Source organism: Mesoplodon densirostris, chromosome 5, assembly GCF_025265405.1.
Source record: "Mesoplodon densirostris isolate mMesDen1 chromosome 5, mMesDen1 primary haplotype, whole genome shotgun sequence".
Classification (NCBI taxonomy): Eukaryota; Metazoa; Chordata; class Mammalia; order Artiodactyla; family Ziphiidae; genus Mesoplodon; species Mesoplodon densirostris.
Window position 1 is genome coordinate 152,931,195 of NC_082665.1, and position 72,089 is coordinate 153,003,283.

At 46.9% G+C, this 72,089-nt stretch overlaps 1 protein-coding gene across 1 annotated transcript; it reads right to left on the minus strand.

The window, feature by feature from the left end:
* Positions 1-880: 880 nt before the first annotated feature.
* TMEM108 (transmembrane protein 108) lies at positions 881-18,397 on the minus strand. Its single transcript, XM_060098905.1, has 4 exons — positions 18,271-18,397; positions 15,272-16,705; positions 5,866-6,020; positions 881-1,003 (listed from the first exon to the last, which is right to left on the minus strand). Exons 1-4 carry the CDS (start codon positions 18,395-18,397, stop codon positions 881-883), a joined length of 1,839 nt encoding a protein of 612 aa, XP_059954888.1.
* Positions 18,398-72,089: the final 53,692 nt, after the last annotated feature.

A 72,089-nucleotide genomic window follows, 5' to 3' on the forward strand; every position in this document is an offset into this window, starting at 1 on the left:
AGGTTTAGAAAATTACAGCTCCACACTCCAAGGTTTCTTCCACAAACACGTTCCTCAGCGGTGTGATGGGATGGCCTTTTGAGAAAACGAAGGTGAACCCCGAAACGCTGGATCCTTGGAGAAGAGCAAGCGTTCCGAAGCTCCAGGGCTGGGATCCGCATCCAAACCCTCTCCAGAGAAAGGCACGCCGTCTAATGCATTTGTGGGTGGTGGGAGGATGCAGGGATGTGCTTGGAGGGGAGCCTTCGGTTGCCGGGAAAGCAGTCCTGCCTGGACGCTCCCAGTGTGGGATGTCAGGGGGCGTGGCCTGAGGATGCCTCCGCGATCTCCAGCTCCTGCCTGCATCCGAATCCCAGCTGTGCCGTCGCGAGGCTCGGGGCACCTGGGAGGATTAGGTGCTCCCTCTTCCTCGTCCGCTGGTGTCCCTCTAGGCGGCGGCCCAGCTCCGTCGCTGGTGTGTGGAGGAGGGGACGGAAATGGGGTCCGTCACATTGAATCGAGAGGAACCAGAGCTTTAAGAAGCCTCAGAGGCCATGCACTTGGCCGTTTTAACATCAACTTGTACAAGTCGGTCTCTCCCCTCACCTGCCTGGGGCTGCTGGGACCCCCACATGCTCAAGGACAGTTATGAAGAGAAGCAATCAATGCAACTGCTTTGCTTATAAATACCTTTATTTTATAAAGCCACGGATTGCTCTGTCAAGTTTTTTTTTTTTTAAACCACACTTATAAAAAAGATGTTGACAATTCTTAGGAAAAAAAAGCTGAAAATGTTTCTCATCAAGTCAGGGTTACACAAAGATTATATTTATAATATATATTTGTATATTGATAATTTAGAGACGAAAGGTAGGGACTGGCAAAGCGAGGGCTGCTGCAGTTAGATTTCCGACACTTGATCGTTTCCCACAAACAGAGTTTCTTGGCAGAAGGGGTTAACGAGGACCATCCCGGTGTCTCTGTAGTCACCGTTGGCTGGGGAGCGGGGCTCCGAGAGCTGGTCCTGGGGGACAGAGGGAGCAGATGGCATGAGCTGGGTAGGGGTTATCAGGTGGCCATTCTTAAAGAAGCGTACCCACGGGGACGTTTACTTCCCCTTGGGAGTGCTTGGTAAACATTAGAAAAGTTATTGAAATATAGTCAACATAACAATATTATGTGAGTTTCAGGCGTACTACATAGTGAGTTGACATTTACACACATTATGAAATGGTCACCACGATAAGTCTAATAACCGTGTGTCCTCATACAAAGTTATTACAATATTATCGACCATATTCCTTATGGTGTACGTTACATCCCTGAGGCCTATCTATTATATAACTGGAGGTCTGTTCCCCTTAATCTCCTTCACCTAGCTCACTACCCCCACCAGCCATTCTTCACCATCCTCACTGCTGATGCTGGGGTACAGAGCCCTTTCTGCTCTTTTTTGACTTTTATAGCAGCTTCCAAAGAAGACTTCCTGCTTCCTGAATCACCTCCACCTCAGGTTGCGAGAGGTGGCATTGCTTTCCACGCTGCCCTGGTGGGCCAAACCTGGTCCACATGGGCCCCAGGCTCTCCTTCCTGCCTCTTTCTCACAGACGTCCGGGAGGCCTCGCCACTTTCCTTTCCTGAACATACCCTGCGCTTGCCCACCTCCTTCCTCTCCTGCCACCCACCTGTCAGAGCCTCCAAGGCTAATTCTACCCTCCCGAGTCCTCCCATAGCCTGGTCAGAATTCTCGACCCATTTCTTGTAGCACTAGATGTGCTGAGCTGAAGGGATCTGAATCTCTGGGTGACTGCACAATAGGTGGTGAGTGAAAAATTCAGTCGCCTACACAGCCTGAGGAGTGGAAAAGCCTAGAGACAGACAGTCTGCTCGGGTCATCTGAATGGCTTTGGCTGCAGCTACCAAGGACTGCAAGCACTTGGGGCCCACAAAATGGCTGTTCTCAGACTCAGGCCCAGGTGTTAACGTAGAGAAAAAAGCCATAGTTTGTTCTAATTCTACACAACGGAAGGCTCAGAGCCTGCAGGCTATTTCAGGGCAAAGACTCAGCAGGAGGCCTAGATGTAACAGGCTTAGGCCAGACCAGCTTAGAAATGGCTTCGTTTTAAGAAGCCACGATTAATACTCTGAAGATTATTTTTAAACAAAACATGTTATTTTTGACAAGTATGTATCACTCTATGAGTAATAAGGAGAGACAGGAAGAAAGGTCACTTGTTGTTAAAATGTCTTTTCAGAAGACAAGAATTTCCTTCACTGTCTGGAATCAGCTGTGTGCCCATCCAAAGGGTGGATGTGGGACCAGCCGTCTAAGTAAGAGAATAGGGTGGCATGTCAGCGAGGGGACAGAAATCCTCTTTCTCCACTGGGCTTTGGGGTTGAGCTGCGGACGGGAATTTTGGAGCCTGAGATCTGGCTTGTGGCTTTACCGTTCTCACAACGCAAGCGTTCAAGGGTGAACCACGTGGGAGAAGTTACTCTGCGTAGAAAAGAGAAAGTTATGTAGAAAATAACTAAGGCAGGAAAGAAGAAAACAGAAGGAGGGGAGGGAAAAAGAAGAGAAAGCATGGGAGAGTTTCCAGGCGCCTCTGGGCAGCACAGCTCCGCCCATACAGCCCGGATGCTGTTGTGTGGCTTTCGTCCGCCCAGGAGGGGAGCGGGGCACCGGGGAAACTTGCTTAGGCAAAGCACTTGGCAGCCTGCAACACTGGCCACCCGGCGGTGAGCTCATGGTCCTGTGACTGTGGTCGCTCTGTGGGTGGGCAGCAGGGCCTCCGCGCCCAGGGAGGGGACAGCTGCTGCCGCCGAGACTACAGCAGGACGAGGGGAGGGGCTGGCTGGGCGGGGAGGGCGGCCGCCCCCTCTGGAGCGGGCGGAGCTTCCTGCCGCTGGTACCGCTGCAGCCTCCTGGCCCCGGGGTCCCGACGGCGGCCTCTGCACGCAGGGCCCTTGCGACAGTACGTTCACCGGCACCGTCCTCTCGCCTTGGTTGTCATTTACCAATTTGTAAAGAGCATAAGAGGAGTTTAGGGTCCAGGGGTGCGTGGCCCACACTCACAGTGGGCCAGCCCCCTGTCCAAGGGACCTATGTTTTCACTCCCTGTAACAGGTCTCAGGAACACTTCTGCCACCAAATTGCACCCTGGCCACACTAAAGATCAGTGCCATGGTGAGGCCTGTCCCTCCGTTTGTCCTTCAGCTAAAGCTTCAAGCTTCTTACTGAGCGTCCACTGTGTGTCAGGCTTTGGGCTGGGTAATGAGTAAAGCGTGAGTAAAGTTCACTCATGCGACAACCATTTACAGAGTACCTACCACGTGCTGGGCACTGTTCGTGGAGCTGGGTATAGGGCAGTGAACAGAGCAAACAACCCTCCTGCCCTCAGGCAGCTTATGTCGTAGCAGGTGAGATGGACGCACACCAGTCAACAGAGAGAGAAGGGAGCAATGCCAGGCAGTGAGAAGTGCTCAAAGCAGGGATGGGGACAGGGCACCAGGGGTTGGAGGGTGGGGTTCTAACCTGTGTAGAGCAGTCAGGGAAGGCCTCCCTGAGGAGGTGGCATTGCAGCAGAGCCCTGGAGGAAGTGAGGGGTGGAGGCAGCCGGGAGAAGAGTATTTCACACAGGTGCCAGGACGAGCTCCCTCCTGGGCTGGGGCATGTGCTCTCTGGCAGAGGGGGAGGAGGTGGGCAGGGCCAGCCCAGACTGCTAAGAGGAATCTGGATTCCATCCAAAGTGTGAAGAGGGGTCCTGTGAAGCTTGGGAGGACGGGAGGTCCAGCCTTGGAAAGGTCAGCTGGCTGCTCTGTTTAGGACAGACCGTGGCGGGTGGCCAGGAGCGGGGAGAGCTGTTGGCGGAGCGATGGTGGCCTGGACGAGGGGTCGCAGTGCAGGTGGTGAGCCCTGCTTGCGTGGAGGAAGAGCCAACGGGGCCGCAGACAGACGGGAGGTGGGGTGTGCGCGAGGAGCAGGCGGCCGCGGGGCCATCTAATAGCGAGAAACACCAGGGGGCCTTCTGGGCGTCGGGGCAGGAGGGAGAAGCCGAGAGTTCAGTCTCGGGCTGTTGGCTGGGAGATGCCTGTTAGAAACGTGTGCATGTGTAGCTGGGCACAGGGGTCTGGAGCTCAGGGGAGACGGCCAGGCTAGAGCGGAACGTGGTAGTCACGGTGAGGAACGGGATTTAAGGGCACGGAGCTGAGAGGCAAGAGAAGAGAAGCAGTGTGGGAGCGCTGAGCAGCCCCCCGTGACTGGAGGTCGGGGCAAGCCAGGGGCCAGCGACGGAGACTGAGGAGGAGCTGCTGGTGGGTGGGGAGAACAGGACAGGATGGGGCCCAGGTGCCAGCGGAGAAACGTTCTGAGGAGGAGATGACCGACTGTGCCGATGCTGCTGGTGGATGGAGTACAATGAGTGCCCAGAACGGCCCTCGGCGTTAGCAATGTGGGGATAACTGGTTATTCCAGTGGGGGAGGGACATTCTAACCTATAATGTCAGACCAGTAGCTGCACAATGACAACTCTGATAAGTGGCACGATGGAAAAGCACAGGAGCTGAGACCCTGTGACGGGAGAGTGAACCCAGCCTGGCAGACAGGTAAGGCGTCTCTGAGGAAGTGACGGTTGGACTGGGCCCTGAGTGGTGGGTAGGAGTCACTGAGGTGAACGGCGAAGGGGGTGCCAGAGGGGGACAGCAGACATGCCGGGAGAGGGAACAGCGCGTGCACAGCCCTGGAGTGGGATGCACCTTGGTGCCCTAAGGGAATGAAAAGAAATGCAACGTGGCCGGAGCTTAGCAAACAGGAGGGAGAGGGCGTAACGTGAGGCTGGAGAGTTGGGCGGGGACAGGTCCACCTGGCAGGCCCTGAACAGACTTGGAACTTTAACTTCCCAGCAACGGGAAGCTACTGAAGGCTTCTGAGTGATGCGATCACACGCCTGTTTGTAAAAGCTCATCCGGCTGCTGGAGGGATGGGAGGGGACGGCTCCTCCAGAAGCTCTCAGCTACCCCTGCCTTTCCTCAGACGTCTGCCATCCCTCTCTAGGGCCATCTCAACTGCATCCCAGGTGACCTACTTACTTTTTGTATGTCTGTCTGTCCTCTCATCCATGCATCCATCCACTAAACCACCCTTCCTTTCCTCCCTATCCCTTCACTGACGACGTGCCCTCACCAGACCATCAGCACAATCTTTCTACAACCAGTTCACAAAAAGCGCAAAACTTTCAATGACCCTCCGCTGCCCAAGACTAAAGCACAAACTCCATTCAACCCCATCCAAGGCCGTGCCTAATCTGTCTCCCCTTCCAGCCGCACCCTGGCCTCTGCCCTATCTTCCGGTGGGGGTGAGAAGAGGTCTGCAGTCAGAGACCTGGGTCAAAGCGCAGCTCTCTCACTGGCCGGCCGGGGGTTTCAGGCAAATACGCACCCTCCCAGCACCTGCACTGTGAAGCTTTCCTCCACTGGGTTCCACAGCTCTGTACCTCTCCCTGTAGCCCCCCTAGTTTGCTTTGAATGATGTCGGGGTTTGTACCTCACCCAAAATCTTGGATCCCGGGCCCCTTGAGAGCAAGCTTTCACCTTCACAGTCCCCAGAGAGTGCCTGACCCCAAACGATCCTCAGTCAACAGTCGTTGACTTGTTCCCAGAAACCCCAAGTCCCAAGAACCATTCTTCTCAAACTTCAACGTGAGCAGAAGGCCCCGGGGATTCTCGCTAACGCAGATGCCCGTTTGGCAGGGCTGGGCGGGCTCACAGCCTCCAGGACCACGCTGCCCGGAGGAGCGAGGCACGAACAGGCTCCGCTCTCTTTGGAGCCTGTGCTCCTCCCACAGCGGCAGCCCTCCCCAGGGCAGCCCCCGGTTTGGGGCTCGTTACCTCAGAGGTTTCAAGGGACTGGATCTCCCTGGGAAGCTCCACGGCGTGCTTGCTGAAGTAGTCCATGGTGATGGCATTGTTCCAGTAGCTCAGGCTGTTCTCGGGGTTGGCCGGCTTCTTCTTCTTCCGCAGGCAGCACACGGTCAGCAAGACGGCTGTCGAGACAGTCCGTGTTAGAGAGCGGGAGGGTGGCGAGCAGGGCCAGGCAGGCCATGACGGTTACACATCCAGCCACTTGCCCTGCTCGTTGATTCGTTTGTTCATCTGCTCAACCAATATCTATAAACGCTGAGCACCTGCTTTGTGCAGGGTGCTGGGGAGAGGGGGAGAGAAGAGAAAGACAAGGCTGCCCTGCTTTCATAAGCTTCCCTCCTAGCGTGTGGATGCAGGGGTGCACAGGAGTCAGAAAACATACAAGAGAACTGTTCAAAGAAAAGAAAACGTGGCAAAGTGAGAGGGACAGTAGGGGGTGGCTGGGGGAGAGGCTCCGTCGTGAAAGGCTTGCCTGAGCAGTGACCTTACAGCTGAGACTGGAATTGGGGAAGAAGCTGGCCATGTGTGGAACAGGGGCAGTGTGTCCCAGGTGGAGGGAACAGCACATGCAAAGGGCCTGAGGTGGGGACAAGCTGCCTGTGTGTGAAGAAAGAGTCGCATGGCTGGAGTGGGGTGGGTGTGGGAGAGTGAGGTGGGAGGTGAGGCCAGAGCGATGCTTAGAGGCTGCCTCCATAGGCTCAGGGGCAAGAGGCGTGGATGCAATTTTGGACACTTGTGCATGCTGCAGTGCCACCCAGTGAGTTTGCTCCAAGGAAAGGCCTTGTTCTCTCGCTGGGAGGGCTCCCCAGAGCTTGGCTGCAGAGAATGACCATGTGTGCACCAAGTTGCACCATGGGACTGATAAGGAGTGTCCTCAGTCAGAGCGACAGTGTGGCAGAGAGACGGGAAGAGCCCGGGGAATTTTACAAAATGAGCCTTGACTTCCACAGAGGGCAGGGGTTCACAGAGCAAATCTCTGGGCAGAGGTGTTGGACCCTGATTAAACAGCTGCTCTGGCCTCATCATCATCGTCAAAAACAAATAGCTGCTAACAGTCTTATAGCATTTATGTGCCAGGTGGCTCCAAGCACTTTAGAAACATTAATTCATTTAATCCTCTGAGTAACTCCATGAGGTCCCCATTGTACAGAAAGGAAAACGGAGACTCAGAGAGGTGAAGTGACTTGCCCAAGAGCAAACCCAGACATCTGGACTCCCAAGTCCATGCTCTCAACCATCTACGATTCTGCCTCACGAAGACAAGCCAAACGCTGATGTGGAGTCCGCACTGCACAGGTGGGCCTGATGCGGCCTCCACACAGCTCGATGTGCCACACTGTCTGTTCAGTCTCGGAGACTTGGGGGTCCCGGGAGGAAGCGGCATGTTTGGATGTTGCTGATGAACCAGGTATGATCAGAGTGGCTTGGACATGCTGACAGGGAAGGCTTCCGAGGTCGGAGGGTGGGGTGGCCTGTCCGGGGTCACACAGGGGAACAGGTGATGCAATGACCAGGATGACAGGAGCCCTCTTGGGGAGAAGCCGGTGAATGAAGACTGGACACCTCCTGCCCAGGCTCCCATCACCAGAGCCCCTAGGGTGGGTGAAACTCTCGGCCAGGGGTGGGCAGGGCTGTATCCAACAACCTGGCAGTGCCCATCATTGGCATTGGGGAGTAGGGGGGCCCATGCTGAGTGGCCCACAAAGGCTGGCAGTGGAGGCTATCTCTGTCTACCGCAGCCCGAAGGCTTGGCTGGCTTTGGGGGCCTGTGCACGCCAGGGTGTGGGGAAGACGCAAAAGCTGGCATCCACACAGGCTGAGACCTCAGGGCCCAGAACCGAGAGCCCTGCGGGCTGACTGGGGAATTCTGTAGCTCTGCCCGGATGGTATCTCAACCTGAAAAGGCTTCCAGGCAAAGTCAAGAGATTGGGCAAATTTCCATTCTAGACAATCTGCTTTGATCAAAAAGACTTCTACTTTGGTTACCATTTCTCCAGGTCCCCACAAAAAATTTTAAAAATAGAAAGGCGATTTCTGAATATTTGAGCGAAAAGAAATTTTAGACCGGCTGGCAGAGATTCCTTCAAGCTTTGTGGGTTTCCTCTCTTCCTTCCAAAGAGCCCTTTCTTCACCTGGTTGAAGGAGGAAGGGGTGAGGAGGGAGGCTGCAGAGCCAGCCTGAAAATCTGCTAGATTCGGGCTCACCTCCTTGTTCTACAGATGAGAAGACTCTGGTCCAAAGCAGCCAGCTGACTTGCCACAGGTCACAGCGAGTGGTGGGACTGGGGCGAGGCCCCAGGTCCCCTCTCCCCTTTTCTGGAGTCTTTATTCTTCAGGGTCACTACTTTTCACCCTGCTCCAGGACTGGGATGGTGAAGCAGCCCAGGGGAATTCAAGCTGGGCAAACCTAAGCCACAGGGAGAGGGCTAGGATGCATGAATCCCTTTGCTAACTCGGGCGGGAACAGGTTGTAGAATCCAGGTCCTCTGAGCCCCAGTCCAGTGCCCTCTGAGCCCACACGGCCCCTGCTCCGGGGCCTGGGCCTGTTTAGGACGCAGGACCAGGAACCTGCCCTGCGGGAAGGGCTGGGGGCCGGAACGGGGAGTTCTGTTCCTAGCTTTCTCCCCCTCCCATGTTGTTAGTGCCCCCAGCCTGATTACACGTCTATCAGGGAGTTCCTGGTGCCTCTCAAACACCATTTCGCTTACATACCAGAAGCCAGCCCAGCTGCAGGGAGAGCACGGGCTTGGAGTCCAAAAGACCTGCGTTCAAGTCTGACTCTGCTGTGAGTTACACTAGGTGTCAGTTCATCACGCTGATCACTACGGACTCCGCCAGGATGTAAGGAGAGTTAGGGATCATGAATGCAAAATGCTGAGCACCCTGCCTGGTGCTTAACTGATAAGAGTTTCCTTCTTGTTCTCTCAGCATCATCCGTGGAGAGACATCCTGAAAGAAAAACTGGGCTGTATGACTATTGGGTGGTTCAAGGCCAGGGCTCCAACTGTGGTTTAGCGCTTTCATTATTTTGGGGTCTGAACTTTCATCCCAGAAAGAACAGTACAATCAGACTTGTGGCATCTCTACTGTATTCCCAGGTGCTCGACAGTCTCATTTAACCCACAGGACAGCTGCCTGAGGAAGGTGCTGGCACTCTTCCCAGTCACAGAAGAGGCACCTGAAGTTCACGGAGGTTCACAGCATTGATCCTGGTCACCCAGCTAATGACTGGAGCTTCAACCCAGGTCTCTGCCACCCTGGCGTTGATGGGCATTGTCCTAGCTCATCCTGAGCACTGGATGGGGCGTGCCTGAGGCAGGTGGGAGCACTGCGTGAACCACACAGCCCCGTGCACACACAGGGCGTGAGCCACCGCTCTCCCACGCCACTGAAGGCTTCACCTGCTCTGCTGCTCCAGAGGGAGCAGCTGTCAAGACTCTTAAGGAGGTCAGTGAGATCCCTATTTCTACAGTTTTTTTTTTTTTTTTTTTTTTTTTTCGGTACACGGGCCTCTCACTGTTGTGGCCTCTCCCTTTGCGGAGCACAGGCTCCGGACGCGCAGGCTCAGCGGCCACGGCTCACGGGCCCAGCCGCTCCGCGGCATGTGGGATCTTCCCGGACCGGGGCACGAACCCGTGTCCCCTACATCGGCAGGCGGACTCTCAACCACTGCGCCACCAGGGAAGCCCTCCTACAGTTTTGAAACTGGAGTGAGGGTGAAGCAAGCTCTCTCGGCTTCCCAGGCATGTCAGTGGGGAATCAGCTGTAGCTTGTCAGATGTATGACAGGAAGGAGGAGGGTTGCTGATGTGAAGACGAAGCCCAGGTACTGTGTTGACGTTTCTGGGAGGGGCCTCATTTCAGGGATGGGACCTGTTGTGTGATGGGAAATGGAAATGAGAGTGTGCAGGACCCTGAGGTTGCTTTTCAAATACCTGATGAAAGTGCTCTCCATGGCCTGCTGGAGAATGCGTGGCAAATCGTGACCACAAGATGAATATAATCACTCTCTGACCACTGCCCTCATCCGGCGCCTCTCCGTGTCAGATGCTGTGATAGGACCTCAGATGCATCGGCTCTGCTGTGCGCAGCAAGCCTCTGGGGAGGCTGCTGCAGCCCTGGGAGTGCCTGCTCAGCTTTCTTGCTGCAGGGGCACAGCCGAGGGACCGCTCCGGCCACCGGCCCCTGGACTCACCACCACGTGTGTGCCGAGGCCACGCTTCCCGGGCTGCTCCCAGCCGTGGCTGACTATGCAGGCCTGTTCCTGCAGGCCAGGAGACTCCTCTAACAGCCTGAGGACTACCCTCACCTGGCAGAAACTTCCTTAGGACTGCACTGCGCTGCTGGGAAGCCTCTTCCTTCCCAGCCCTCTGGCCCCTTCTCCTTCCTCAGGTGTCATACCTGCACCACGGTCTGAGGCTCTCCCTGCCTCCTCCAGCCCCCTCCTTAAGACTGCACAGGTGTTTCCCCAATAAATCTCTTGCAGGCCTAATTCTGTTTTGGTAGCTGCCTCCTGAAGGCCCTGAATTGACACGGTGGACGCTAGTCCTATTTGCACAGGTGAGAAAACATTGGCCCAAGGCTTAACCTGTCCAAGTCCCACAGGTGACGAGTGGGAGAGCTGGGGTTACGTCCAGGTGTGTCTGATTCCCAAGCTGAGGCCTCCTATCACACCAGGCTCCCTCTCAAGTGATTCACATGGGTTTAAAGTTAGGCAAGTGAGAGAGGGCACAGGGCTCTGACGTCTCAGTTTGGCCCCTCATTAGGTAGATGAGAAACTGGAGACCCTCAAGGGGGATTAGTCCAGCAGTGACAGCCCCGCTGTGGACAGTCATTTCCCCACTTTGAAGGTTGGGGAGGCGGCCAGGGGAGGCCTCAGGATGTAGAAGGAGACCAGGCTGGACAGAGGCCATGGGCCTGGGGAAAGCAGTTTTGGGGGCTCATTGACTCCCTGGCCTGGTGGGTAGGGATGTGCCTGAGGAAGCTCCAGGAGGTTCCTGCAGGGGACGCTGGTCAGGAAGCACAGGGAACAGCTGTGAGAGCGCGGCCACGGCACTCTGGTCCAACCTCGGGGACACCCCCGGACAAGCCTGCCTTGTCCAAAGGCTTCCCCACTTCCTTCAATTGGCTCATAAGCCCCAAGGAGACAACCTCCTGGTCAAACTTCCTTCCTGTTCTAATCTCTATTCTTCTTACTGGAAAAGCACTTCTGACCCAGGTTTTTTAGTATAATAATTACAAAGTCATTGGGGTCTGTGAGTAAAAGGTACACAGATACATTCAGCTTTCAGTAACATTCACAGAACAACTGGTAATATAGCCAAGAGCCATATGGGCACAAGGATGTGTTATCTCTGAGTACTGTGCTGATGCTCCAACGGCATTTACTGTGCATCTGGAAGGAAGCCAACCTGCTCTGGGCAAGGCGCACGTGGACGCTCACAGGTCCAGGGTCAGCAAGAGGTGCTACTCTGCTTTGGACACAGCTCCACTTGTGCCAAGGATGAACAACAGCTGTAGCTGTGGCCTCGCTTCCTGCTTTCACCCCGTATAACCCCCATCTCTTTCAAGGAGGCTGGATGACGACATTCTCAAGAACGGATGTGGCACGTGCAGGACAGGCCAGGGAACCTGGTAGAGCCACACAACTGACCTCCTGATGAAAACCCAGAGCACTGACAGCTGAGAGCAGGGACCCCTTCAGTGCCAGGCGGAGGCTTCCAGTAGGAGGTGGTGGGCTGTGTGTCCTGATGGTGGCAGCAGAGACCGGCTCAGGAGCCACATGGCTCCTGGGACCCAGCCAAATGTGGCCTGGATCCAATCAATTTCGGTTCTCAGCACATCTGAAACTGTGTGTGGCTGTCTCCAGCATGGCTCAGGAGACAAAGCATTTCTCAGACCTGGCACAATATACATCCAGCCGCTGGGCGGGGCTCACGATCTGGAAGGACAGGTGGAAGTGGTGACATCCCTTCTTGGGCAGGCCTGAGACTTGCTGTGATCACCCTCTGCTTCCACCAGAAACTGGGGACTTGCCAGCCTGCCTGGCAGCCCCGGCCTCTGAAGCCTGGCTTCTGCTGAATGCAGAAAAGCAGGACCAGGGCCAGGGCTAGTCTGAAAAGCCAGATGAGGAAATCTATGCACACACTGTGCTACCAACACAGATCGCCTGAAATATCTGGCAAACTAGCAAAGGAGGAGACCCTTCTTTGAGGGCTGGAGAGTTTGCTTTAGGATAAATGTAGCTTCTGGGAAGGTCTGAAATACAAGGGCCCTTAGCCCTGGAAGACGTCTGCTTGCCTGATGACTCGAGTGGCGCCAGGCTATGAAAACAGCCTGGCTAGTTACTCATCTGTGCATCCAAAGAGCACAGCGTTCTCAAGCTGGACAAGTGTCTCCTTTCTCAACGCCCCTATCATCAGCACCTTCACAGGGTCAATGATGGTCCCACAGGACAGGGAGCTGTCTGTGGAGGCAGGTAGGCTGGAACCTACCAGTGGCCTGAGGATGGTGGAAATGCAAGACAGACACCAAAGGAAGCAGGGGCTGCAGTTCCTAGGGGCAGTCTTCCTTTATGAAGTCATATGCTCTATCCCCGCAGCTGAAGGCTCCTGTCAGGGCCAGAAGCATTCTCGTGGTGCAGTTCCAGGCTGCGTCCTTGCTTCTGTCTTGGTTGATGTTACTATGCGTGGTTTAGGCAGCCCATGCGTTTTCCACTTTGCAGTAAAACCTGATCCAATCTCAACCTCAGACATAGCAAAAGGGCTGAAGTCTTTTTAGAACTGCAGACGCAGGTGGGTGTGGCCCGTGGGGGTGCAGGTGGGAGGGGGCTCTGGGGAGCCACAGCAGTTACCTCCGGGTCCCTAGTGCTGGAACAGTGCTGGGCACACAGTAGGCGCTCAGGAAATGCTGTGCCGAGTCAAACGGATTCCACCACCAGATCCGGGTTGACTCGTGTGACTGGGAGCCCGGGCAAGTCACTTCACTTGATGATTTACTCCCCATCTGTATGGTATGTTTGCTTTTTCTGTTTTGTTTTATTCCTCTGGCTAGTCTGTTTTAAGGATGAACGATTAAAAATAATGGGAACTCCCTTTGTAAACTAGAGCCTCTAGACACATGGAAAGAATGGAAAATTAGAAAGCTGTCTCTAATGTGGTTACTTCTCAAACATGACCATTATTAATAATTTATTGGCTAACAGCGCTACATTTTCTCATTATCATTCTTCTGTTTTAGACGTGGGCAATTACAGCTTTATGAATACCTCTGTGCTTCCATGAGTGACAATACAGCTGCTTAATGAAAGGATGAAATATGCAACCTGCAAACATTTTCACTTTTCCTGCACTGGGGCCTTGAGCCGACGTAGGCCGCCTACCCCTGACATGGAAAGTTGGTTTTGCTTATCACCTGGAAGGAGACAGGGTGCTGGGAGAGATGTGGCTCCTGGAAAGAGCCCAGACTCCAGATCAAAGAGGATCTTGCCAGAGTCCAGTGCCAAGCAGACATCAGCTTAATGTTAAAGGCACACACCTCCTGTGCTGACGTTCGATCGACCCACAACAGGAAAGGCTGGGAGACCAGGCTTGACGGCCTCCTCTGTGGAAAGCTTCTGGGGCTTGGTTCCCCTTGAGATTGGGCTGAGCCCATGGTGTGACGTGAGGCGTTACAATCACCGGAGCTGACGCAGTGCAGGCTGCCCGGTCGTGACCAAAGTGTCCAGAACAGAGCAACTGCCACCTGCTCTCCTTTGTCATGGCAGGGCCTGTGCAACGCTGTGCTCCCTCTGGGGAAGCAGGCGTAAACTGGAGGCTGTCAGAGGGGCAGATTGGGGCAGGGCCAGGGCCAGGGCCAGGCGGCCCTATGAAGAGACTCGAAGGAACAGGGATAAGCAGCTTGGAAAAGGAAAACCTGCCCTTGAGAGCCATTTCACGTATCTCAGGGGTTGGTGGATGGACTTGTTTTACGTATGGTTTCAGAGGGCACAGGTTAGGGCCAAAGAGTGGGAATTACAAAGAGGTGAATTTCAGGCCCCCAGGAGAGCTGGAAACAACCGGAGGGGTCACAGGAGAAGGGGCTGATGAGTGGGGAGCACAGGGGGTTTCTCACCCCTGGAAGGGCTGAGGGGGTGCCTGGATGGCGGCCGTGCGGGCTGGGGAGTGGCGGGTACAGTGAGGATTCCTGTGGGGCCATCGGAGGAAGGCTAAGAACGGAGGATCGACTACTCGGGGAAGACATAAAGGAAGCCCTGGGTCCTGAGTGACTGCATCAGGCTCTTCATGGAGCCGTCAGTGGGGTCCCCTCGACGCTTCAGTAAAGGAGTGATGGGCGTAGCAAGGAGGCGCTGGCGGCCGGGGGGAGCCCTTCCCCACATACCAGTGAGAGCAGAGGACAACGACAAGGTCCACAACGCAGCAGCTCACACACCCGTGAGCAAACCAAACGGGGGAGGGACCGCTAAATTCACATGTAGCTCTCAAGCCTCAATTTAGCTACAAGAACTCTGTTTTGTTTGTTTGTTTGTTTGTTTGTTTTTGCGGTACGTGGGTCTCTCACTGTTGTGGCCTCTCCCGTTGCGGAGCACAGGCTCCGGACGTGCAGGCTCAGCGGCCATGGCTCATGGGCCCAGCCGCTCCGCGGCATGTGGGATCTTCCCGGACCGGGGCACGAACCCGTGTCCCCTGCATCGGCAGGCGGACTCTCAACCACTGCGCCACCAGGGAAGCCCAAGAACTCTGTTTTTATCAAGGCTGATAGATCTTCCTGCAAGATCAAAGCTTCATGTTTTCTTCTTTCTCGGGGGAAGACAGAGGAGGGGGAGGAAAAGAGGTGAGAGAGGAGAAGAACAGCAGGAAAGGCGACGGAAGGGAGGCGGGGAGGAAGGCGAGGGCTCTGCTACTCAGAGGCTCTAAGTTTGGAAGCACCAGTTTTCAACCTGCGGTGTGTTGGTGCCGTGTCGCTACAGGAGAGAGCAGGCAGGGCGGGGTCACGACAAGAGCCCTGGGCTGGAAGACAGGTGCTCGGAGCTCACATCCCAGCCCTGCCTCTCAGTAACTCTGGGGTCCTGGGGGAACCAAGTCCCCTCCCAGCTTGGTGTTTCCTTCTGCACATGCAGAGTCGGATTGGACTCCCCAGCTCCTGACACTTGTGCATTTACCATCAGTGGGCAAGTGAGCCGCGGCCTGACCAGCCAAGGACCAGGGCTGAGGACAACCCATGATTCTTGGTCCACTACCTCCTTTCCCAGGATCCTGGGAAGTTCGCAGCCCACTTGGTGGGGGCTGCCCACGTGTGGGGCAAAGGGACTCTAGGGATGGGCAAGCCGGTGTGGTGGGTGGCTGGGGGGGAGACGGCAGAGGGTGAGGCACTTACAGCAGGAGGAGATGGGCACGCTGATGGCCAGGATCACCCAGGCGATGTCCATCTTGCTCAGGCAGATGGTGGCTCTGTGCTGGGGCTTGTCCCCTTCGGCCACATGGGAGATGTTCCCTGCTGTTCCAGACGTCCAGGTCCCAGCGGGGACCAGACGGTTGAGGAAGTTTCCTGTGGCTGTGGACACCACTGTGGAGAGAGGACTGGGCACCCTGCCAGTCATGGTGGGCGTTGGGGTGGCCGCAGCTTCCTCCTTGGCTAGGGAAACAGCGCTTTCTGAAACGCCGCGGGGGCGGGCCGGGGCCTGCGGGGCTGAGGATGCTCCCTGAGGAAGCCCCTCGGAAGGGGCTGAGACACGGGCGTCGAAGGCAGCCTGAATGGGCCCCACGGTGGCCGCGGAGGCCGCAGAGCCGGCAGATGGAGGTCCGCTGGCGCCCGGGGCGACAGTACGCCAGGAGTCACCGTGGCTGGGGCCATCCTGCGGGCCACCGCGGGGGTGCTGAGAAGGCACTGGGGCAGGACGTGGGCGGGCGGCGGTGCCTGAGGCCGCGGCGGTGGCCGGCTCCCCTGCTTGGCTGGTGAGGGTGGGACCACCCCCCTGGTCTGCTCTGGTAAGGCCGGGCTTGTTCTCCGCAGACCCCAGGGTCGCGTTGGGTCGTACCCACGAGGTCCGGCTGGGCGCCGAGGTGGCGGCCACTGTCTGGGGCTGTGGAGACGAGGAGTAAGCCCCGAGCGGGTTCCTGGGGGTGACGGTGGGGGGGTCGGGCTCCGCAGACCCTGTGAAGTTGCCTTTGTAAATCTGAAAGATCTTCCCCAGGGGCCGCTTCTGCCCCAGATGCGTGGAGCTCTGATTTCGCCCCCGCTGGCCTTCCTTCCTTCTGGAGTGGCCGCTGGGTGCGGGCAGGACAGGGCGTGGGGAACTGCTGACTCCCTTTCGGGAGGAGCCGGGGGGCCTGGGGGGCCTGCGTGGGGTAACCCGGGAGGGGGCCGTGAGCGGACGGCTGGTAGCATCCCTTGGCTTTGTCAGCAGGATGGTGGGCACAGCCTGGCCCGGGGGGCGGCCCTCTGAATGGGAGGACGTGGTTGCCACGGCGGCAGGAAGTGGCCCTGCGGACAGGGGGCCTTCAGAATGGGGGGTGGTTGCCGTCGCCATGATGGCGGAGATGGCGTTTTTAGGAGGGTGTCCGCTTGGATGGGGCGTTGCCGTTGCCGTGGAAGCTGCAGCCTGTGAGGAGGGTCCGTCGGGATGAGGGGTCAGTGCCACCATGGAAGCGGGGGCAGCCACCACGGAGGAGTGTCTGGTAGAAGTGACGGGTGCTGTCGCCATGGTGTCTGGGGTGGTGCCTGAGGGGAAGAGTTGAAGAGATTCCCTGGGAGATGGTTCCTGGGCAGCAAATACCAGTGCTTCAGTCAGCGCCAAGGTCAGGAGGAAGCCTTGCGAGGGAGACAGAGAGCAGAGAGGTGAAATGCCCAGGAGTAGCTTGGCCCTGGGCCTCCCTTACCCACGAAACTGAAACGCCTGGGAACTCAAGGGAAACATCGGGAGCATCCCTGAGGCCCACGCCCATCAGACACAGGACCATGGGGACTTGGGGAAGCTTCAGCAGGTGGGTGCCACCCAGCCCCTGTCCCAGAGAGAACCCAGCCACAGGGGAAGCAGAGCTGGTTAAACCAGCCAGGCCCGTCCTTTCCCAAACACCTCTGAAATGCCATGGCCCCCCGCCCAAGGGCAGCTGCTCACAGCAGGCTGGGGGTAGGGCCACGGAAGGAAGCCTTGTGGCCTCTGAGTGCCTGCTGGCCCTCTGCACCGGGGAGCAGTCAAGGCCAGCGCGGCCACAAGGAAGCCAGCAGCTCTGTGTGGGCTGCCCTGAGCCACTGAGTAGGGCTTGGGTGGGCAGAGCGGACCGGCTGCCACACCTCTTCTGACTCTTCTATTTATGAACTAGACAAAGGCACAAACGACTGACCTCTGTTCCCTCGGGCCCACCCACCAAACGACTAAGGAGGGTCTAGCCCCTCCTTGACCCTGGAGACACAAGAATGAACATGGCAGTCTCTGGCCCTGGGTGAGCTCATACACATCCACAAACAATCCTAAAACAAGGCAGAGACGTCTCAGTGTCATCGGAGACTGACAGCCAGAAGGGGACAGGGGTTCAGAGGGTGACCAGATCTGGTGCCTATTAAGCACTTAGCACAGAGCCTGCAGGAGAAGTGCATTCCATGAACGCCAGCTGGTTGTATGGTTGTTGTCATGTTAACTGCTTGTCCTGTGTGCTCATGAGGCTGAACTCTGTGGAAAACTACTGGTGGTGCCCAGCCTTTTAGAGGAAGAGGAGCCCTTCTGAGCATTAGAAGGAAACCATGGACTTTGCATGATGGTGAGTGTGTGTGCTTTTAGTTCACTGAGAAAAAATGCACAAGGACAAAAACCTATACATTTAAAAACTCTTCTAAATATGCATGGATTTTATTAATCACAACAGCATGTGCCTATCTTTAAAAATAACACCTCATATCAATGTGAGACATAGGATCTATCCAGATTATAGACGGGAAGACTGGCCACCCCGTACAACACACAGGCTGGGAAGAGCTGCTCCGTATTGCCAAGCAGTGCCTGACAAACCTCCAAGGCCTGACTCTGTCCTGAGCACTCGCCCTGTTCATATGAGCCCCCTGCTTGGTCACTCGCATGCCCTTCCTTCAGCCCTGCTAGCCACCCAGACAACGGTAGAGATGGGCCTCTGCCTGGTAACTCTCTTGGCGCCTCCCTCCTACGCCAGATCCCAGCAGGATGAATGGTGAAAGCAGGGGCCCTGGCAGTGATTCCTGGGAGCCTGGGGTGGTCAGCAAAGCTGACAGGGGACATCTGGGGCCCTGGTGAGTTTCTGGCAGCAGAGAGGAGGAGGAGACCTCCTGACACTCCTTTGAAACAAGGATCACCACTGAGGCCTCCTCCAACTAGGGGAGGGTGGGGTGGACCAGTGTCCCCTCACCCTGCATGTCTAAGTTAGTGGGTGGGGGAGGCTGAGGGGCTGCAGACTGAGCAGAGGCGGCAGCACCCACGTCTCCGGGACCAGCACTTTGCCCTAAGCGACCCAGTTTCTCTAAACTTTCATTCATAGTCTAGCCCATACACCAACAGTGTTTTCCCCTTCTCCGGGTCAATCCTAAAATCTTTTTAACGCTGAGCACCGGCTCTGGCCCTGCCTTTCCCTCTCGATTTAACCCTCACAACCACTTGATGGGGCAGGAAGTTGAGGCTGAGGGAGATTAAGTAACGTGTTCAAAGCCCCTCAGTAGCAGAAGGCGTATGTGATGCCCAGGCGTTCCTGGTCGCCCACAGCAGTGAGGAGGAGAAGAGGACGGGCGTCGCAGCCACAGAAGGAACAACGTGCTCGTGCTCTGACCGGTTCAGGGTTATTCCAGCTCCTTCCTGGCACTTTAGCACCACAGGGACAATCTACTCCTAGAGCTGGTTGTCGCGACTACAGAGGTTTTAAGGGACATTCTCTTATAAGCCTCTGTTTGGCTCACAAGCACCCTGGTTCACTGTAAGTGTGGAGCACATCCCCCTCAAATCTGTATGTTGAAGCCCTGACCCTGGCACCTCAGAATGGGACTGTACGTTAGACAGGGCCTTGGAAGAGCTGATGAAGGCAAAAGGAAGCCGTTGGAGTAGGTCCTAACCCAATCTGACTGGTATCCTTATAAGAAAAGGAGCTCAGGACACAGAGATGCCAGGAATGCCTGTACACAGGTAGGACACAGGAAAGGCCGGCCACCTGCAACCCAAGAAGAGAGGCATCAGGGGACTCCAACCCTGCTGGCACCTGGATCTTGGGCTTCCAGTCTCCAGAACTGGGAGGAGAAAACTTTCTGTTGTTTAAGCCCCGCAGCCTGTGGTACCTTGTATGGCAGACTGACCAGACTGATATACCTGTCATACCTTAGGGATTCCTGAAAAAGGAGAGGCGGACACTGGGGCTCGTGTGCAGGTGGTTTATTTTGGGAAGTGACTGTAGCGGACAGCGGTGGGGGTCTGAGATGAGTGAAACAGGGAAAGTCAATCCCAAGGCAGGTTATCAGCTGCTCAGGGTGCAACTCAGATCCACTGGGGGTCTCTGAGGAGCTGAGCAGACGCATGTCAAACTGTGAGAGGAGCGCCTCTCACCAGCAGCTCTCCGTCCCCGTGGCCCAGTGCTGCTCCACCCCACCTCCTGCCTCCTCCTCGAGGCCCAAGTGGCTGAGTCAGAGAAGCCCCGGGGGGGTGGGGGCTGTCAGCTCACACCTGTGCCTGGCTGGAGGCTGCTGGAGTTAAAATTAAGAGCCCAGAGGACTTCTGGGGTGGAGCACAGATGTGTTCCATACAATCCAAGGCCCAAGACCAAGGCCACTGCCGCCTTCTGGCAGTGGCGTCAGGGGCAGCGCAAAGCTTTCAGAGAGGACCTGACGGACCCCAGGGACAGGCCGGGGGTGGGAGAGGAGCAGCTTGGCCTCCAGGAGATCTTCTGCAGCCTCTAGAGGCAGAGGGCTTAATGCATCCTGGTCTTTAAAATACTCAGGGAAAGAAATTCCCCTGACTTTCCCACCACGAGCATTTCAGGGGCTAAAATCCTCCCAGCTGGGAAGTATACCACAGGAATGCTTCCTGCAAGACTAACAGTGGAAGTAAACATGTTTGCCCTTGCTGCGGCTCTTCTTAGTTGCCAGCATCCCCTGAAGTTATTCTCTCTAGGAGGACTGTTAGGGCAAATTACCTCCCAGCCCTTTCTTCTTTAGGCTTTAAAACTTTGGTACAGTGAATGGATACTGCCATCCTGGGTGCAGAGGGCTTTCACCTGGAGGATGACATTTAGCTGTCGCAGTGAGAAGGGCACTAGAGGCCACTTAGTCCAATCCCCTCACTTCACAGAGGGGGCAACGGAAGGAGTGAACTGACTTGTCCAGGAGCCCAGCTGGTTAGGGACACAGCCTGGATCACGGCCATTATTTCAAAGCAACTTTTCACTTGTATCACAAACATTGCTACAACACTGCACTGTCCAAATGCCTCCTTCAACATCCACTGTCACCTTCGCTACAGAAACCGTCTCTCCTCTCTGGCACGAAAGGTTAAGGACTGAATGCAAGGGCGCAGACGGTCACAATAACTGTGCAAGGCCTTCAGCACAGGGCTCCCCTAACAGATGCAAATCTCTACCCCAGGCCCTCTGTGCTGGCTTTTGCTCACTCCCCTCCCCACAACCTGGGGCCACTGCCTCTGTGCATAGCATTTGCATAGATTTGCATAATAGGCTCAGGAGGCTCTAATTCCAAACATATAGGAGAGACTATAACTAAAATCTAACTTGACGTGTTTGAAATGTGGAACCGGTTTTTAATGCATGTCAGAATAAGGACAAGTGTAGGGGGTGGAAACCTGCAGATTGATGGGTGCCCTGATATCACAGGAAGGCCTCCCCCTACCTAGAATTCCAATGCATACATGATCCCAGGACCCAAGGGAAGGAAAGGCCTTCCTCCTTCTGTTTATTTGGTTGGCTGCCCACAGTCCGTACTGGGCATGATATTTGCATGTGGCAAAGGCAAGGAGGGAATTGGTGAAGAGAGAAATGGCTAATGTGCACTGAGTGCTTTCTGCATGCCACACGCCGCTCCAAGGCTGAGCCTGTCCTGACACATTGACTCCTCATAACAACCGGATGAGGCAGGTACTATCATTAGCTCCCCTCTGCAACCGAGGAAAAGCAGCAGAGAGAGGCACAGGAAGCTGCCTCCTTCCACACAGCCAGGAACGGCGAGCTGCGATTTGAACCTGGCAGCCTGGCCCCGGAGTCCACACTCTCAACCACGTTCACGCATCCCTCCGCTCTGCACGTTCAAAAGCAGTGGTCCACTATCTTTTGGGAACTGGTTTTCTATTGCTGCTCTTTGGACTTTTCTTTCCTCTCACCTGTTTTCTTCTAGCTCCATTTCAGGGCTCTATATTAACATTTATGTTCTTTTAACAAGTTAGTCAATTAACTTTATTTTGCAAGTAACTAGGGGGGACTTGTAGTAGGATAATACAAAAGCTGGACATCCCTGCTTTAATTCTCTCCTTTTTTTCCAATCCTGGCATTTCATGCACACCATTGTTTAACTAAATTAATTGTATAATTTTTATCTTAAAATTCCTTACACACATGCACGTTTATTACATGTATACGTTTTCCCTTGCACATATAAATAGAATCCTATCTCATTTTCCTTGTGATTTAAACTATCTGCTAAGTAGAGCTTCCCTCCCAGTTAAATTAGGTTTCCGCTGCCAGATAGTCTTCCACTGCCTGTAAATCGTGTGACAGAAGCACAGGAGTCTGAGAAGTCTTCTAAGCCACCCCCATCACTAAGCAAGATATCAGCATGGCCATCCCAGACGCCTGGTGTGGTGATTTAAAGCTGCTCTGCAACTTCTCCAAAACTGCTCCCACCAAGAGGTGGAATCTGAACCTAGCTGGGCCTTTGTGACCTCCTTGATGAAGAGAATGGGGAAGAAGCGACACCACGTGGTTTCTGAGGCCAGGGAAGAAAAGGCCATTCAGCCTCTGCAGGTTTCTCTTGGGGGCCTTCAGGCCCATGTAAAAAGTCCAGCCACCTCGAGGCCAGCATGTGGAGAGACCGTGTGAAGAGCAACAGAAAGGCCTGAGGAGCCCCAGCTGTTCCAGCCCCAGCCAGGCATTGGACATGAGAGAGGCGGAGCCCAGGAGATGAGCCTGGTCTAGCCACTACTGGACCTCGACCACACAGACCCCAAGACAGAGCCACCTATCTGAGCCCAGTCAACCCGGACATTCATGAACAAAATAAACAATTGTTACTGCCTTACTCCACGTTTGGGTGGGGTTTGTTTTGCAGCAATAAGTAATCGAATACTTGGGAATTTAGCTTCTGCATCCGATGTTTCAATGACAAAAAGAAAGAGAACCCATGCACACCAAGTCTGACCATCAGGGAGTCTGTTTTCTACGTGGGCAATAACATACCATCTTGCCAGGAAACAGGCTCTTTTCATTTCAAGCTTATTGTCTTTTAATTGGAAGGGGCGCTAGGGTTCTCTGGTATCTAATTCACTTTACAGTGAGAAGGCTGAGCCCCAACAAAGTAGAATCCTTGCCCTGGGCCACACACTGCCCGGCCAGCCCCACTATGAAGCACCAACCCACAGGGTTCTTTCTGTATCACTGTGGTCCCGGTATTCTGGTGCTCCATCCTCCGTACTTCAGTGATCCCTTTTGTTTTGAAGATCAAAAACCTCCTCATTCCTAAGAGCATGGTTTCCCTCACTCAGAAATAAATATGCATCGTTGACTTCAGGGTGAGCTGGGTGACTGCTCGGAAGAGGTACTCATGCCTGTGACCTTGGGCTTCCTTATGAAAGGGAGATTTTTTTCACAAAGAAAAAAAGGAGTTTTGGTTACATATCTTTGCTGCTACCCTCTTTCCAAGCAGCCACATTCCAAATGTTCTCTCCCATCAAGTCCTGCTGGGGACAAGCCTCAGGTCACAGGGCTAAAGCACAGAGGGTTCTGCTTAGTTCTTAGAGATACCTGAGGCCATCGCCTGGTGGGTTCCAGAAATGTCTGGAGATCACTGGTTTCACAGTTGGGCTGATGAGGTCCATGACTCCACTGGGAATTATTACTCAGAGTACAATCTCTAGAACACATGCGTGCAAGAAAACCACACGAGATGGGCCTGGGTGCCCCAGACACACCTATGAACTCACCTCGTGTCGCAACTCTGGGAGGCTGACAGATCACAGCTTCCTAACAAAAACATGTGCATGCATGTGAGTTCGCACGCATGCACACTCACACACACACGCACACAGAGACAAGCACTGTACAGGTCCTCTCCTGGGAGCAGGAACTTGGGAAGAATGACAAATGTGAGTCCTCCCATCATCTCCATGCTAACATACAGTTAAGTCATTCATCTAAGGTCAGAACGGCCACCATGTAGCAGTACCAGGATTTAAACCCATGTCTCTCTGACCCTGGCTGCTCCAGAACCTAGGTACTGAGAAAGTTTTGATCCAGGAAAATGTCCTACGTGAGCAGGAGAACGCTTTATGAAGACAGGCAATGATATAACAATAGTAACGGCTGTGATGACCACAATTAAAAAACAAAAATTTCCTCCAAAGTGGAAACACTTGGTAACCACACCACCTTTTATCCTCAGCTTTTGCTTCTCTGCCTTAGTCATTCAGTTCCATTTGGGACAAGCATTTTCCAACTAGAACTCCTCCTGGGCCTTGAAGCCATTGTTAGGAGCCCCTCCTTCTGTGCCTGTAACCACTAAGCCTACCCCCGTTCTAGCCCCCATCTCTTTAAATGTCTAAATATCTGTTTCCTTATCTGAACTCTAAGCTGCCAGAGGACAAAGACTGTGTCTGGATCAATGATATTTCCCCATATCTAGTCCAGCACCTTAGCCACAACAAATCTTTGCTGAAGAAGAAGAAACCTTCCTAAATATCCAAAATATAAGAACTCATACAACTCAATTAGCAACACCCCCAAATAATCTGATTAAAACATTGGTAGAGGGTCTGAATAGATATTTTTCCAAAGAAGACATCCAGACGGCCAACAGGTACATGAAAAGGTGCTCAATATCACTTATCATCAGAGAAATGCAAATCAAAACCACAATGAGCTATCACCTCACACCCATTAGAATGACTATTATCAAAAAGATAAGAGATAACAAGCGTTAATGAGGATGTGGAGAAAAGGAAAGCCTTGTGCACTGTTGGCGGGAATGTAAGTTAGTACAGCCAATATGGAAAACAAGATGGAGGTTTCTAAAAAATTAAAAATAGAACTAATATATTATTTAGCAATTCCACTTCTGAGCACATTTCTGAAGGAAACAAAAATCACTATCTTGAAGAGATATTTGCATCCCCATGTTCACTGCAGCATTATTTAAATAGCCAAGGCATGGAAACAAGCTAAGTTTCTACTGATGGATGAATGGATAAAGAAAATGTGGTATTACACACACACACACACACACACAGAAAAATATTACTCAGCCACAAAAAAAGAAGGAAATGCTCCCATTTGCAACAACATGGATGGACCTTGAGGGCATTAATGCTAACTGAAGTAAGTCAGACAGAGAAAGACAAATACCACATGATCTCACTTATATGTGGACTCTAAAATAACAAGCAAACTCACAGAAACAGAGAACACATTGGTGGTTACCAGAGGTGGGGAATAGAGGGTGGCGGAAATGGGGGAAGGTGGTCAAAATGTACAAACTTCCAGTTACAATAAATAAGCTCTGGGCATAATGCACAGCATGGTGCCTATAGTTCACAATACTTATTGTATATTTGAAAGTTGCTAAGACAGCAGATCTTAAAAGTTTTAATCACACAAAAAATTTATTCCTAGTCCTTACTCTCGGGTGTTACTCTCAGAAGTCAGCCACCATGCTGTGAGGAAGTCTGAGTAGTCCACAGAGGGGCCCATGTGGAAAGGAGCTGAGGCCCCAGGCTGAACTTCCAGATGAAGGCAGCAGCGACCTGCTAGCCAGGGGAGTGAGCCTTCTTCAGCCCCACTCGAGCTACCCCAGCCGAGCCTGGGTGGAGCAGAGACAAGTGATCCCTGCCCGAACTAAAGATTTACGAGCAAAATGAATGATTACTGTTGTTTTAAGTTTTGAGGTGGTTTGTTAGGCAGTAATAGTAACGACTATCATCTTTGTAGAAGTGAAATTAAAGTTCTCTCAGTGACCATTCTGGATTTAAACATCAGGGTTTTTAAGTGCTGGAGCTCAACAGGATGACCTTGACCTGGGTTCCCTTACTGTCCTCTCCTGCCCAGACTCAAGGAAAGGGAAACATCTCACTTCTGGGCTCTTTCTACAGCATCATGATTTCTCTGATCTACAGCTACCAGTTCCGCTAAAGAAAGGAATGAATCAATGCATACTAGCAGTGGCATGAAGCTCCTGGCACGCATGTACTTTGTGGGCTGGGGGCACAGATGGAATAAAGGTGGAGTCTAGTATAAGGTGACCACATATTGAAGACATGAGTTCAATATGCATATGTATGTGGTATATGGTGCCTCCATATTGAAGACATGACCATTTCCTTCAAGGGGCTGTCATTCTAGAAGGGAAGAAAATCAGCTGTGACAGGGGAACAAACCTACACACCAAAAGAGATGTTCTCTCAAAGACTTTCTCCAAACAACAATGAAAATCAGAATTAGATGGATGAAAAGGTCAGCTTAGCTTCTAATAAAATAACAGGATCATTTATATTCAGGTAACATCTCGCTGACATCATGCGAAAGAACACAAATGCACCAGTCCAGACTGCTTTGTACTCTCCCCAACTAAATGGAAAAGACTCATAAAAATGTTCCCTGCTTTACAGGAGAGAACCTGACAGCCATTACCTCAGCCAGGTGATCAAGTCATGGTGATAGTATGCACCCTGGATATAAAGATAGCACATTACTTCTGTAGCTTTCCTCCCCCAAACCTATATCCCCAGTCTAACCGTAAGAAAAACATATGAAAAATCCCAATTGAGGGACATTCCACAAAATAGCTGACCAGTACTCCTCATCAAGGTCATCAAAAATAAGGAAAGTCTGAGAAACTCACAGCCAAAAGTGCCTAAGGAGACATGACAACTAAACATAATGTGGAGTCCTGGCTGAGGTCCTGGAACAGAAAAAGGACATTGGGGAAAAATGAAGGAAATGTGAATAAAGTATGGACTTCAGTTAATAATAATGTATCAATACTAGCTCAGTAATTGTGACAGTGGACACTAGTAATGTAAGATGCTGATTACAGAGGGAACTGGGTGCAGGCTATATAGGAGCTCTCTGCTTTACCTTTGCAATTTTCCTGTAAGTTCAAAACTACTGTGAGATTAAAGAAAAGTTTCATGGAGGTCAGATAGCAGGGACAGTGTGAGGGTGGGTCCTGGAAGGAGGTTTGTGGGCAACTTTCCCAGCACCCTGGTGTGAGATCACGTGACCACAGACACATTTTGGAGTCCACTTAGAGAGAGGGGAATGACTATTGCCGCATCTGTATATATTCCCTCTGGTTCTCACCATTTAAAGTGTTCTCATTCAGAGTGTGGAGTTTGGAGGTGAAATCATCAGGGAGACTGACAGCTTGAACACGTTTTTTAACCTGTTCAAATTCCAACTGAGGATTCAGTTTATGTTACATGCCACACATGTAATATAAACACTCTTGACCAAGGAAGCAGGCTGCATGAAAATCAAAGCTTATGTATCATTACTACGGGGCTACATTGCTACAAAATTCAGATTTTCATTGTTGTTTGGAGAAAGTCTTTGAGAGAACATCTTTTATGGTGTGTAGGTTTGTTCCCCTGTCACAGCTGATTTTCTTCCCTTCTAGAATGGCAGCCCCTTGAAGGAAATGGTCATGTCTTCAATATGGAGGCACCATCTACCACGTACATGGAAGGTATGAGGTGTTGGATACAGACGGATACCCAACCTATCAAAGTTTCTGCCCATACCCCTTTTCTGCTGGGTGACCATGTATCCATCTCCAAAACCCAACCTGACTGTCACCTTGTCTTGACGAGATCATGGTTCCTCAACTCGTCCGGTTGGAAGTGGTGGCTCCCTGACCAGTGCTCCCAGGGCACTCCGCTCCCATTCATACGTGGCCCTTCTCCCCACACAGCCCTTCAACCAAGGGCGTGGTGGGAGGGCAGGAATGGACCTGGGGTCAGTGGGATTTAGGTCCATTCTGGCTCTGGAACTTCCTAGTGGTGGGACCTCAGGCAGATTAGTTCAGCTTTGCTCTCCTCGCTGTACGTAAGGAAGATAATGCCTAACTTCAGGGTGCTTTCAGGGCTGGGGACAGGACACGAAGAGGCACAGAGGCCCCACACATGGGCTGGATGCAACAGGTGGAAACTGTTGCTTTAGCTTCTGCTACATTTAGGTCAGCCCCCTGGGGCCGTGAGCTTCTTCAGCATCTGGAGCCCCAGAACTTAGTTCACTGTCTGACTCATACTAGAAGCACAATAATGTTTTCTGAAAAAGATGTGAGGATGAAAGAAGACTTAGAGAATTCCATGCATCTGAGGTATTTGCAGCTGAATGCTTGCCACAAAATTATAGATGTTTATTTCGAAGACAATATCAACAAAAGAATACAGTAAGCAACGTGAGTCCTGTGTGTGCGTGTGTGTGTGTGCGCGCATCTTGTTTTCACTTTGCTTGTTTTAATGATTAACGTTAGTAGGTTCAAATGAACACAAATCCCATAAGACAGGGAGGCAGGAGGAGGCTGAGGTGGATGAAACCAGCTTCCTGCAGATCCCTGCCACGACCCCTCTCACAACCACACCCGCCACTGCCACTTCCATTCCTCATTACCTAAGCAAATCGGCCTTCATTGTCCTTCCAAAGTTCTAACGGGGTGTGTGAGAGCGTTTGCCAGGATTTGGGTTTTACAGACAAGTCCCAGATTTGGCTTGCTAACTCAAGGTGTGTGCTCTCGGGAGGTTTGGATGAAACCAGAAAGGAAGCAGGACAAACAGGAGGACTTGTATTGGGCGGCTGCTGGCAGGGCAGCCCATGGAGGGCCCGGTGTGCCCTAGACGGCCACGGTGTCTCCGAACCTGTGGCTCCTACAAACCCAATAAAATGACTCCCCCAGAGCCTTTAGCCCCACAGCCTGGGGTCTGGTCCAGTGGGCACCTCAGCAACTATAATAGGATCTCTCGGACCCTGAGGAAGCCCTGGGGAGTCCCAGGACCTTCCTGAGCACATGGGCATCTGCCTATCCTCAGCTCAGAATTCTCCAAAGCCAGGAGGAGAAGAAAAGACAGAGTCCAGGCCTGATCATGCCTAAGAGTCACTTACCTAAAAGGGGCACTGGGGCTTTCGACCTGACATCCTCTTGGGCTTGCTAACACTCTGAAGTGTCACGTCTCAGCACGTGCCCCTCCTCACAAAAGAGTTTGCGAGGAGAGAGAGGACAGGAGGAGGGAGGAGGCTGGCAGGAAGGTAGCAGGGACCGTGGCAAGGTGCCTGGGGGGAGGGGCGGGCAGGCTGGGGCGACTGGGGAGGGGATGACGTCAAGAAGAGTGCCGGCTCTCTCCGGCACTGGCTCTGCTGCTCCTGAGCCCATGGCTGCTCGGTATTCTGGCCCCGGTCCTGTTGGGCAGGCTGCAGGCCAGCTGGCACTGCTCTCCTCGGTTGCCAAAGGTTCACCACCTTTTCCAGTTTGCCTGGAACAAAATGGCTCAGGCAACACAGTTGTGCATCCTTGTGAAACTGTCTAATTTCCCATTTCGAGGCAGGATGCCCATACTCCAATGTATAATTTAGGTTTGGGGCAGGAGTCAGATTTCACAATTGAATTCTGAAAGTCAGCCCTCCAGGCTGTGCGTGCTTGGGGATGAAAGCTTTCCTCCTACCTTGTCCCTCCTTCTCCCCAGTACCAATACTGATACTGTCACTAAGTCTAAATCTCCACTTATTGAGCACATACTATGTGCCAGGCACTCTACTAAGAAATTTTTATATGTCATCTTACTCAAACTTCATAAAACCCTATGAGATAAAAAAGAACAAATCTCAACCCATGTCCTGTATAATTATAAGGGCACTTGCTACTCGCCCTCCACCTCTTATTATTCTCTTTTGGACTATACATTTGTGAACTTAGGTAACTGAATAGTTCAGTGTGGACTTGGAGGTAGTTTTCTGGAGGAAAAAATAATAAAATCATCTTGTCCACATCAAGCCAAGGAGATGAGAACACAGAACAAGTAGAGAACGGAAGGTGGGCTGTAATCCAGGACTATGCTGGACGGAGCAGATTTTATGGGCAGCAGCTTGCAGGGAAAGCAGGGAACCCATAAAAGTGGGAGGAACCCAAGAAGGCTTCTTGGAGGAAAACCCAAAGCCTCTTACTATCATTCCACCATTCATCCATTTCTTCATTCACTTGTTCAGCAAACATCTACTGAGGGCTGAGTGTGGCTTTGTGTTTCTTGGGTAAACTGGCATCCTGGTCTCAGCCATGGAGATGGCTGTCATTACCCATTCCCCACCATGGGTAATAAAATGCATCTTGGCAGAGAAAATTCTGGCAAATTCTGAAAAGGTAAGTTTATCTACAGGTGGGAAACACTTTATAGGGTGCTAATGTTCAGAATAAGAACATATATTTATTAAGCATATTATATTTGTGAGTATTTGACGCCTGCAAACTAATTTAATACTCACTAAATTTTGCGAGGTGGGTCTCATTCTCTAAAACTGAGGTCCAGAGAGGTTAAAGGATCTATTCAAGGGGGACCCACGATACACACGTAATATTTCTGTTTTTCTCTACCTTCCTTCTCTTTTTCTGTTTTCAGTGGACACTGCCAGCTGCAAAAGCCCTTTAGTGGTAACACTTGCTTACTTTTGCTCCCAGCGAGCTCACCACCTGATCAAAGGACTCCTAGCTTCAGCAGGCCTTGGAGAGGACAAGTGGGTGATTATGTTGTGTCGGACTCTCAAAGGCTGTTCCACTCGGGTCTGGCTCCACTCCAGGCACACAGTTCAAACCCTGCCTCTGATCTGAACCCAAGAAAATAAGGTCAGGATTGAAACTGAGGTACATCTCTCAAAGGCTCCGATCCCCAGGTCAATACTGTGGGTGGCGTGGGGACCGCCATCAAAGCCCCACTTGGGATGTTGTCTTTTGTAGACACCCTGCTTAATAGGAGAAAGGAAGCTGCCCCTACCTCCTAGGCAGGGGGAGAAGCGGAGATGGTTTCTTGCCACTGAAATTTCCTTAGCTGTTCTCTCCCTCACTCCAGCCACTGCAGCCAACAAGCCAGGTACCCAAGGCACACGGGGAAATGCGGCCCCCAAACGTAGTCCAGATTTTAGAATCTAGAACATACAGTGTTTGAATACTACAGATCTAGGAACAGGACACTTGGTAATAAAGGGTGTTTAAGTTCTATTCTTTACCTCTCTCCTCTTTCCTGGAGAGGTATGGAGAGAACACAGACACTGGAACCAAACAGAACTATGTGTAAACTCACTAATTGTATGGCCTTGCATCAGTTTCCCACACAAGCTGGCTATGTTGGGATTCTGTCCCATGATTTCCATTCACCATGGTGCTCTCTCTTTTTTTTTTTTGCGGTACGCGGGCCTCTCACTGTTGGGGCCTCTCCCGTTGCGGAGCACAGGCTCCGGACGCGCAGGCTCAGCGGCCATGGCTCACGGGCCCAGCCGCTCCGTGGCACGTGGGATCTTCCCGGACCGGGGCACGAACCCATGTCCCCTGCATCGGCAGGTGGACTCTCAACCACTGCGCCACCAGGGAAGCCCCATGGTGCTCTCCTGTTGGTTCTTTAGATTTTTCACTGAGTTGGTCTAGTGAACACTGTGCTCCACCACCCGGATTCCTCCTTCTGCCCCCCAACAAGGAGCTCTTCATTCCATCGCTGCTAGGAGTGTTAGCAGCTGAGGATACACAGCCGAGTTTCTCTCTAGGAATTGCTCTCAGGTCAAGGTGACGCCTCCTTTCTGGGAAACCTGCATCCAGTGACTTGTTCACGTGTGGTTAAAAGGACTGGTCCCCTTGCCTCAGTCTGGGAGGACCACCCCAGCTTGGGAGTTCTCCTTGGGGTTGGTTGAGGCCTTTGGTGTGACTACATCACAGCCCCACTTCTTTCCATGCTCTTACTCTCCTAAAGGTGTTTTTTTTTTCCCATTAATTAATTAATTTATTTATTTTTGGCTCCACTGGGTCTTCGTTGCTGCACACGGGTTTCCCACTGTGGTGGCTTCCCCTGCCGCGGAGCACGGGTTCCAGTCGCACGGGCCTCAGTAGTTGTGGTTCGATGGCTTCAGTAGTTGTGGCTCGTGGGCTCCAGAGCACAGGCTCAGTACTTGTGGCTCACGGGCCCAGTTACTCCGTGGCATGTGGGATCCTCCCGGACCAGGGATCGAACCCGTGTCCCCTGCATTGGCAAGCGGACTCCTAACCACTGCGCCACCAGGGAAGCCCTCCAAAAGATGTTGTATGCAAATCTGCAGCTCATAGTCTGTTTCCTGGGATCTAGGTCTGCAGCAAACAGTATCCAATCAATGCTGATGACGATTCTTCCTCTTTATCATCCCTTTGCTGTGCCTTACTCCACCATATTCTTTCCATGTCACATGACACCTCTTTAGATTCACCGATTCTGGGTAGCCTCTCTCAGTGTACCGCTTCCTGGTTTCAGTCACCCTAATCGTGAACGCCACTATAAATGATAGTATGTAAGACCTTTATTCTTGTCATTGTGTATTTTCTCGCATCTTTCTATTAGCCTGGGAGCAACCTGAGAATAGACAACTTCAAATTTAATTTTAAAATATTCCCTCCACCCACTTGCATACAGTGGTGGTTAGAGGCTACCTGATCCTACTGGCTGGATGTTTGACAAAACCTTCCTCTCTGTCTCATTTAATTCATTCAGCACACATTTACTGGGTGTCCTATCAGAGCTAAGCATGATCTGTGTTATGGGGATGCACAAAGATAATGTTTCCTCCCTACATTGTGAGTGAGCAGGAGGGCCCTGTGGAAATGTAACTGACCCTGAAGCCAGACTACCAAGCTTCAGCCCCGCTGTCCCCATTTTCTAGCTCAGTGGCCGTGGGCAAATTACTTAAGCTCTCTGTGCCTTAACTTCTTTACCTGTAAAATGAGATTGATAACACTGTCTACCTCTTAGGATTATGGTGAGGATTTAATGAGCTAATATATAAGGGTTTATAATCTTGTCTAGTGCACAGTAAGCACGCTCTCAGTCTACACCGCCCAATATGGTAGCCACTGGCTACATGTGGCTACTAAGCACTCCACGTGTGGTTAGTTCAAGTTGAAATGTGCTATAAGTGTAAAATACATATGTAATTTTGAAAACTTAGTACAAAAAATGTAGACTATCCCATTAATATTTATTTTGGTATTGATTACATGCTGAAATGATAATATTTTGGATATATTTGATTAAATAAAATACACTGTTAAAACTAATTTCATTATTTTTATTAATGTAGCTAGTATAAAATTTAAAATTGTATATGTAGGTCACATTTCTACTGGACAATAGTGATATAAGTCTTTCCTGTAAAAATAACAATGAAAGCAGAATATAACAGGTACCATGATAGAGGTATAGGTGCCGCCAGAAGAGCTACTCTAAGTGTGGACCACCAGCAGCATCAGCATCACCTGGGAACTTGCTAGAAATAGAGACTCTTGGATCTCCATTCCAGACCTACTGAATCAGAAACTCAGGGAACAGGCTAGGCGATCTGTTTTTTTGTTTTTTTGTTTTTCTTTTAAATAAAACCTCCAGGTGATTCCAATATCACCAAAGTTTTTGAAAGGTACTGCCCGAAGGACTGCAGAGGAATCAGTGGAGGAGACCATGTCGTCCGCAGGATAGTAAGGGAGAAAAGGTAGGTGCAGAGGCCACCCAGGTGCAAAGGGTCCAGGAAGTCAGTAAATTTGAAATAAAAATAGTCAGGTGAGCTACAGCAATGCTTCAGTCTGCTCTGCTTGGCTCCTTCAGATGCTGCTTTTTCTGGAACCAATTCCCTCTGGCCTGGCTGGGTTCCTCGTCCTCTGTACCTTTTTTTTTTTTTTTTAAATTAATTTTATTGGAGTATAGCTGTTTTACAGTGTTGTGTTAGTTACTGCTGTACAGCAAGATGAATCAGTTTTACATACACATATATCCCCTCTTTTTTTAACATCTTTATTAGAGTATAATTGCTTTACAATGGTGTGTTAGTTTCTGCTGTATAACAAAGTGAATCAGTTATACATATACATATGTCCCCATATCTCTTCCCTCTTGCGTCTCCCTCCCTCCCACCCCCTCTATCCCACCCCTCTAGGTGGTCACAAAGCACCAAGCTCAACTCCCTGTGCTTTGCGGCTTTTTAACATAAAGTAAGCCAAGAGCAAATGGAATCTGAGCTGTCTGCCAGCAGTGAAATTAATTTGCATTTGTAAAGCACAACCTCAAACGGTGGTTGTTCTTCCCTGGGTTGTGGATGTGGAGCCGACTGGGTAGCCCAGGTTCAGAAACAGACTGCAAGCGAGAAGCAGCAGCTCCAGAGTCAGTCGGTAACAAGTGGGTCAGCTTCTAAATACAGCCACTTCCCGAGAGCACCATAAGCCAGTGGAGGATTAGGGGTGGCTGCAGAGATGCTTTTCCATTAGGAAAATATTCTACGCTGACTTCATGATTTTGCACTTTGGATTTGTGGTCTTTATGTTCTTCCGGGCTCCTACCAAATAAATGCCTTTTAATTGATGAAGTCCAGATTCTGCTATTAGTCTTCAGTGGGGTTGTACAGAGGGTCGCCAGTCCAGAGATGTCCATGATTGTGGTGTGGGTCGGACCCACTGTGAATTAAAGGACTTGCCAAGCTCATGCCACATTTCTTTCCCTAGGAGAGTGGGATGGGAGAGCTGGGAAGAAGGGGCTCCCTGGGGCAGCGTCACTGTGGAGGAGGCTGCAGGTATATAACAAACACATCTTTATATGGAAGCCTGTCTTTTCTCTCTGCCCCCCAGGTTTCATTTTATTTATAGCTTGTGTACTCACAGCCATCTCCCAATGACGATACCACCTTCACTCACTGTGAATTATGATGCAGAAGTTTTGGGCCAGCAGCTGGGTTTCCATTAAACAGTTTCCTGGAAATAGGTTTGGTTCTGGGGCTCTCAACCACCATGGGAAGGGCAAGCACCAGAACACCAACAGTGACAGGCACGTCAGGTTTACTGGCGGTAACCTATAATATTCACAGTAACAGTGCTGGTGGTGGTAGTACTGCTCAGACAGGTTTTGTTTATTTGGTTTTACTATGTTCCAGGTACTAGGTTATGTCTTTTGCTACTGTGCTAGATTATATCTTCCAAGCATGACTACACCAAAATATCTCACCCCACAGGTTCTTCCTACAATGTCATATTGACATTCATTTAGAGATAGCGTCTATGTTCCCTCTCCCTGCATCTGGGTACACCTGTGATACTATGAGTTCTAAGTTCCACTATGAGCTCATGAAAGGTGACCTGTAATAAGTTTGGTCTGGTTTCCAGACCAGAACCCACAGCTGGCAAACAAAGAACTGGGACAGGCAGAGTGTGTTCAATTGTCTCCATTTCTCCAGGGTTCCTGCACTATAGGACGGAGACTTATCCTGTTTACAACCACCCTGGAGGGCTAACTTGACTCTATCTTCTCATTATCAGATACTCTTTCCTCTTTCACTGCTCCCTTTGGAGTGATTCAGGGAGACATTTGTTTCTTTCTGTTTAAAATTAACTTTATTAAAGTATGATTTATATGCAATAAAACCCACACATTGTAAGTGTACAGATGGATGAGTTTTGACAAGGGTACACCCTTGTTTAGCCACTACCGTAATCAAGATATAGAACATTCTCATCTCTCTAGAAAGTTCCCTCCTGTCCCTTTGCAGTCAGATCTCCCCTACACCCACTCCAGGCAACCAACGATCTGATTTCCATCACTATAGGTTTTTTTCATCTGTTCTAGGTTTTCACATAAGTGAATTTAGATAGAATCTTTTGTGTCTGGCTTTCACTTGGTGTAACTTCTGTGAAATGTATCCACTTGCTGCCTGTCTCAGTGGTTTTCTCCTTCTTCATTGCTGAGTAGTATTCCATCACATGGCTATGCCCCAATTCGTACCTTCATTCATCTGCTGATAAACATTTGGGCTGTTTCCAGTTTAGGACGGTCATAAATAAAGCTGCTATGAACACTTGTTTACAAGTCTTTGCATGGACATATGTTTTCATTTCTCTTGGGTAAATACCTGGGAGTAGAACTGCTGGGACATATGGTAAGTGTATATTTAACTTTGTTAAAAACTGCCAAACTGTTTTCCAAAGTGGTTTACCATTTTACATTTTAGTTTTAAAATTTAATGATGTTCATTGACAGACCGATTGTTTAGGTAATGAAGTACACTGGCATGACCCCAAAGTCAAAATGCAGATAATCAATACAGGGGAGAGTCTGCCTCCCAGTTCCAAGGCACCTCAAGCTGAATGGTGTTACCAGTTCAAGACGGATCTTTCAAGAGATGATTGAAACATTCACAAGCAAACACTTAACTACATTTTCCCTTTTCACTCTTTATACTGATGGGTGGGTAATGCATACACCTTGATTTCTCACTTAATAATATACCTTGGATACTGTTAGAGAGTCATTTTCCAGTTTCCTGGAAACTCTATACCTATTAGGTTCTCTGTAAGAAAAGGGTTCCTAAATAAACTTGGGAAAATGCTGTATACTTCAACTACCTCTCAGAAATTCACAGTGCATGTTAGCTTATTAAGGGCTCTAAGAAGTCCTCTGATTAAAAAGCAGAGTTTCCATAATGATTTGACCTGAGAATCTTTTTCTTTCCAGCAATACCTATTTAACATTTTGCAGAAGTAGAATTCTGCAGAAAACTCTTGGAGAAGCATTTGTCTAGACCAAACTAGTAAACATTTTGGGCTTTGAGGACACCCAATCCAGCTATTGCCATGTGAAAGCAGACATAGACAAGATGTAAATGAACAGTTGCAGCTGTGATTCAATAAAACTTTATTTACAAAAAGAGGCAGAAGACTGTAGTTGGCCAACTCCTGCTCTAGAGTACGGTAGGACTTGAGATGGAAAAGTTTCCAGTTAACTCTTTTTTTTTTTTTGGCTGTGCTGAACGGCTTGTAGGATCTTAGTTCCCTGACCAGGAATTGAATCCAGGCCCTTGGCAGTGAAAGCGTGGAGTCCTAACAACTGGACCACTAGGAAATTCCCCCAGTTAAGTTTTTAAAGTGTTTCTTCAAGGCCTCCTGTTTGTGCTGCTTTCTCCATACACGCCCCATTCCCTTCTCCACACCAACTAATCTGCCTCCTCAAGGTTTAGAAGGAGGGCAGGAAGGAAGGAGAGGAGTGGACAAAAGCAAAGAAAGAAGATAGGGGTGGAGGGAGAGGGAAAGGTGAGAGGGGAATTGTTGAGAAGGCGTCCATAGAAAACAAACCCTGTAAGGGCTGAATGAACAGCCACCCAACCTGAAACCTCATCCCTTCCCATTTCTCCTCTCTCCTCCCCTCCCTTCTAAGCCCAAAATGTCCACCTGGAGCACTGGAAAAAGGGCATGCATGCCTCACAGTCTCATGATCCACTTGATTAGATAAATGTCCAGTGACTGAATGAAGGCTTCTGGATTCTGGGCTTCAGCAGCTCCATGTCTAAGACCATAGAATTCCCAAGACTCCTTTACAGCTTCCTTATTCTAGGATTCCACGAAATCTTTGTTGCTCACATTGAAACCATCTGAGGATGTGTCAGCTTATGGCCAGAAGTGTGATTCTGGGAGTGAATTTTATAAGTTTTCTCATGCTAACAACCAGGCAATAGATACAATACTTATCTAAAAAATTCTAGCTCTTCTGTTTTAAGTACCATATTTCATCAAACATAAGAAGCAACATACTATTGTTTTATGTAACAGTAAGAAAGAAAAAAATACTGCCAATTACACTATAACACTTCTTAAATTTACAATTTTTATTCTATACTATTGAGAGAGCTCCTTTAGACTTATCCAGACACTTTCATCATGCATCCCTTCACTTACATCATGCAGTACATAATTGTCAATCCTTCTGCAAGCATTTCAGCAACAAAACACAACCCAGTTTCAACTGCTCTGTGAGCGTTTTCTTTCCTTTAGTCCCATTTAGAACTTGGTTGTTGCTCTGGAAAATGGAATGGAGACTATTCTCACAATGATAAACACTTGTTCCAGAAATATCAAATTTCTGCCCTGCTGCTCTGCTTTGATCCCCTCTGCACACACAGCAACCTTCTGAGTCAATGCTGAGTCACAGTGAATCTTTTTGAAGAATTTAAAATAGCAGTTAAAGAAGCATAGTACCAACGATGCATGTGCCTCAAATGGAGAGATGACGAGGTGAACAACTACAGCCGACACTCGCCTGCATGGGCTGTGATCACTGTCTGAGTGCTGTCTGGCTGACAATGACCTTAAGATGCATCCCAGTCGCAGAGGTGTTAAAGTGAACAATATAAACCTAGAGGAAGATGTGTGCTTAAACAAAGTCCTACTTTCAAACTTTAGGAGGTAAAGAAAAAAACCAACCGCCTTGAAGCAGCATGTTGTAGCATCTTCCTTCTTTGCAACCATTTCCAAATGCCGTGCAGTGATATTCAGATACTTCAGCAGAATATCTGTGCCCTGGAAGTCACCTGGATGGAAACAGGTCTAACTATGGAATTTTTGTGGGTGCTAACTTGAAATGACCCACAAAAACTGTATCTTCACACTTGTCCTCCTCCCGCCCCGTGAGCTCAAAAAAAATCTTCTGGTTTACATAATGAATTGTGCAAAGGAGTGTGAAGCGCTGATCATTTTAAAGGAAGAAAATCAGAATTAAACTAGTTTTTTTCCCCAACATGTGCTTAGCACATATGCCAAAGAAATGTGTAAAGGAAAAAGCCAAGTTAGAAATTTATATCTGTGTAAAAAATGGTTGTATGACATTTAAAGTAAGAGCTGACAACTACCGCTACAGTTAAGGAGGCTGATTGGCTCCTTTAAGCCCTTCTCCTAGCTGGGCCTGCCAGGTTCTGTTTGGTGGGGATGGGGTGCAGGGATCTAGGGAGGCGTGGGTGCTTGTTGGTGTGGTGAGGAAAGCACATGCTGTACTGTGGGTCTCTTCTTATGGATCTTGTGTCTCTCTCCTGCCTGACATTCACCCTCAGGTCTCTCTAACCCAATCTCCTATTCTTTCCACCTTATGTTGTTTCACAAATGTGCTGCTAGAATCCAATATCAAAACCCTAATATTTCTATTCTGTACAACCCAATGTAGTAAACAAGCTTCCTGGCCACGCTCCCCTGGAGATGAGGCTGAGTGACATGATGTTCTGGGTACCAGCTCATCCTTCTGTGCTCCTCTAGCATGGCAGGGGTCTGTCAGATGCCTGACAGGTGTCTTGGGTGCCTCCATGTGAGTCAATCTCCAGATGTGTCCCCAGCTCAGAGCCTCACTGGCACACACCAGATGTGGTGTATGCCACACTCCTATCACAGATGTGGAAGTCTGAAATGATAAAATTTGCTTCTGACGTATGCCTTTCACACTTTCAAAAAGGCTTCAAGGTTGTTTACAACAGGACGGGCACAAACATAAGCCTCTGTAACATAAAAACTGAGATCAAAACTTTACAGAGGAGTAAGAAGACTAAAATGAGGCAAAACAGAGGGTGGAAACAAAGGGAACAGGGGAAGAAAAAGCCACCTGTGAAATACCATGCTGCTCGCCCTGCTTCCTGTGGTCTAATTGCTAAGCAACCTTAAAGGATACAAGCAAATTGTTGCTTCTCCCAAATGTCAAGGAACCATATCTGGGAGAAATCATGTGCCTGCTTGGTTCTTGGGAAGGAAAGATTGGGAAATGGGCTGTATGATTAAAACGGATAGTAGGCAAGACACAACACTATCCTTTCACTGAAAGGGAGGACCTGAACATAGCAACTGGGGAAGCAACAAGGTTATTGGCTGGCTCTTAAGCTGCCTCCATGTGTGTAAGAGGTGATTATTTCTTCCCACTGCACCACCTTTTTCCCAGTTCACATCTCACACCTAGTTCTTCTCTGTCAATCTAGAAGCAGGAGGACGGTAAGAGTTGGGGCAGACCCCACATGCCCACTCTGAGTCAGATAATCTAAGGTCCTGATTTGCCATAGATGAGGAGACTGCACGGGGCAGAAGCAGATCCGGCAATCCTGCGCATGGGACACCTGGCCTCCATTTCCCTGATGGATAGGATCCTTAGGACATCTGAAGTCACACCAGATTCTTGCTATGTCACTGCTCTGGTAGGCTCGGGTCTTACATCTTCATTTTGGAAGAACTAAGACTAACAATATATGTGGTTCCATTTAAGGAATCCTTACAAAAACAGGCTCTTCTAACTCTTGAGCCACAATCAGCATCAGACCGCTTCCCATAACTTTAACTTCATGGAAGTGGGTGGTGAAGGCAGAATTATCAATACCCTGGTATCCCTTGAGCAACATCTTTGTCCTGGGCCTTCTGGTATTCTGGAAAGAGGTGCTCCCCATCACCATCCCAGCATGTCATTCTTTTTTTTTTTTTTCTTATTGGAGTATAATTGCTTTACAATGTTGTGTCAGTTTCTGCTGTACAATGAAGTGAATCAGCTATATGTATACATATATCCCCTCCCTCCCCCTGCATCCCACCCATCTAGGTCATCACAGAGCACCGAGCTGAGCTCCCTGTACTACATGGCACATTCCCACTAGCTATCCATTTTACACATGGTAGTGTATTTATGTCAAACCTAATCTCCCAATTCATCCCACCCTCCCCTTTCCCCGCTGTGTCCACACGTCCATTCTCTACATCTGCCTTTCTATTCCTGCCCTGCAAATAGGTTCATCTGTACCATTTTTCTAGATTCCACATATATAAGATATTTGTTTTTCTCTTTCTGACTTAACTTCACTCTGTATGACAGACTCTAGGTCCATCCACATCTCTACAAATGACCCAATTTCATTTCTTTTTATGGTTGAGTAATATTCCATTATATATATGTACCACATCTTCTTTATCCATTCATCCGGGTACAAATTTCCAAGACTGAACCAGGAAGAATTAGAAAATATAAACAGACCAATCACAAGTAATGAAATTGAAACTGTAATTAAAAATCTTCCAACAAACAAAAGTCCAGGACCAGATGGCTTCATAGGCAAATTCTATCAAACATTTAGAGAAGAGTTAACACCTATCCTCAAACTCTTCTAAAAAACTGCAGAGGAAGGAACACTCCCAAACTCGTTCTACGAGGCCACCATTGCCCTGATACCAAAACCAGACAAAGATGTCACAAAAAAAGAAAACTACAGACCAATATCACTGATGAACATAGATGCAAAAATCCTCAACAAAATACTAGCAAACAGAATCCAACAACACATTAAAAAGATCATACATCATAATCAAATGGGATTTATCCCAGGTATGCAAGGATTCTTCAGTATATGCAAAACAATCAATGTGATACACCATATTAACAAATTAAAGAATAAAAACCATATGATCATCTCCACAGAGGCAGAAAAAGCTTTTGACAAAATTCAACACCCATTTATGATAAAAACTCTCCAGAATGTGGGCATAGAGGGAACTTACCTCAACATAATAAAGGCCATATATGACAAACCCACAGCAGACATCATTCTCAGTGGTGAAAAACTGAAAGAATTTCCTCAAAGGTCAGGAACAAGACAAGGATATTCACTCTCACCACTATTATTCAACATAGTACTGGAAGTCCTAGCCATGGCAATCAGAGAAGAAAAAGAAATAAAAGGAATACAAATTGGAAAAGAAGAAGTAAAACTGTCACTGTTTGCAGATGACATGATACTATACATAGAAAATCCTAAAGATGCCACCAGAAAACTACTAGAACTAATCAATGAATTTGGTAAGGTTGCAGGATAATCTCTTGCATTCCTATACACTAACAACGAAAGATCAGAAAGAGAAATTAAGGAAACAATCCCATTTACCATCACAACAAAAAGAATAAAATACCGAGGAATAAACCTACCTAAGGAGGCAAAAAAAATTGTACTCAGAAAACTATAAAACACTGATGAAAGAATTCAAAGATGACACAAACAGATAGAGAGATATACCATGCTCCTGGATTGGAAGAATCAATATTGTAAAAATGACTACACTACCCAAAGCAATCTTCAGGTTCAATGCAATTCCTATCAAATTACCAATGGCATTTTTCACAGAATTAGAACAAAAAATTATACAATTTATATGGAAACACAAAAGACCCCAAATAGCCAAAGCAATCTTGAGAAAGAAAAACAGAGCTGAAGGAATCAGGCTCCTGACTTTAGACTATACTACAAAGCTACAGTAATCAAGACAGTATGGTACTGGCACAAAAACAGAAATATAGATCAGTGGTACAGGATAGAAAGCCCAGAGATAAACCCACGCACCTATGGTCATCTAATCTATGACAAAGGAGGCAAGAATATACAATGGAGACAAGACAGCCTCTTCAATAAATGGTGCTGGGAAAACTGGAAAACTACATGTAAAAGAATGAAGTTAGAACACTAATACCATATACAAAAATAAACTCAAAATGGATTGAAGACCTAAATGCAAGACTGGACACTATAAAACTCTTAGAGGAAAACATAGGAAAAAAACTCTTCAACATAAATCACAGCAAGATCGTTTATGACCCACCTCCTAGAGGAATGAAAATAAAAACAAAAATAAGCGAATGGGACTTAATTAAACTTAAAAGCTTTTGCACAGCAAAGGACAACCCAGCATGTCATTCTGCTGCTCAAAAATCTAGTTGGCTTCCTTCAGATTGAGGAGAAATTTCAAGATCAAATCACATAGGTGGTAAGTGGCAGGGCTGAAACTGGAACCTAGGTTTTCTAACTGTTCAGAGCTATGACTCCCTACCACACATGAGGATGCACTGCAGTACCTAAAATTTCTAAGCTTACTGAAGCTGCTGTGTTCTGTGCTTTTGTTTAGTTACCATTTCTGTTAGGTTAATATGAAAATAAAGTTGTAAATGAAATGCTCAAAATAGTCACAGTTTCATCCAATGATGCAATCTCCTTAAAGCATAAGGAGGAGGTAACATTAGCTTTTAAGATGACACAAACTTTGTGTTCTAGGATATTTTTGGCGTGCATCTAATAAGTAGTTCTTAACTTTGGCTTCTCACTGGAACCAGTGGGATTTTAAGAAACTCCCTAGATGAATCTAATGTGAAGCCAAGACTGAGAATCACTGATGTAATAATAGCTGCACACTAAGTCTCCTGCCTGTAGTCTCCATAGCCCACCTCACTGAATGGAGCCTGAGATGAACCGAGCTGGCAAAAACAATGAGGTCCTTGGAATCAGACAGATCTTCATTCACATTCAGGTGGCTGGAGAAAGTGCTTTCAGCTGTGTGATCTTGGGCAATTGATCACTCTAAGCCTCATTTCCTCCATATGTAAAATGGAGACTTATGAAATTTGGTGAGATAATATATGAAAGTGCTTCTCACAGTGTCTGGTACAGTCACTGTGGCTGCTATTATTATAATATTAACCCAGAAGGTTTCTTCTTCCTTTCTAGAGCATCATAGTCTCTAACCACCCATCGGCCTTCCCAAGGGTTCAGAACAAAGCAGCAAGTGAGAACATGGGATGTCCAGAAAAAGCCCACCATGCTGGATGTTCAGCAGCTCCTATGGCCTTGACTTTCTATAACAGGCACGCAAATGTAGGGTGAGGTTAGCCAGGGAACTGCAAGTTGCTGGGGGAGGTAGGAGCCAGTGGGAGAATATTCCCTGGAGACCATGCTTTCTTACAAGCATGTTGAGTTTGAAGTAAGCAGGACCCTCTGGGTGACTGAAAATCAGCCCCTCCCCACCATACACAAATGTGAAGTAATCCTGAGGGTCCCATAGGAGCAAATAGCTCAGGCTGCAAACCAAAGCTTATGCGCTCTATTTGTCAGGGCTTTGTCAGCACTGGAAGGAAAAGCTATTCCTCCAGATGTTCAGCCTTTCAGGCAAGGGAGGTCCCACCTGGACCACAGTGATGCTGGTGGCTTTTCCTACTGCTTTCTCTTCCCACCTACACTCCCCACCTTGATAAAACCTATTGTTATAATAGCTATTTTGCATCTCTTTTTATCTGATTTGGAAAATATCACACAAACAAGTCCCTTTCAATACCATTTTTGGACTATTTATCACTATTTTACTCCATTTGTTTTATAATTTCATCTTTTGCACTTAATCATGTGGAGAATATCGTATGCCGCTCAGATCTCCTCTTCAAGACCGAGGCTGTCCTTCCCCAAATAGGAGTGTTGGCGGCTCACAGCAGAATCCCTCTCCTGGAATTTCCGTGGCCAAAGGAAGGTGCCAAGGCTATATGATTCCAATTTATATACAATAACACACATTTTATTTTATTTTTTAATTAAAGTGTAGCTGATTTACAATATAAGCACTGTTTTTTTTCTATGTGAATCTGCTTCTGTTCTGCATACACATTCGTTTGTATTATTTTTTAGATTCCACATATAAGTGATATTATACAGTATTTGTCTTTCTCTGACTTATTTCACTAAGCATAATATTCTCTAGGTCTACCCACTGCTGCAAATGGCAGAATTTCATTTTTTTTTATGGCTGAGTAATGTTCCATTGTGTATGTGTGTGTTTATGTATGTATGTATGTACATATGTATGTATGTATGTGTATCTCTCTCTCTCTCTCTCTCTCTCTCTCTCTCTCTCACATCTTTCTTATCCATTGATCTGTTGATGGACATTTAGATTGCTTCCATACCTTGGCTATTGTAAATAATGCTGCTATGAACATTGGGGTGCATATATCTTTTCAAATTAATGTTTTCGTTTTCCTCGGATATATACCCAGGAGTGGAATTGTTGGATCATATGGTAGTTCTACTTATAGTGCTTTGAGAGACCTCCATACTGTATTCCATAGTGGCTGTACCAATTTACATTTCCACCAACAGTGTAGAGGGTTCCCTTTTCTCCACATCCTCTCCACATTTGTAAATTTTGGACTTTTTTTTTTTTTTTTTTTTTTTGCGGTACGTGGACCTCTCACTGTTGTGGCCTCTCCCGTTGCGGAGCACAGACTCTGGACGCGCAGGCTCAGCGGCCATGGCTCACGGGCCCAGCCGCGGCATGTGGGATCTTCCCGGACCGGGGCACGAAATTGCGTCCCCTGCATCGGCAGGCGGACTCTGAACCACTGCGCCTCCAGGGAAGCCCTGTTCATTACTTTTAATAAATTGAACACATTAAAAATACAGGTGCAATGTGGTCAGCAGAGAAAGCGTGAGTTAGAATACAGTTCACAAACAAGCTCCATTCTCTAGAGAGGGCTGACTGTAGTTGGAAGACACAGTACTGAATTTTATCTTAGCAAAAGCAACAAAACAAAGCAACCATACTACCGCCAGCAACAGCAACAACAACAAAAGAAGAACACAAGATATACTCTATGTGATGAGATACTTTCCTATAAAACCAGACGGTTTTATTGCCCAAGATTTTCACCTACGTCATTCTCGAAAAGAACTTTTCCAAGAAAACTAACTATAAGCCACATATCAAATATATTTCCTCTTTGTCTCTCTGTCCCTCTCTCTCTCTTTCAGTCACACACACTTGAATATAGTTTCCCCCGCTAAACCTTTCCCGACAGACTTCAGACTTAGAAGAGGGCTTGGTCCTAGCCCTCCGCCTCCCCACTTGTGGCCCAAGCTGCTCTCCACAGCAACACGGACTCACACACGGCAAGGCCGGGAAGCGGAGCTGGCCAAGAGAAAGCTTCTCATCTAAATTCAACTTACTTATTTTTTTTTTTTTTTGCGGTATGCGGGCCTCTCACTGTTGTGGCCTCCCCCGTTGCGGAGCACAGGCTCCGGACGCGCAGGCTCCGGACGCGCAGGCTCCGGACGCGCAGGCTCAGCGGCCATGGCTCACGGGCCCAGCCGCTCCGCGGCATATGGGATCCTCCCAGACCGGGGCACGAACCCGTATCCCCTGCATCGGCAGGCGGACTCTCAACCACTTGCGCCACCAGGGAGGCCCAACTTACTTATTTTTAAAGAGTTGTCTTCCCAAAAGGAATTGTGTGTACCCAGCACATTTCAGGGTAAGTAAGTAGCTGTGCTTATGACCTTTCAATGTTCCTTTCCCTCCTTCTCATTATTGTGATTGTTTCTTTTCAAAAGCAAAACTGCCAGATACAAAGGATGAAAAGGCCAGGAAACTTGTTCCTTAGAGAACCGTACTGCATCTTCCCCAGCATCAAGTTCCTCTTTATGAGGAACTTTAATCTTCTTTCTGTGGAGGGGATGTAACCACATACTGCCCTATAACCTTCCCCCAGGAAATCCTGATCACATTCTGGAAGCATGTTTAATTAGCAATGAACCATTCACTCCCAGATGGTTCTGAGATGGATGCTGCTGTGTGTGCAGTTTTGGGTGGGGCTGAACAGAGGGCCCTGGGCGTTCACTTCGTGTGCCTATGAGCTGTGATAAGAATTATTTGAACTTTTTCTTTGCCTTAAAAGTAAACAATAAACAAAAATGAGGCTAACCAAGCAAAGGAAAGGGTAAGTAAAATTTTCTCTCATGACTTTCCTGTGTGGTTGGCAAAAGCTGCCCAGAGTTGAAGCTGCAGAATGGAGGAATTGGAAGCCAGGCTTCCGCCACTTCCAGGATTTCCCTGCTCCTTTTCCCTGGAGCTTTTCTGTGAGGCCTCGCGATCCTGTCTGCAGATACAAGACCCAGAAAAGCTCTGCCAGTCACCGCCAGGATGTCACGGGTTCTAGGCACTGATGAACGCACGCGGTAATGTGTCACCTGCTTACAGAACAATATTTATCTCCCTCAGCAAGAGCCCCAACCTCATTTCCCAGATTCCTTCTCTGGTTTTAGCGACATAGACCTGGAAAATGTTCCAAGGCACCAGGCAACAGTGGGGCTGTTAATTTTTTTAAAGGAGACTCTTTCCTGTTCCCTTCTACACCGCACCACACACACACAATGTGGCCGGACTGGACACAGGAACAGGGGTTTTCACAAAACACTAGTGATGCCATATACACTCTGAGACTTTCTAACTTAATAATTTTTCAAACATTTATTTACCACCTACTGTACTCCAGACACCATACTAGATTATGAAAATGGTTTGCAGTCCTGACACTCTTAGGCAGCTCAAGGCGGGTGGGGGCAGTGGGCGGGAGATAATAGCCAGAAAAATAAATAAACAAACAGCATCACAATGTGATAAGGGTTAAAACAGAGGTATGGGTTTAACAGTGAGCCTGGAAAGGGAGGCATGAAAAGCACCTCTAACCACCTCCCTGCTCCACTCCTTCCTCCTTCCCCCAACTATTCAGGGAACCTGTGGCATAGACGGTTCAGAGTGTTGTTCAGGGTTCAGTCCTACATTACACGTGCCCTGCTACAGACTTGAACACTAAAAGTAAAACACATTCTGGTTTCCTCTGTCCACTGCTCTGCGAGAGTGCACTGGCTGTGTGTGCAGCCGTGTGATAGGCTGACAGCAGGAAGTGAGGAGGGTAGGACAGGGTTAGGAAAAATCCACAACTGCTCTCGGCCTGGAAATGCCTGTAACATTGTTCTCACCTGGTTGGGCAGAAACAGCCAGAGTCCCTCTGCTTCTCACAGGGCCTTAGAGGAAGACACCTGTGGACCCAGGCTGGGGGCTCCAGACAGTAAGCAGGGCAGTGAGAGCTCACACAGTCATGTTAGTTGTAGAAAAAGCAAAAACTGATCAAATTATAGGGATTTGCATTGATCTCTATCAGATTTTTTTTTCCACTTTTAAAAACTGAAGTATAGGTGATGTACAATGTTGTGTTAGTTTCTGGTGTACAGCAAAGTGATTCAGATATATATATAATACATATATATAATATATGTATTATATATATGTATATATATCATATATATTATGTACATTATATATCTGATATATAATATATATTATATATATGATAATATATATATATTCTTTTTCAGATTCTTTTCCATTATAGGTTATTGCAAGATACTGAATATAGTTCCCTGTGCTATATAGTAGGTCCTTGTTGTTTATCTATTTTATATATAGTAGTGTGTATCTGTTAATCCCAAACTCCTAACTTACCCTTCTCTACCCCTTTCCCCTTTGGTAACCATAAGTTTGTTTTCTATGCCTATGAGTCTGTTTCTGTTTTGTAAATAAGTTCATTTGAATCACATTTTAGATTCCACATATAAGTGATATAATATGACATTTGTCTTTGTCTGACTTAACTTCACTTAGTATGATAATCTCTAGGTCCAACCATGTTGCTGCAAATGGCATTATTTCATTCTTTTTTTATGGCTGAGTAGTATTCCATTGTACATATGTACCACATCTTCTTTATCCATTCATATATTGATGGACATTTAGGTTGCTTCCATGTCTTGGCTATTGTAAATAGTGCTGCTATGAACATTGGCGTGCATGTATCTTTTTGAATTAGAGTTTTCTCCAGATATATGCCCAGGAGTAGGATTGCTGGATCATATGGTAACTCTATTTCTAGTTTTGATCTCTACCAGATTTTTAATTACAGGTGACGAGCTTTTGTTCCAACATCCGCTTATTCTCTCGTGGTCAGGAGGTCATGGCATGATCTTACACTCAGGTACAAATGATTAATTCCCTATTGTGTACACACCACTATCTGAAACAGTTCCTCTGACCTCACGATGTTAGGTTCCAAAATGCAAAAAGATAGCAATCCCGGGCCTCCCTGGTGGCGCAAGTGGTTGAGAGTCCGCCTGCCGATGCAGGGGATACGGGTTCGTGCCCCGGTCTGGGAGGATCCCATATGCCGCGGAGCGGCTGGGCCCGTGAGCCATGGCCGCTGAGCCTGCGCGTCTGGAGCCTGCGCGTCCGGAGCCTGTGCTCCGCAACGGGGGAGGCCACAACAGTGAGAGGCCCGCATACCGCAAAAAAAAAAAAAAAAAGATAGCAATCCCTATTTAGGGAAGCACACATCTAACTTCAATTCTGAACGTGGTTCCAAATCCCCTTTGGACTACTAGTGTTCCTAGATACAAACTAGAGACCTCAGCATGAAATCAGAGACAGATTAATGGAACCAAACAGAAAGCCCCTCATAGATGAAAAAATTAGTCTACAAAGGTAGTTTTGGGAAAGAAGAAAAAGGAGGAAATGGTACTGGGACAATGAGTTAAACATTTAGAGAAACTTGATGTATCTCCGTATTTCACACTGTACACCTGTTATGCCTGCCTCCTGCTTGCCTTCCCTTCTGCCTTCACTGCACCTCACTGCTCTTCTTTTCAAAACTTTCTTGGCTCTCCTCTTGCCTTTGCTTGTCCTGACAGACTTTAGAGTCACTTTGACCTCCACCCCAAACACATCTACAAAAGTGGGCCTGGCCTCTGCTCTTTTCTTTTAGAAGGGTGGGATTCTGGCCCCTGAGCCTCTGTGGCCTTGAACTTCTGAGAAGAAGTAGTATGATGGGGCAGAGAAGATGTAAACGCTCACCCAGACCACATTGACCCTGACACCGCTTTGGAGAGGAAGCACCTCTTTAAATGCTTCAAAGGAAACAGCGGCCCTCGGGGTCTTTCTGCCAGTGGACATTTGCCAGGGGACGCCTATCACTAGTTAAGATTCACCCGGCATCAATCTGGGATGCAGAGCTGACTGTGACCTGAGAGTGGCCTGGGGGAAGTCAGTCCTAACATGTAGCCCATTTGGATAAGTTGCATTTTCATGCTTCTGTCTTTTTAATGACCTTGGTACCATGATGCCCAGGCTAGGGACCTGAATCAACCAACAAGAAATTTTAGCATGGTCTCAAAATGTGATTTGTTTCAAAGAAGGCCCAGTGCTCTGACAATATGAATTGGAGTTATTTTTCCTCTTGCCTCTTGGCGCTAGTTGGAGTCATGCATTATAAAAACAAATCCCTTTCTCTGGTGACTAGCATTTTCCTTCTGAGCAGGGACACCGATAGCTCACTCAGTAGTTTTGCACAAAGTAGACAAAGGCACTCTTCCTTCGGGCAGACAGTCCTGCACTCAGGTGCACAGCTGAGTCTAGCCAGGTGCCCTGGTGCAGTGAAACGCCTGTGTATCTGTACCTGGTGACCCTGCTGCTGAGGAATCCACATTCAGAGAAACATCTAGTTACACATTCATTCACCAAGCATCAAGAGAGCACCTGAGGGTGGTGGGAAACTAACAGTTCCTGAACACCAACTATGAGCTGGACATTGAATGTCCTCTTTCATTAATTCTTCTTAGTGGGTTTTATTATTGCTATTTCACAGATAAGGAGGTTGCTTTGCCAAAGGCTCCGTGGTAGGTAAGTGATAGATATAGAATTAAACCCCAGGATTCTCTGACGCCAAGGCCATGTTCTTCCCACCTCACTATCCTGGGAACACAAAGAAGCACAATGCAGGTTCCTTCTTTCAGGGGTGTGGTTCAACGTGGGACAAAGAGTGAAAATGTGAGTCACTCCCTCTACAGAGACCAGTCCTCCCCCTGATTCATTCATTGCTGGGTCTTAGCTGACCAGGGCATTTGGGGGTCCAGATTCTCGGGAGGGATCTTCATAATAGATCTTATTCTATTATGTTTAATGCTACTCCATTTGACAACCACAACTCGCTAAGGCTCAGCAAGGTGAAGAGCTTTGTTCAAGGTGTACAACTGCTAAAAAGTAAGGCCAGACTTCTTTTCATTGTAACACATCACCCTCTGGTTCCTTGGGTGAGGTGGCCCATGCCGCTAGTTGCAGAAAAGCCACAGACCCGGGACAGGGGAGTCTACCAGGGGCAGGAAGTCCAACGTTTAGCCAGCTCTGTAAACCAAGGCAGCCACAGGCCTGGCAGATGTGCCCTGACCATTAGACTTGGTTTTTGCCTCGAGTCTAATGGAAGAGATTGGGTACCTAAGAAAGTGGCAGATGGTCAGTACAACCAATTCCACATTCACCACGGCAGGGGCATTTGGTTTGGTTTTATTTTTTATTGTGGAAAAATTTAAGCATATACAGAACTGAAGAGAATACTATAACAAACTGCTACAATGGTGATCAACACATGGCCAGTCTTGTTTATTTATACTCCCTCCAATGCATTATTCTAAAGTTAATCCCAGGCAGCATATCATTTTCTCTGGAAATATGTAAGCATGTACTTTTAAAATTACTGTTTTACAAATATCGTATATTAACGCATATATGTGGAACCTAGAAAAATGGTACAGATGAACCGGTTTTTCAGGGCAGAAATAGAGACACAGATGTAGAGAACAAACGTATGGATGCCAAGGGGGGAAAGTGGCGGGGGGGCGGGGTGGTGGTGGGATGAATTGGGAGATTGGGATTGACATATAGACACTAATATGTATAAAATGGCTGACTAAAAAGAACCTGCTGTATAAAAATATAAATAAAATAAAATTCAAAAAAAATAAAATTACTGTTTTAAAAAACATTAGTCTTTTATCACACCTGAAAAAATAAAAATAATTCTTTAATATTATCAAATACCTTAGTGTTCAAATTCCTGTATGCATGTCATTGATTTTAAATAGTTTGTTCGAATCAAGATCCAAATAAGGTCCAAACATCGAAATTTGTTGTCTCTTAAGTCACTTTTAATCTATAGGTTATTTCTCGCTCTTTTTCCTGTAATTAATTTGCTAAAGGAACCAGGTAATTTGTCCTGTATAGTGTCCCACATTCTGGATTTTGCTGAGTGCATCTACATCTGGGAAAGGTTTTTAAGGTAAAGAGTGAGGCACTTATAAGAATGTGGCCAGGCGTAGTGAAAGATGATAGATTCTGGAATCAGATCTGGGCTTAAATCCTCAAACTGAAACTAACTGGATGAATTTGAGAAAGTTACTTAATCTTTATTTTCCATTTGTTAACCAATAAAATGGGCTTGAAAAAGGACAGTGCCTACTAAATGGTGAATGTCAAAGAACAAAATGTTAAAGAGGCAACTGTACAAGTCTGTAATATCCTCAAGACATAAAACAGTTAACCCCATTTTCCCTCCCATCTGCCATCACGGGAGTGGAAGCACCAGTGGGGCCACTTTCGGGAGTGCCCATCCAAAGCAGATGGTCCCTCAGGGTGAGCTGTGGCTTTGTTTTCCTGGCACAAAAGAACACAACTTGATGAATCACTTTGCAAGTTTGAAATCCAATCTGTTTCTTAATTTCCCTTGTGTCATACGTCAAAGTACCACCATCGACCAGAGCTGTGAGAGCTTGTTTGTGACAAAGATCACAGTCTAACCGCTTCACTGGATCAGTGGAGAAATGGTGATCCAGGGAATGAGGTGCCTGGCCAGAGCCTCCGTCCACTCAGGAAACTATGTGTATCCTGAAATTAGGGCCTCTGGCACATTTCTCCCTTTTCCAAGCTGAAACACCATGTTTCAACACATCTACTCCCATTTCTGGCTTTATATTTCTTCATTGCATGCATCCCCATCTAACATACCAGATGTTTTGCTTATTTATTACTGTTTATTAATTTTTGCCTACTGGAGTGTCAGCATCATGAGGGTAGGGACTTGGGCTGTTTTGTTTGCTGCTGTGTCCCCAACTCCTAGAATGGTGTCTGGCTCATAGGAGGCACTCTATTCATATCTGCTAGAATGAACCATGGTGAAAAAAAGCCTTTTCAGTTGCTATTTGGGGCATCCACACCAAGCAACATCTCTAGCCAAGTTGACATTAAGGTTATAAGCAGGGAATTCCTTGGTGGTCCAGTGGTTACAACCTGGCGCTCTCACTGCCAGAGACCCAGGTTCGATCCCTGGTCAGGGAACTAAGATCTCACAAGCCACTCGGTATGGCCAATAAATAAATAAAAGAATAAAAAGGTTTAAAAAAAGGTTATAAGCAATTACTATTTGTTAATGCTCTTCAGATTTCTATTCTGATTATTTTCAAATTTTGGTTTGGTGTTTATGTTCCTGCCTATAATTTATGTTCTGTTTCCAATCTCTTATTCGCTAAGCCATCTGGGCAATCCGTAAATCCGTTACCCACAATTTGGAGAATCTCATTTCTTATAAAAATCATATGATTGATATCTGCCAAGATCTTCAAGATTTGGCAAAAATCTTTTTCCTCTCTTTGAGATAATGTTTATTACTTCCTTAGCAAAGGTAGTAAAAGCTCAGCATTTTTACTGACAGCCTGTCAAACATCTGGTATCAAGGGAATGGCATATATATATATTTTAAGCCATCACAGTAATACGGTAACAGCAATGCATGCGTTCTTTGGGGATACAAATCCCTTTCGATTTCCCTGTCGTCAGATTGAGATGAGCAATAATAGGGCTGTGGAAACACAGAGAATGTTTGTCAGCCCAGGAACTTGGAATGCTTTTCAATTGATCACAGGAACACAGTTGCAGTTCACTTTTGAATCAATCCTCACTCTGACAAGCTCAAAAGAGTTTACAGCCAACCCACCCAGGCCTCTCTGGCATTCTCAGCTCCCCACCAATGGTGAAGGACGCTGCTGTGGATCCCCTGCCCACACAGAACTTTCCCCACCCTCAACTTCATCCCTGGCTACCCAGCTTTTTCTGCTCTGTCTATACCAACTCACTCTTCTGGCTTTTTGATTTGGTAACTCCCCAAACCCTGTTTTTCAGCTTCCCCCTTGGTCTCGCATATTATAAACTGAGGGCCAAATATGCCCACCTTAGTTCTGACTCAGGCCCCTGGGGACCTCGCCAACTGGGTCTTGTTTGGATGAGAGGAGGAACCTGACACTTTGGCTCATTTTCAATCATTTCAGAGGCAACTGTGAGACACGGAGTTTGGCAACGGTGAGATACAGAGCTTGGCTACATGTTTTACCCACAAAAAGATGTTCACCCATGCTATTATATGACCTACCTCTCCTTGTAATGGCAAGTCCTCAGTTTCTAAGGTTCAGACCTCTTGAACTGTTAAGTACCAGGCAAAGTGGTGTTCAGTTCATAGTTAGTACTCTCTCCACAGGACGGAAACAAACCTAGTGACCACACAGCTCCCTAAGTGACGATGCTAGAGACGCAGGCTCTGCAGTATAGACCTTTACATCTGCTGCCCAATGGATACTGATTTTCTTTTAAAGAGATTGCTTTCTTCAATTTCCATTGTAAAATATATTCTTAGAAATTCGGAGGATACCTATAGAAGGAAGATCCAAACTGAACACCCACAATCTCACCACCCAAAGGGAATCGGAATCACTCAACCCTTTGGTACATTTCTTCCAGCGTTTTTTTTTTTTTAAAGAATGTGAGGAGTATATTTCTTTTCTATTCTTTAAGTCCTTTTCTCCCCCTCCCCCATATATGTGTTTCCTTTCATCCTTCCTGTTTTGTGTGATTAATGGAATAACTAATGAAATAGGGACTCCAGAACAGTTGACGACTGGCAGCAATGTTTGTCTTGTATCAGTCCCTTTTCCCCCTTTGTCATCTGTCTGAGTTTCAGGACAGGCTGCAGGGCTTTCTGCTGTCCCTGGACCTGAGGCGTAAGGAGATCTACTTTAAGAGCAGGTGCTTTTGCTAAAGCTGCGGAGCGTGTGTATGATTTTTATCTCTCTTAATAACTGGATGATACAAGTGCTCACTCAATTATGTATTCTGTTTTTTCCTTTTAATGTTAATGTGTAATACAAAAATGAAAGTGATTTTTGCAAACAAGTGCTTCTGTGGTGTCCACTTTTAAAGCTGTATCAAATTTAATTTTCGTTCCCTAAAGAGCTGAAGTTACAAAAGCCATATCTCAAATATGTCCGTGGTCTTTATTTCCTTTTTTTAAAAGCATTTTGATATTTATTTATTTGTTCGTTTGTTTGGCTGCACTGTGAGGCATGCAGGATCTGCCCCAACCAGGGATTGAGCCCATGCCGCCTGCAATGGAAGCACGGAGTCCTAACCACTGGACCGCCAGCGAAGTCCCTCTGTGGTCTTTATTTCTGAGGGAGACCTAACTTTCTGTATTTGCTACTGTCACTGGGACTGATGGGCTTGGCGGAACCAGCATGCCAGAGAGATTTCCTGCTGGGGTAGCTGGGCGCCTGGCAGGGCAGGGGGGTTGTGTCATTCCTACCCCCATCTTGACTGGCTCCTCACTGAATCTGTGCTGGCAGCTGCCACAGATCCAGCCTCTGGTGGGCCTGGGGGCTGGGCAAGGGGTCAAGCATTTCTGTGGGGACACAGTCTGGTCCAGGCCTGTTTCACATATTCAGGAGGGTCTGTGCTTCAGAACCATTTAGTATTATGTAATGCTCAAAAGCCTGGAGGGAGGAGGGCCCTTCCTAGGGACCGAGAGCAGGACTCACAAGCTCAGAGTGGCTTCTCTCTTAGGTCCCCTCAATTACTGTGTGAACACAGGCAAGTCACTGAACTGCTGGCTGCTCCTTCTGAACCATTAAAAACAGGGTATCAATCCATGCCTTCGCTTTCTCCAACAGAATATGAGGATGACAATACTTGTATGAAGCATTTCCTGTGTGCCAGGCATCATTCTAACACTTGATTAATATTATCTCACTTAGTTCCCACAATCACCTACAAGCAGGGAACCACTATTATCTCCATATTACACATGAGGAAACTGAGACACAGAGAGGTTAGACAATTTTAAGATTATACAGTCATGAGATGGTGAGGCCAAGGTTTACTCCAAGGCATTCTGGCTATATTGCCTGAAGGGAGATATTTCTAAGAGTCCTTTGAAAGGGAAAAGGGCTATGCAAATTAGATGGTCATTGCCATCATATTTCTCTCAGAGAGGTGTATCAATAGTACTGCGATTTGGGGATTGGGATCTGGTCATGCCAAATCCTAAAATGATGCTACCCGTCTTTGCCCCATAGACTTTTAGGCAAAGTCTAATCCATCCACTAATCACCAGGATAGATTCCGTGTTACAAAGCTCCAGCCCTAGACCTTTGTGTGACTAGGTGGAGAAATGGTTTTAGTGTGCAGGTTACAGCTCTCCCGTGACCTTGGCTGTAACATATAATGGGGGGACCGCTTACATCTTCAGGTATAAAAGTGGCTTTGAGAATGAGGGTTCTCCATCAAGACTGGCTGTACAACCATTCCTTCCCAAACCATACATGTTCCTAGGAGAAGTATCAGTTTGAGAATTGGAAATGGGTCTAGAAATTGAGTTCCATCACTGAAATCACAGCTAATAATGTGGGAGTGCTTCTGAAGGCAACTGAACCTCCTATTTGGTTGTGCCTTCAATTAGCGTCTACATAATTTAATAACAAAGCTGTCATCCTCTCCTATTAACTAGATGTCGAGATACTAATGAGAGATGGCACACGCTTTGGAGTTGTCAGCATTCTTTTTTATTTTCCCAAGCTATTAAAAATATTTTTTTCCCAAATATTACGCTTTCCAATAAAGTCTGAGCCATTTCTTTTCTTCCGAGCTGTTCGTTTATCTTGATTTGATGGAATAGGAAAAAGAAAAAAAACGCTTAAGAATCCCTACAGGAACACAGCTCCATCCATTTATTCATGAACAAGCATGGCAGGGATCAAATCAGGGAAGTCTTTGGAGATATTAATAGCACAGCGGAAAGGAGTTAATCTTGTATTAGATTACAGTGGATAAGAAAACTGTCATCCATTTGGTAGCAGCTTTCTCTAATTCTAATCATCCATGCATTAGGGAAAAGTCTTAAATACACATTAAAAAGGTCTTCAGGCTTTAACACCATTATCAGGGTTCTCCTCACAGGGGGCAGCAATGACTTGCAGTGTTGCACGTAGAGGAGCAGTTCCTTTCCCTGCCAGGGACACTGAGAAGAATCTGAAATGCTGGTCCAAAAAGAGATCAGAGGACTTGCTAAATGCGAGGAGAAAATGGTAGTTAGGCAGTGGAAAAACTGGGCCCACCTTGATTAGGTGATGAAAACTAACATCAGTGAGGCAGATGGACACTGTGTGCCTCCAGATGTGTTGCCCTGTGAAGGACACACCATCGCCTAAGTGGTATTCCGACTTGAGAAGCACAACCTGACGGGAATCAGGAAACGTCAGACAGAGAAAAAGCAAAGAACATTTACTTTAAAATGTATTTTAAAATGATGTTAAAATAATTTTCAAAACTGTCAATATATATGTATTGGCTAATGTTTTTTGAAAGTGTATTTTCAAAACTGTTTATATATATATATATATATATATATATGTATTTTTTTATGGTACGCGGGCCTCTCACTGTTGTGGCCTCTCCCGTTGCAGAGCACAGGCTCTGGACGTGCAGGCTCAGCGGCCACGGCTCACAGGCCCAGCCGCTCCACGGCATGTGGGATCTTCCCGGACCGGGACACGAACCCGTGTCCCCTGAATTGGCAGGCGGACTCTCAACCACTGCACCACCAGGGAAGCCCCCAAACTGTTAATATTATAAAAGGCAAAGAAAGGCTGAGGAAGTGTTCCAGATTAAAGAGACATGACAACTAAATGAACTGTGTGATTCTAAATTGGATCCTGTTCAGGAGGAAAATATGCTATGAAGCACATTCCAATTGGTGAAATTGGAATATAGGTAATTGATGATCAGATGAAAGCACATCTAGGAAAGTCAGTAACTGCACTGTGGTTATGTAAGGGAAGGTCATTCTTGGGGAATGCACACTGAAGTCCTTAGGGGTAAAGTGCATGATATATGCAAGTAATCCTCCAGTGGGATTGGGCAGACTTTGGGTTGGGCAGAGTTCTCAGAAATAATACCAAACACATCAAAATTAAAAACTTCCATGCTTCAAAAGATACTATTAAGGAAGTAAAAATGTAAGCCATAGATAAAAAGATAAATATAAGCTACAGGAGAAAATATTTGCATAATATAGATTTGACAAAGACGTGTGTCTAGAATACATAAAGAACTCTTACAACTCAGTAAAAAATAATCCAATTTAAAAACGGGCAACAGACATTTCACCAAAGAAGACATATGGATGGCAAATAAGTATAGGAAAAGATGCTCAATATTATTAGTCATCAGGGAAATGCAAATTAAAACGACAATAAATATCACTTCATATCCACTAGACGGGCTGTAACAAAAAAGACAAGAGAAGTGTGGGTTGGTGATAATGTAGGGAAACTGGAATATTCATACATTCCTAGTGGGTGTGTAAAATGGTAAGCCACTTTGGAAAACAATTTGCAGTTTTAAAGAGCTAAACACAAACCTGCCATGGAACCCTGAAATTTTACTCCTAGGAAGCTACCCAAGAGAAATGAAAACAAATGTTCACACAAAGACATATACATGAATATTCATAGCTGCATTATTCTTAATAGCCCCAAACTGGACACAATCCAAATCTCCATCAACTGATGAAAGATAAGTAACATGTGGTATATCCATACAATAGAATACTATTCAGCAATTAAAAGGAATGAAATATTGATACATGCTTGTGATGGTTAATTTTTTGCATCAACTTGACTAGGCTAAGGGATGTTCAGATAGCTGAAAAAATATTATTTCTGGGTGTGTCTGTGAGGGTGTTTCTGGAAGAGATTAGCATTTGCATCAGCAGACTGAGTAAAGAGGATTGCCCTCACCAATTTGGGTGGGCATCAACCAATCTTTTTTTTTTTGCGGTACACGGTCCTCTCACTGCTGCGGTCTCTCCCTTTGTGGAGCACAGGCTCCGGATGCGCAGGCTCAGCGGCCATGGCTCACGGGCCCAGCCGCTCCGCGGCATGTGGGATCTTCCCGGACCATGGCACGAACCCGTGTCCCCTGCATCGGCAGGCGGACTCTCAACCACTGCGCCACCAGGGAAGCCCAACCAATCTTTTAAATGTCTGAATAGAACAAAAAGGCAGAGGAAGGGCAAATTTTCCCTTTGATTGACCTGTGATATCCTATATTTTCCTGCCTTGGACAATGGCACTCCTGGTTCTTGGGCCTTTAGACTCAGACTAGGACTTATATCACTGGCTAGCCTGGTTTTCAGGCTTTCAGATTTAGACTGGAACTATACCACCAGCTTTCCTGGGCTTCCAGATTGCAGATGGCAGACTGTGGGATATCTTAGCTCCCGGAATGACATAAGCCAATCCCTTATAATAAATCTCTTTCTATATATTTATTCATTTCCTGTTGGTCTATTTCTCTGGAGAATTCTAACACAATGGTACAATAGATGAACCTCAAAAACATCATGCACGATGTAGAAGCCAGGTGCAAAAGACTGCATATATTATACAGTTCCATTTATATAAATGTCTAGAAAAGGTAAATTTATAGAGAAACCAAGCAGATCAGTTGCTGCCTAGGATTGTGGTGGCAATTAGGTGCTGCAAACGGGCAGAAGAAACTTTGCAGTGATAGAATGTTCTATAAGTGTACCATGGTGATGGTTGCACAACTCCATATACATATTTTTTAAAATAAATATTTATTTATTTTTGGCTGAGTTGGGTCTTCACTGCTGTGTGCAGGCTTTCTCTAGTTGTGGTGAGCGGGGGCTACTCTTTGTTGTGGTGCATGGGCTTCTCATTGTGGTGGCTTCTCTTGTTGCAGAGCCCAGGCTCTAGGCGCGTGGGCTTCAGTAGTTGTGGCACACAGTCTCAGTAGTTGTGGCTCGCGGGCTCTAGAGTGCAGGCTCAGTAGTTGTGGCACTCGGGCTTAGTTGCTCCGCAGCATGTGGGATCTTCCTGGACCAGGGCTTGAACCCGTGTCCCCTGCGATGGCAGGTGGATTCTTAACCACTGAGCCACGAGGGAAGCCCAACTCCATACATTTATGAAGATAATTGAACTATTCACCAGCAATGGGTGAATTTTATGGTATGTAATTCATACTTCAATAAAGCTGTTAAACGAATCAGTACAGATTTTCCTTGACTTACAATGGGACTATGTCCCGACAAACCCATTGTAAGATGAAAATATCACAAGTCAAAAATGCATTTAATACACCTAATCTAATGAACACCACAGGTTAGCCTAGCCTACCTAGCTCAGAACACTTACATTAGCCCACAGTTAGGTAAAATCATCTAACACCAAGTCTATTTTATAATAAAGGGTTGAATATTTCATGTAATTTATAGAATGCTGTACTGAAAGTGGAAGACGGAACGGTTGTAAGTACAGTATGTTGCTTGTTTACCCTTGTGGTCACGTGGGTGACCAGGAGCTGCAGCTCACTGCCACTGCCCAGCATCACAAGAGAGGACTGTACTGTATATCGCCAGCCCAGGAAGAGATCAAAATTCAAAATTCAAAATTCAAATTACGGTTTCTACTGAATGCATATCACACCACTGTAAAGTTGAAAAATCCTAAGTCAAACCAGCATAAGTTGGGGACCATCTGTATAGCCAAGTTCAGAAGGAAAATGTAATATAGAAGGCTTCCACTCTGTCAGGCCATTCTTGTATGATCATGGTTGAATCAGAATGTCAAGTACTGTTTTGGAGTGAGATGACCACAGCTCTTTTATGGCACAGGTAGGAAAGGTAAAGAATTGATCCAGGCAGTATATACCAGGCATTACGACATCATGATGTTTCCTTTTCTTACATTTATTCTATTTAATCATCATGACAGCCAACAAAGATGATAATTATTCCCATTTTGCAGGTTTGGGCTCAGAAGTTGTTAGGATGGCGAAGCCCTGTTAGTATATCTTGATGAGCCTGGATCTCACATCATGAGACATTGGAAGTAGTAGCTGCCACATGGCTGTGTTGGCTTACATAACAAGGCATGGGAAATGTGGAGCTCCGAGCCAGGAATAGTTATAGAGTCAGAAACTACATTAACAGAAAGAGACTTCAATTTTCTGCTTAGGCAGAAGGGAAATAGCAACCACATAACTATACAACCATCTGACTTTTCAATAGATTAAAAAAAAAACACTACAAAAAAGTAATCAGTTGAAATTGGATTTCCTTTATATTTCATTATGATAGCAGTAAAGTTCTGCAAAGTGAATTGTCACATAATAACATGTGCCTTAACCTTCATAAATCAATCCTGGGTTAGTAAATTAATAGTACTCATTTTAAGAGTGTATGCATTTTTTAATGACTAAGGCAGGCTCTCACGTTTCATTAAGATTGCATAACGAGTGAATAAATAATGAATAAACAACGACCAGATTCCTTCACTGCTCAAGTTTCTTGATTTTAGGAGAAGGATATTAGGAAGCTATTTTCAGAAGTGTTCTGACTCAGCAACTTATTACATTACACTGATTTTCTATACATTGTGGGATGTTTAGGAAGGCACCCAAAAAAGAGTTGTTCTTGGCAAAACTTGATAAAGTTCACTGTCTATGAGATTTATCACTATTATGAAACATTGCCTTTGAAAGGTCCACAACTTGCCCACTTCCCCGCTGTGAGGGCCACCTGTTCCCTATGGGGATCCTCACTGACCTGGCTGATGTAAGGCAGAGTATGTAGCATGTACATCCTCCAAATACAGTGGTTACCATTAAAATGTATGTAAAAGTGTTCTCAAAATGACAGCTCTACTATATAAATACCACACACAGTGATTCTTCTCGAGAAATTTGCTACCATTGTTGGCTCTAAAGAACACCTGTTTCTATAATTAGAGTTATATTGTAAAATTAGAGGTAAGTGTCGGAGAAAAAATTCCCATAGAAAAGCTTTATTATCAAACAGGCTTCTGGTTCTGATCATATTTCTTGGACCACTTTAGCCTCTACCAGCAGAACTCATCAAGAGATAGTTAAAAAACAGGGCAGGGGGTAAGAGGTCCACTGTTCCCTTTATCACCTCACTTCAGGCTTGAGGGTCCAGCAAGGAGTGAAGTCGGAGCCCCACAAGGCTCTTCTCACACTCAGGGCTGCCTGGGTGAGGGGGTGCGGCGCTCCAGGGATGCCAGGCATTACAGGATCATGCTGACCCCGAGGGCCAATACTACTTGGAGATTAGAGTGAAAACACTGTAATATTAAACGTAGAGTAGAACAGAAAATTCAGAAGGTCTATGAAATTTTACATTTAAAATTTTATATTTTCAAAATGTAAACTGAATTTTACATTTCAATTTGGAATATGTCTTCAGTCTACCAAGGGTGTAAATTCCCCGGTATGTAAAGTTTGGTAACTAGGGTGTGTGTGTGTGTACCTGTGTGTGTACATGTATATGTGCTCCTGTGGTCCCGCTGATGTGTCAGTTTAAGTTTTAGTGAGGTAATGAGCAAGAGATGCCTGAAGTCACACACCGGAGCAGCAAATGATGAAAGTGGCAAGACCATGGATTCACTGGATGTTAAGAGCCAGGGCCTTGAAAACCACCTGTGCCCTCTGAGCCTCCCTTCCTCAGCCATTTTACAGCTGAGAACACTGAGGCTTAGAGATGTAGGGAAGTTCTGGGGGTCACCCCTTGCAGAGGCAGAGGCAGGGCAGGGGCCAGGTCTCCTGCCCCACGGTGGGGGGTGGGTGCACTCAAAGAGTGCTTCCTGGGTTGCATCCGTGTTCTGTGCAAATCAAGACGTCAAAGGGCAATAAGGAAGAGTAGATAACATAAAGATTAAAACGTAGTTTTACCCAATGTGTGTCCATTTGTGCTGGGATGTGAACATTAGGAATGTGTAACTAAATGCAATGAAAATGATGGTTAGTCAGTACAGGCTTGCACAGACTACGGAACTAAAAATGACTGTGTTAAATGCTTTTCTATTACTTGTCTTTTCCCTTAATCCCATCTGAACCATCACTTCTATCTCCTAAATATGCATTGTTAAGAATCCCCCAAAGAGGGCTTCCCTGGTGGCGCAGTGGCTAAGAATCTGCCTGCCAATGTAGGGGACATGGGTTCGAGCCCTGGTCCGGGAAGATCCCACATGCTGCAGAGCAACTAAGCCCGTGCGCCACAACTATGCTCTAGAGCCCGCGAGCCACAACTACTGAAGCCCATGCACCTAGAGCCCGTGCTCCGCAACAAGAGAAGCCACCGCAATGAGAAGCCTGCACACCGCAACAAAGAGTAGCCCCTGCTCACTGCAACTAGAGAAAGCCTGCACACAGCAACAAAGACAAAACACAGCCAAAAATAAAAATAAATAAATTTATATATTAAAAAAAAAAGAATCCCCCAAAGAAATTATTAACAAGTGAGCCAGCCGGTGCTTGTTAAACCATTTTACAAACACAAAAGGCTCAGCAAATGTTTATTCTCATTATTGAAACTAATTCAACAATGGCATAATATAGTATTGCCAAATACTGCTTTGTAGCAATGCTCACTATACGTGATGGGAAATGACACAGTTCATGCCTGAACCCTGGTTAAACCTGTCAGGTGAGCTGAGGAAAATGCATTCTCTACTTTTCTGTGTTGAGATAATCAAAATGACCAGACCTGAGTCCTGCACTGTTTGGAGTTATCCTTTCAAGCCTGTACCTCATGGACTGCATGTTGGTACTGCGTAAAATGCTTCAATGTTCTTTAGATCCTAAAGCACACATCTTGAAAGAAGAATGGCTTTTCTGAGGCACCCTGTTTGGCATTAGTAGGTGTGCTCACCATGTTCTTGGGCTTCAAAGGGACAAGGAGAGAACAGGATATCTTTCTAATGTTGCTTTTTAGGGTTCCTTTCTTACTCTGGGAATGCCAGCCCCTAAAACACAGATACCTCCTACATCACAAAACAGACAGTAGACCTTTTGCTTATGTTGTATGAGGGTCTGTATTAACTATATTTTCTTATCTTCTGTATTCTTTTCTTTTTTTTTTTCTTTTTTTTTTTTTTTGCGGTACGTGGGCCTCTCACTGTTGTGGCCCCTCCCGTTGCAGAGCACAGGCTCCGGACGCACAGGCTCAGCGGCCATGGCTCACGGGCCCAACCGCTTAGCGGCACGTGGGATCTTCCCGGACCGGGGCACGAACCCGTGTCCCCTGCATCGGCAGGCGGACTCTCAACCACTGTGCCACCAGGGAAGCCCTTATTTTCTGTATTCTTATGCTCTGGCATCTGGGGCCTTGCAGACCTGAGGGAGGACTGCCCCTCCCAGGGTGAGCTAATTCTTAGAGACTGTAAACTTACCTGTGAGCCTGCCTTTGACATGCAGGCCAACCAATCCTGAGTCCATTCCCACAATTTACCTCCTGGTTTCAGGCCCCTGCAGCACAGGATACTATCCTTCTGCCCTAATTACCCCAGGGCCAGGATATAGGCAATTTATTGTCCAGATACCACTAAACTTATTTAAATTAGCCAATTCTAAACCTGTCTGCCCTGCTTACCTTGCCTCACTATCTCCTTCCCATATGAAAACCACAGTAAAGATTCTCACCCATGCTTCCCCTCTGCCTCCTGACTGACCCTGGGGCTTCCCCATGTGGCCCTGTGTGGCATGTCATGCCTACTCCTTCTAGGGGTCTGTGAGACATTCCTTCACGACAGTCATTTCCATGTCTCTGTCTTACCATACCTGATTGAAACAAATCCTGGGTACATTTCAAAACAGAGTCCCTTACCCAATTTTATTCATAGTAAGCAAACAGGAGGTAGGGGTGTTAAAATTAGCTCTCTGAACGCATCCCCAATTTCCCTCTTTGCCTGGGACTCTGTTGCTCCAGGAACGGCTGAAGTTGCCAGGCAACACCATCAGGTATGCTGCCTACAGCCCCTGGACATTTATCACTCTCCTTCAGGACTTATTTACTTAGGTCTTTATTTTATATTCTTAAATTGTGGTCAGGACCAACTTCCTCCTCCTTTTCCACCACAAAAAAAAAATCCTTTATCTTTTGAACAAACACTTTTGAGACTTCCAATGTCTTGATAAATGATATAGTGCGCTGCGGAGCAAGGAAGGCGTGGACCTGTCAGGTAACCCACGAATTCTAACTATGCCATTAACACACTTCACGCAGTCCTCTTTGGCTCACTGTAATTTCCCAAAAACTTAGGGCAAAAAATCAGCTAGTCCTATTTTCTTCTCACTCTGACCTTCCCCTGTTCTTATCTCTGTTTTTCAGATTTATCACTTCTATGTGATAGGAAGACCATTTTAATAAAATGTGTTAATGATATATGATAATTACATTTATAATTGGGGAGAAAGGGGAACAGATGTATGATTGTAATCATTAGGGTGGTCCAAGAGAAGAGTGTGTGTGTGTGTGTGTGTGTGTGTGTGTGTGTGTGTGTGTGAGGTTGAAGATATACATTGGCCTGGGGGAATGGGAACAAGTTTCAGTTGTTGCTATTTCTAGTATCATACTAGTCAAAGAAGAACAGTGGGCCTGTGTCATAAGGGAGAAAAAGCAAAAAAATGCCCTTTGACTCACTAAGATCTCTGATGGTTTTGGTCCAACGTCACTCAAAAATCTTAAGTATGACTTGACTGACCCTGTGGTGGGCCCAGGGGTGGAGGGGGGCATAATTTCCATGAGCTCCTCCACGCTAAGCCATCCCCTAAACAAATTATACCGCGGAAGGAAAAATCCTGCTTGCTATACAAACGTAGCTTCAGGACACGTGTCTTGAAGCTACGTTCACTCCATTCCAAAAAGACTGCCAACCCCATCTCCAGCTATACAGAAAATCTGGAGATTTGAGCTTGACCTCCAAATTGACTTGTGTTTACAGGTTGTCAAAACATCCAGATTAAAAGAGAAAGATTAGACTCACCAACTGGCTGGTTAAGGTATTTGCCACTGAAGAGTTACTCTTATTTCCCCACTGAAATAAATAGAGACAATGTGCTCTTCTTGTTTGAAGAGTGGCTTTCTGACCTCCAGGTCGCCCAGGAGGCAGTGAGCAACAGCAGGCTGCACGGCATCATCCAACGTCAGCCGGCTTCGCCTTCACTAGGCTGCAACCTTTATAATTTCCCTTGATTCTTCCTAGATTACACCTGCCATGAATCAAGCATTAACAACCTCACAAGAAAGTGTCCTTTTTCCCCACAGTGCAGGTTACCGCAGTGGAAATTTGTGTAGGATGGCCACCTCTCTGTCAGCTCAGAACAGGAAGTGGGGCCAGCAGCTCTCCTGGAAACCTACCCTAAACAAGTAATCTGAGCGAACGAAAAAAGCCATGAGCAATAGACGTTCTTTCCAGTTATTTATAATTCTAAAAGAACTGTAAGCAGACTAAATGTTAAACAGTAGAAGGACAGTTAACTAAAATGTCAGCACTGCACAGTGGTTATGAGCACAAACTAGTATATGCCTGTCTCTGTCACTCACTCAGTGTGACCTTGTGCAAGTTACCTAACCTCTCTAAGCCTCTATTTCCTTATCTATAACATCTATGACACAAGCATGATAGTTGTTAGAAGTGTGAAATGAGTTTATAAATATTATGAGGATGAAATGAGTGAATATTTATTATAATATTTGTGCACCTGGTACATGGAAAGCACTATATAAGTACTGTATTTGATAAACAAAGTGGTACCTTTTCTAGGTGGAGAATTTTGCAGCTGTTACAAAGATCATCATCAAGGTTATACAGCAATGAAGAAAATGCTTATAATAGAAAAGGTCCCACAAAATCATAAGTACTCTATATAAAATATGCATATGAAAATTAATCAAGGGACTACATAAAATGAAAACAGTTGTACTGAGATTCAGGGGCATCTTCTGTTTTCCAGACGTTCTGTATAGCTTTTGTAAGTTTTAAGGAAGTTTTGACAAGGTTTGTGAGGTGGCAGTGGGAGGGAAACATTCTTCCTGAGCCCCTGGTTGGAATGAATCACCTGGTCCTTCTGGCAGAGCTGGGAGGGTTGCCTGCTCTACCAAGAGTTAATAGATTCATGTGTGCCATATTTTAGATTCCACATGTAAGTGGTATCATACGGTATTTGTCTTTCTCTTTCTGACTTACTTAGTATGATAATCTCTAATTGCATCCATGTTGCTGCAAATGGCATTATTTCATTCTTTTTTATGGCTGAGTAGTATTCCATTGTATATATGTACCACATCTTCTTTATCCATTCATCTGTCAATGGACATTTAGGCTGCTTCCATGTCTTGGCTATTGTAAATAGTGCTGCAATGAACATAGGGGTGGCATGTATCTTTTTGAATTGTAATTTTTTTCGGGCATATGCCCAGGAGTGTATCTACAAAACAGAAAAAGACTCACATAGAAAACAGACTTGTGGCTGCCAAGGGGGAGGGAAGGACTGGGAGTTTGGGATTAGCAGATGTAAACTATTATATATAGGATGGATAAACAACAAAGGCCTACTGTATAGCATAGTGAACTATATTCAGTATCCTGTGATAAACCATAATGGAAAAGAATATAAAAAAAGAATGTCTGTCTGTGTATAACTGAGTCACTCTGCTGTACAGCAGAGATTGCCACAACATTGTAAATCAACTATACTTCAATTTTAAAAAATTAAAAAAAAAAAGAGTTAATAGAAACCTACTCATAAGAATATCCTCAAAAAGGAAGATAACTGGGGAAAGAGGTTTTAGCAGCCAGGAGCGGGAAGAGGGACTAAAGTCAGTGGACAGGCACTTCCTTGCTGCCTACTCCCTGATTCGATAGTGGTGTAGTCCATGGGGGAGGACAGGAGCTCAGAGCATCTTGCCCAATTAGATGGACAAAGACATCAAAGAGATCAAAACATTTGAGACTTACAAGGCAGGGATAGAATGCCCTCATTTGCCAGGGACTTGTCCACAGTTAGTGAAATAAACAACTCCAACAAAAGAAATCAACACCCACACCAACCCTAAGCATCCCTCCCTCTCCTCCTCTGACCTTGATATCTTATCAGTCTTTCCCAGGAGGGCAGCCTCTTCCCCAGGATAAAGCAACTTGGATACAGCAGTCCTGCCCTCTGTGTTTACCCTCATCCCCTTTTTTCTCCCTTCTCATAAGAAAAGATTCTCAAGGATACAAAGAAACCTTAGAGATTGCCTCAGCCAGTGGCTTCCAAGTCTGGCCCACAGCTCACTCCAGGGGAACTTAAATATATACAGGTCACTGGGCTTTAAGAAGTAGTAGCTCTGGGTGGGGCCAGCATTCTGCATTTTTAATCTCTCCCAAGGTGAATCCCAGTCATGTGTGGGAATCATAAATCACCCAGATCATCTCAGTGACAGGAAACAACTGACCCCAAGCCTTCCCTTTTTCTTCTACCTCTCGGTCACTTTCAGTTTTTTTGTCCAGCTTCCCCTACTTCTTCCTCTACCTCTCTCAAAATCTTTCTTTTCCTGAGCTGGGATTGACATTTTAACTACAAAATGAAAACCTCAGGGGAAGGGAGGCTGACAATCTTTTGTCACTAATAAACACGCTGGCACTGTTCCAGCATGGCCCAATATCCAGACATCTGTCTCAGGCAGAGAGAAGTATGCCTGAGCCGTGCACACATCTGTCCTGGCAACGACGCAGCGACGCAATGAGATGCTCGGAATTAAATGAGTGAGCACTTTGCCTCATGAGCATCATTAGCGTACTTGCATGCATTTAAGGAAAAGCCACTGCTAGCCCGGTGCTGCTCTGACCTCCATCCGAAAGAAGGTCTGAGACTCAGCTCAGACCTGGGCCTCGTTCTACTGACTTGATGAGACACCTGAGGACCAGGCTCCCCGGGACAGTGGGGAAAGCCGACATTGCCAGGGGTGCGTCATCCTCACTGGTGCGTACTCCCCATTCTTCTTCCCACCTGAGGAGAAAGCTGTCTCCTTAGATGCTATGCTTTGGCATCAGACACACCTGTTCCCAGCGGTCACCCTGACGCTCCCCATGCTCGTTCCTGGCCTTTCGTGCTGGCCCGCAGCCTCACTGTCCACCAATGGCCCCAACAACCCCTTGTCCTGCTCCACGGGCCCCTGCCACAGTGGTGGCCTTGGTTCAGGCAGGTCCCTCCTCCAACCTGTCCATCTCCCCAGGAGGAGTGGGACAGAGACCTGGATAAGCATAAAGTTCAATGAAAATGTCAGATTACTGCTTTCTGTGAGTGTTGTTTTGGGCAGCCTAGTAACCTGGTATGAACAGTGTATGCTTACATGGTACTTCTTGGTTAGCCTGGCTATATGAGACTTTGCATCCTAGAAACAGAGGCAGAAACATGATTTCTTTGTGCAACAGATTTTTCATGCACTTTGTGTGTAAATATAAATTCCTGTGAGTTCTAAGCACCTTGCCTCCTGTGTGTAACTCCTGTTTTAACAATGTAATCGTTACTTTACATTTAATGAACTCACAAAAGCAAGGGCTTTGGGGGCAGATACTCTGAGATTTAAATTCTGGCTTCACTACTTTGATAGCTTTAATATTAATTTTATTACTTTGTTATTATTGTTATTATTATTATTATTGTTTTTGGCCTGCCTTTAGTATTTAGTAAAATTCCTTAAAAAACTTAAGCATGACTAAGAGAAAACCAAGAAAAGAGGGACTTGTGTTAATATGTGAACCAGAGTGCTAAGGGTGGACACACAGTCATTAGACACTGGGAGCAGCAGGAATGGGAAGAAGGGAGGATTCTGGAGAAATAGTTTAGACAAGAACCCTTCCCGGTCCTACAACAGTCTGTCTTGTTCTTTCGTTTTAGGAGGAGAGGCTGTTCCCCGATAGACAGCCCCATTACCCTTTGTTGGCTAGACGATGTTGTCATCCAGTGGGCCTTGGTGAGCCGTGGCTCCTTCAGTGGGCCAGCTGCATCACCTCTGGCCTGGAACTGTTTATCCGTCTGTAGTGGATGAGGTGAAGTAACATAACCAGTGGCCCAGCAGCCAGTGGAGGCCCTAACATTGCACTCCTTATCTCCTTCCCGGCTCTCTCAGTGTCCCTAGGGGATATGAAGAGCCTGGTCTGGATATTGGGACCTCCTGGATTCCAGGCCTGGTTTTGCCAAAGAATGCTCTTGGCCAAGTCACGCACACTTCTGCTCTTCATCAGAAAAGTAAGGGGGTTTTCTAAATCATAACAACTGACCCTGACGTTGGGCTTTGTAGTTCACATGCTTCCAGGAGATTTTATTTCATGCTCACAACTTTCCAGGTAGGCAGCGGTGTTGCCACCATTTCCATTTACAGATAAGGAAACTGTGGGCCACGGGGCTGCCTAATGGTCCAAGGTCACATGGCTGGACAATGGCAAGCAGGGATGGAACCAGAGCTCTGCTCTGCCCACTTCTCCATCCCTCCCTCTTGGCGAGTTGCTCTAAAAGGCTTCTTTCAGATCTCAAATGCTATGATTCTCAGGGTTTGGGGCAAACTTTGCCTAGTTTCTGCATCAAAAATTTTGCATAACTTATACTAATCTCTAAACTTGTCCTTTTTATGAAACAAACATGAGAAAAAAGCTTATGGCCTATATGCTAATAACATGTGATGTTAGCATCTTGATTTTTATCTAAATTCATTATTTTCCCATGATTTGTTGTTATAAAAGTACATAGTGGGGAGTAGCTGAAAATAGCCTTTAACTTGGTAGATAAACCCCAAATGCTTTTGCCCACAGTAACACTCCTAGCGTTGCTGAGATTTTATTTCAGGCAAGGAATGTACATTATTCAGTTGGTGGTTCTGCTCTCATTATATTGAAATGGCACATATATTCATTTCTTTAAAAAGAATTCTTCAGGAAACAGTAAGGACATATGGATGCTTGAAATCTCATAAATCTGAAATTACCCGGATTGTGAATCGGCCAACATTGTTAAAGGGAATGGGCTGGGCTGTCATTTCCTGAACTCCACCATCTCAGTAGCAGTCATTTAGTAAGAGGTGATGTGCATTTAGTTTTAATTAGTTTCCATCAATAGTGACAGAAATTTAAAAAATAATCAAGCAAATCGATAAAAATACATCTCAATATTGCTACTTGGGAATCAAACTGATTCTGTCCTTCTGCAGATGAGGAAATTATCACAAGAGGCAAAGCCCCCATCTCCAGAAATAATCCTTACACCAGTATTTAAATTAAATTGTCCGGAAATAATCATATTTGAAGGAAGTAGAGAAAACATCCTGAGATGAGTCATCATGAATCAGTTTTATAGTTTTCTTTGGCTTCTCAACTCTAAATTAGTATTTTTTAAAAAGTAAAACAAATATCACAAATGGTAGTTTCACTTTTTATTACCACGTTCTTCTAGAAGTTCAAAGAATTTTAGAGCCATGTTGCTATCAGCTCAAAACAGCTCTAGGGTTGGGAGATTTTTACTGGACAGTAAAACTTTCTTCTTTATGTTTAATTCTATCACTTTCCTTGTGCCTGAAGATGCCCTGTATTTTTATAAAGAGGAGAAATACAAATGTTCATTATCCAAAAAAGCAATTCTAGTAAATTAAATTCACTCAAATCACATCACAGAGAACTAAACACTTCAGAGAGTAGGAAATTAATATTCAGACATAAGAAATGCAAGACCTTCTGCATACTAGTCTAGTCTATCTTTGGCAAAAGTATGGCGGTGTTCCAAGCTGCAGCATCCCCCCTCTGTGTGCTGAAGCTGATTCCCATGTTACCAGCTGTCACTGGAAGTAATTCTAAAATTCAAGTTGACAATTTCTTAGCTCTTCTGCTGTACTCTAATTGAGAGGATGGTCCCTGCTTCCAACCTAAACTAGATCAGACCCCGATATAAGAAAAGTCTTCAATTATATTTAAAAAACCCCTCCTATATGTAAAATGTGGGCATGTTCTACCCCTTTCATTTAAGCGGAGAAAGGGGAAATGGACTTCAGCTGCACAAAGGATCCTTAACGATTTGGCCAGGAAAACCACTCAATGTCCTTCTTAGGAAGGAACTGAAAATAAAGGACCCTAATTTGTTAGGTGCTTGAAAGTTAGCTCTGGCTAAGGGCAGGAAGTTGGTAAGATGAATCCTTAAGATCAATTCTAACTCAGGAATGTGTATCGTGCTAATCTGTAGCCTAAAGTGCATCTAATCCAATGCTGGACAGTGTCCAAGCATTCATTTAATAGCCAACATTTGTTAGGGGCTTACTATGTGCGAGGGCCTGTGTTAGGCTTGGGGAACAGATACAAAGAAGGTTTCTGACCTTGAGGAGCATGAAAAGGCTTTCAGGGAGGGAAGTGTTAACTTCAATGGGAACCCAAGGGAAGCCATGACTGACTCCAGCTGCGGGTTCAGTGCTGAAGAAAGCTGGGGCCAGATCCTCTGATGAATGGCAGACTGTCTAGATGGAAACGCTATCAGTGAGAGTTAAAATTTCCTGCAAGGTACCTACTGGTAAATTGATTCTTCTTTGTGTCTCAGACAAAGCAACCTGTCTTACAAGGTTGAATTACACAAGGTTCTGTTCCCTATTGTTCTTAAGAAATAGCACCAATTTGTAGCCTATATCCCTTTTCTCAAAACTCCATTCACATGAGATGTCCTCATTATTCCTGGAAGCAAAAAGTACATAAAGCATGCTATTATACCAATTTTATAGAAAGGGGAACTGAGACGGGAGAGAACATTTCACTTGGCCAGGTGATTTAGCTCAAGTTAAATAAGTAAGCAGCATATGAAACAGAACGGGAAGCCAAGTGTCACCTATCTCAAGACCAGAGCTCTTCACAGAACTTTGTTCGATCAAATTGATAATAAAAAATTCAGAATTCTACAGTAAGGAAACTGTGGCCAGGGTATCTGTCAGTCTGTTTGGGCAAAGGAGGACAGGACCTTGTACTTGAGAGTACGGGATACCTGCTTGAAAACCTTGATGATACTGTCCTGGGGTTCCCACAGTGGGCGGGCTCAAAACCACACACACTCACTGTCAACTGCACAGCACTGTGGGGTGGGCTGCTCCTGCCTGAGGCATTTCATAAGCAGCCAAGTTCCAAGTTCCAGCCATGTTGTTTCTCTCTCTTATGAAGACAAGCAGTGCCAAAGCAAAAGACAAGCAAGAGGCAGCCACGGTAGGATCAAAGGAAAGCTTGAGACCAACGCAGACCCTGGAGCTGGGCCTATGAGGACTGGGCAA

What these genes read in the sequence shown, in the direction of transcription:
- TMEM108 (XM_060098905.1), bottom strand. Translation starts at nt 18,397, where the DNA reads ATGAATGAAAGTTTAGAGAAACTGGGTCGCTTAGGGCAAAGTGCTGGT. An exon ending in CGTGCCCATCTCCTCCTGCT is followed by an intron (nt 6,021 to 15,271) that starts GTAAGTGCCTCA and finishes CTGTCTCGACAG; the next exon opens with CCGTCTTGCTGACCGTGTGC. An exon ending in AGTCCCTTGAAACCTCTGAG is followed by an intron (nt 1,004 to 5,865) that starts GTAACGAGCCCC and finishes TCTGTCCCCCAG; the next exon opens with GACCAGCTCTCGGAGCCCCG.